Source organism: Vanacampus margaritifer, chromosome 12 (genome assembly GCF_051991255.1).
Source record: "Vanacampus margaritifer isolate UIUO_Vmar chromosome 12, RoL_Vmar_1.0, whole genome shotgun sequence".
Classification (NCBI taxonomy): domain Eukaryota; kingdom Metazoa; phylum Chordata; class Actinopteri; order Syngnathiformes; family Syngnathidae; genus Vanacampus; species Vanacampus margaritifer.
Window position 1 is genome coordinate 21692404 of NC_135443.1, and position 72089 is coordinate 21764492.

The window sequence follows — 72089 nt, forward strand, 5'->3', positions numbered from 1 at the left end:
TGATGTTATGCATATAATGAGTTTCTTGCAACAAATGTGTTTTTTTAAAATCAACATCAGAGGATTAAGTTAGGAAAATGTCCTTAATCATATCAAATAATTACATTTTTCGACCCTTGTGAGGATAAGCATAATGGATAGATGGATGTTTGCATGTGCTTCTATAGCTTCACTTTGTCACATAAGTATCTAGCGCAATGTGTCACAGCTGATTTCCTTCCGATGTATTGATTAGCGCATAATTGTTGTATATACTTCTTGATTGACTAAAATTGACAATTGAAATGGTTTTATCAACATCACTTATGGCACAGTGCTAGTATTGCTTTTAGCATGATTTAACAAAGGAAACTTTTTTTTAAAGATCACAAAAATTACACAATATAATTTTTAAAGCACAAAGAAAGCAATGCTAACACTTGACACTAAATGTGTCAGTATTTTGCCACCTGCCTACGAATGTAAGTGGTCACAAATGTACAGTATAAATTCAGTTTGTTGGGATTTGTGATTTTGAGTTGGTGCTCCTCTAATGTGATATGTGGCCTTAGCCGATTGTACGTCGCAGATTTTTAAACATACATTTTTTTTAAACTAATTTTCTCACTGCGCTTTACGAATTATGCAACGGAAATCTTTGCTTCGGATTAAGGCAAGTGGCAGCAAAAAACAACAACACAAATTTCTGACGCTCAATTCACAAGATTGGCAGGGTTTCTGGATTTTGGTGATTATATTTGAGGCACCTTTTGGAATAATAATAATAATAATAATAATAATAATAATAATAATAATAATAATAATAACAAAAACAACAACAGCAACAATTGGCGAGTGTGACTGGAGGCACCACAAGTGACCCACAAAGCCAAAATGTCTTTTTTTTATGCTGGTGGAGCAGTACAATGAGAAAATAAATATAATCTTTGGGATATTTTGAGTGGTAGGATGTGGGCTTTTACATTTGAGGTGTAGTGTCTCGATCTGAACAGGGATGCCAGAATAGGAACGTAAATAATAGAACAAAGACAAGAGTACAGTATTCCCCCGCATTTTCGTTGATTTAGTTTTTGGAACATATCATCTGTTATCTGCTGCAGAACTCTCATTCACTGTTTTTGTGCTCAGGCCAAAGCCTATATTTCATGTAAAAGTATTGCTTTGGTGTCAAGGAACTACAGTATGTTGAAGTGAGGGAAGGAGCTTCATGTAGTCAAGCCATAGCCCTGTCTAATAGACAAGTAGTGCTTTACCGCCATCTTGTGGCATCTATAGACGATTATAAAGCTTTTTGGAGGTGCGTCAATTACTGTGGACGGCATATTTTTTGCAGCAGGGGTCGTTCCTCGTATTCACGGGGGAACACTGTAATTCAAGTTCTCTGATGCCAAAGTTGGTGTACAAAGTATAAAGTACCTGCATATGTGATACATATATGTTCAGCTATAAAACAAAAACTGAAAATAAAAGGCCTCCTGAAAAAGAGTGCTGTCTCTCGCCCGGAAATGGAGCATGGAGAGACGAGACAAGTGTCTGCCTTTAGGGGGAGCTTATCTTCCCAGGCCTCTTAGAAAATGCACCATTTTCTTCTCGACTTTTTGGCTTATTTCGGTTCCAGGAATTTTCAGGCGATCAAGCGAAACCTCAGCGGTTCTCCGATGTCCTTCCCTGTGCTTGCGTTGGGTTCTGTTTTTTTTCCTGTCAGTCTTCTCAGCTGAGGGCCTTATGTCGACCCCCGCAACAACCGCATGCCAGGCCTGCCCGGTGGCACGCATTCAGCGGCGGGTACAGGCAGAGGCAGGGCGCTACCAGAGACAACCCCAGCAGGGCCAGCCAGCGCGTGCCCAGCCGGCTGCCCTCGCCCCCATCGCAGGAGCACGGGTCAGAGTAGTCCCCTTCCGGGTCGGACATGCAGTGGTAGAGCATAGTGTCCGCCAGCCACATGCAGCTGACCCGCCGGACGCAACCCTGCACGGGGTCTGGAGCGTCCTGGCACCGACCCCGCCTGTTCTCCGCCAACAAGAAGGCCTCACCGCAGTGCTCACAATGGGCCCGCTCCAGGCTGTCCTCCTTGCGGCCCTTGCACCCGTTGGTGGACAGGGAGGAGCTGGGCAGGAAGGACCGAGGCTGGGTGGAGACCACGGAAAAGCCCTGACGATAGGACCCGCCGTGGTGGCCCTTAACAGCAAAAGGTCCAAGGGCTGGGTCCGAGTCTGAGGGCGCCAGGGCGGGTGCCAGCGGGTACGTGTAGTCGTGCTTATGTGCCTCGGTCTTGGCGAAGTGGACGTAGGATTCGGTGTCTTCCATATGGATAAACTTCTCGCGCATGGTGGCGTGGCGGTAATCCTCGTAGCCCGTGAGCCAGGAGCGGTCTGACGGGCGCGCGTGCAGGCGCTCGCCGACACGGTCGGCCGCTCGCTCCCAGCTGCGCTCGCGCGGGTTGATGCGAACAATCTCTTCATCCTCCTGAAAGGTGACATGGGGAAGCCTGGACAAAGGCTGTGGAAAGAGAGAATACTTTAAGACGGTGATTCTCAACTGTTCAATCGGGACCCAAAATTGGGTCGTTGACAGGTAGTCAATCTAACAAAAGCTCTTTAGTTTGTCTTATCAGGGATTGAACAAAATTCTAACCTGGTCCAGCAGGTAGTGGTCCGAGAGCCGGTATGATTCGTGGAGGTTGTGGCGATATCCCAGCATGCACCTGTGCCTCTGCGGAAGAGGTGAGGACTCGAGTGGCGGCAGGCAGCTCTCCAGCTTCTGAGAGGAGGAGTTAGATGAGCTGTCGGTGGCGTTCTGGGGAAGGGAGGAGGAGGAGAAACAAACACAGGATGCGTTTGAGATGTTATTGGATGCAAAAAAACAACAACAAAAACTTGGTCGCCGGGTGGGGGACGTCGCGATTTGACAAACAAAAACAGGAAGGCTCCACTCTGATTGGGCAAAAACAGGAAAGGACAGCTTTGTTTTTCAGTCCTTGGCTTCCTCATTTGGAAACGGGGGCAAACTTTTCAACGCATCTGCCTAAAAATGGAACCGTCAAACTAAGCAGGTAGTCCTTAATGGCTTTAGGGACGGTGCACAACACATAGGAATGTGGTTGGTTACCATAGCGATAGAATCAAAGGGTTTTGGAATAGTCCCTTAAAGGAGACAACCATTCATCCATCCATCCATCCATTTTTTATAGCGCTTGTCTAAATTCGGGTTGCAGGTGAGCTGGTTAACTAATGCTACCTCATCAGGCTCATCAGTCAGAGTAGTCAAAACTCATGCAGTGCTGCTCACTTTTTGACTTTCAGATTGTAGTGTATTAGTACATTGTTTCCAAACCTTTGTTAAGCCAAGATATCAAGGCATGCCACCAAACAAAAATGTCACAAAAAGTATACCGGAAGAAGTAACGATGATGATGATCGTGGCCTAATTCACTCACAAATGTACATAATCAGTGTGCTCACGTTTCTGAGTTGTATATCTAAATCTGTGATATTTTACTACCATAACCCCTCCCTCAGTCTTTTTTTTCTAGTTTGAGGTGTCACAAAAGCAGAAGATATCAGTGGTGAAGTCAGTGTTTTGCTTGACTTGTTTCTTTTCACAAAAAGCTAATGTGGTCAGAAATTTGTGTTTTTGGTGAAATCATGCTGCTGATTACTAAAGAACAGAAAATGCTCGACATGTTTTTTCTGGTGAAAGATGAGATAATCCTGTACTTTTCTTTTGGGATGTTCGGTGCTTATATTATATACTATACTATATACTGTAGTATACTATACTATATAAAGAACACAATATTCTGTGGATCCTCAAAGATCAGTCATCAATGGCTGGCAATTATGGGATAGGCTGCTTTAAAAATTGCTAGCATTGAATGAGTTGACATCTGTCAACAATGGCTAGTCGATCTATTAGCAGGACATCTCATTTGGGGTCGGATCTCATTAAAAGGGCAAAAAGCTCATCTGGTTGACAAAAGGCTTTGGCTGGGATTAGTCCTAGCTGACATTCCCCACAGCTCCCTGGAGGATGGTTTTCATGATAGTTGCTCTGGAAGGGAATTCCCTATGGAAGCCTGCTGAGAAAGCCATCATGCAGCCTCCAGTCAATCAAAAAGAGCATTTTTTAAAAACATGATTCTAACTGTCGAGTCCTCAGTGTTGATGCCGGGTTCGTATGTTCAATCCACTTTGCTTGTTCACGTCACCCGCTTCCTGACAGCCTTTCTGCCAAAAGACCGTCAGGGCTCTGCTACAAATCTTGGCCAGACACCACACATGTCTGGCCACGCAGCACGCAGGCAGATGGATTTCAGACAGGCACACCAGAGGTCAGCCTCAGCAGTCGCAGGCTGTGTCTCGCCGTGTCCCAGCTGACGGGCACATATTTATTTGGGGATGAGATCCGTACGGGACATTTTGTGATGGGAAATAATATATCAGGATATGTCGGTGTTAGATTTTGGGGGTCTAAGATTTTGGCATCGTACGGGTCAAAAACACTGACCAGCTTTGGTAAACACATGAACGCAGGCCATATTTTCCCAGGTTCAGCTTGGGGTTTCTGGAATCTTGTCCAGAAAACATGTGGGCTACCATGAAAGACAGCAACGCAAAACCTTGTTAAACCATGTAAGCTAAAATTGATCAATTTAAGTGATAGTGAAGAAGTGTAATAAACCCACCCATATGCAAAACCCTCTTAATAACTTCGTGACTATCCATACGAGACGTTAGCCTATCCATAGCGTTTTGGATCATCAGTGAGCATTAAGCTAGCGGAAGGCAAAGTGTGGTTGTTTTTAAAAGCATGTTAATTCTCTGTATGTTTAGTTTGACACAGTTACCTTCAACTGCAAGTGGCAGCTTTTTTGGAAGTATTGTTGTTGCTTGTTGTGAGGTGAGCTCAGTTCAATGACCATAAAGTGCTTGCATCTCAAATTAATAAAATCGAAGCAAAAACAAAAAAAGGCAGAACAATGTATTGTATCTAAGAAAAAAATGACCTCAATGCACCACTGTACTAGCAGGGATTAGCAAGTATCCGATAAAAGCGACTATCATTAAAAACAATATTTCTGGCATTACACATCTGTTTTAGCCATGGTGTCATTTTCAGCCCTCGGAAGTTATTCCTAAGCATGATCACATGGACAAACTGTTCACCTCAAGTGCTTTGATCCCGTCCATCTGGCACACGGTGAGGTCTGAACTCTATGAATTATTTGCCATATTTATATGACCCAGATATATGTGCGTGCGTGTGTGTGTGTGTGTGTGTGTGTGTGTGTGTGTGTGTGTGTGTGTGTGTGTGCGTGCGCGCATGAAGCTATAGCCGTTATATCTTGGATGCGTTCCTGAGCAGCGCTCCCCAAATGGACACTGCCACGCTGAGAATTCCAGACTCCCTCCCCCCCTCTTCTTTGCTTTCTTACAAAGCCCTCGCAGAGCAGCCGGCCAAAAATAACAAAACATACCGCCTGTACTCTGGCCTGCGAGGCTGCGACTAATTCAAAACAAGATCGGACCGCTCACTCTGTGAGCAAGTTTGAGACTTTCTTCTGGATGTCTTTTCTCCAATTTCCAGTTCTGGATACTTCCGAGTTAGTTTCCAGGCTTTTGCGTTGACCCCCTGGGACGAACTCAGAATTGACTCCAAACCCCCTCTGTCGCTTCCACTCCACATGTTGCCAAGGAGCCAAAAAAGAGACAGAGGAGACATTCTGAAAGGGACGAAGACGACGATGAGGAATCATTTAGGGAACTATGAGCCCATACAAACACATCTATGTTACCTTTTTTCCAAAATACTTTTGCAGTTTCGAGATTCGCGCACATTAGTACCACATTGTGGCACAACATGCCAGGCAGCATGAGGCCTACTAGAAGAAATACAGCACTTCAGAGCAAGAAGAGGCAGAGATGGTCACTAACTGAGCTCCTCCAGTAATAGTAATTTTTCTACAAAGCAGAGAGAATAAATCTCAGCATTATATTCTTTGATGGTATGCATTGCTGCTCCATTCGTGTTAAAGTAGTTCTTTGAATGTTTATAGTCACTTAATAATCTACACTAATTCCTAGCGTAGCATTTTTAGCCTGTTTATGACATTCATGGGCTGAAATACAGTATGTTCCACTAAAAACTGATTTGTTTTTTTACATATCACTTGCTAAATGTAAATGATTGCATTAAAAATGAATTAAAATCATTGAACAATTTTAATTTGTGTTGTTAAATTTGCATAATTCCATTTAATAACTGAATTTGATTTATGAGTTTAGAATTGAAGCCCAATAAACTTGAAACTGAATGTACTATTATGAAATTGTATTTTGTTTCTCTAAAACTATATTTGATCCTCACTGAAAATTCAACGACTATATATTATCACATTCAGTTCTCACAATTCAATTTAGTTGTTGTTCAATTTAATAGTTGGGTTGGAACTGGTTTGACAACTTTGACAAGAGTGACACTAATCAAAAATAAAAGCCGAGATTTGCCAAAAAAGGGCCGCCATGAGGAGTGATTTGTTGACAATCAAGTTCCACCAAGAGCCATATTGCGACTCCACAAGCACCATAACAGCATAAAAGATATCAGTATGTCATAGCGACACGCTGGGCCTAGTGTAATTAATAGCGCCAACAATTGTATTTCTCTTATTTCACGAGTGCTAAACATGTGAAAAGTGTTGAAAGAAATATGCTCACACTCGTGGAGGCGATTGAGTGACATTTGTATGTGAATGATGCATGTTAAGCCTAGAGTTGGGCAGTTTACCGACGTAAATCAATCATTAACTCTTTGACTGCCAAAAACGTTAAATAACGTTTAGTAAAATCCTACGGAGGAGCGCCAAAGATGTTAAAAGACGTTCACCAAGTTTTTTTTTGGGAAACGGGTGGAGGAAAGCCTTGGCCAGCTGTACTGAAAGTATCAAGCAGACTTAGTTAGTATAATGCCTATTTTTGGCCCCTAGATGGCAGCGATGACTCTCTTTGGACAAGATTGGGTAGGCGTCAGTAGAAGACGTGAGGCGGAGCTAGAGTGTTGAGGGGACAATGGCTGAGGAAGCCATAATGGCGACCGGTTGCAAGCAGCTCACGCTTGAGCATTTTTTGCAAAGACGAAAAGCATCGACCAATGCTAAAGAGCACATTGATGACGACGACGATGATGATGATGGTGACTCCAAGGTTGACGGCGAAGTTGGAAGCCTTGACGCGGCGGCTATGATCACGTCATAAAGCCTCACCGGCTAGCGATGCTAACGGCGGAAAACGCGGAGCACAACCGAGCACTTCAGCTCAGGCGGACGTTCAATCGGACGACGAAGAGTGCCCGAGTCCAATGCATATTCATCGGAGGAGTGGGTACAGTCTGATCACAGAGAAGACACTGGTTATGGACTACGATGCCACCATGAATGGAGCGGATAAGATGGATCAGAACATCTCTTACCACCCGGTATAGGAACAGAAGGACATGAGGAAGCCAGACGTAACACCACCGTAACGTCACTGTATCATGATCCTGAGAGTAGACTTGATGGCGACATGGCCAAACACACACTGCAGTATGTACTTGCTATTCCCCGGAAAAAAAACACCCGGCAAGAAAGTGTAGCGTCTGCACGCTAAGGGGCAATCGCAGTGAAACTAATCTGTTGTGCAAATCCTGCTGCGTTGCCTTGCAAACTTTTTGCTCGATGGACGCCGTTGCTGGAGGTAACAACAACACAACTTGAAATAACTTTAAAATGGCGTGATTACTGTGGAAACACTTTTTCATTGTTGGTGGTAGTGTTTTACAGAAGTAAGAGTGCATGAAATAATATAGTTTCAAAACAGAGCATTTGGGTGAAACTAACCATTGTCTATTGTTGATTACTGAAAAACGGAATAAGGTAGAAACAAACTTTCTCTTTCTGATGAAAGATGAGAGTCCAATCTTTCATTTGGTAGTATGTGTGTTTCCATAGTCCAAACACAAAATTTTCTGTGGACCTTGAAAGATCAGTCAAAATGCTTAAATCGGCTGGCACCCACGGCATCCCTTTTCTGAAAAACGTCTGGCAGTCAAAGAGTTAAACACGTCTTTATATGTGTAGAATTATAAACTGAAGATATATCATCATACTCTCATATTTGAACGTGTGCTAAAGTATATGATTTTTCAGAGAGATCAAGTGGAAGCTGATGATTCTGAGGAGTAAATATAGTAGTAGTTCTGGCTGTGATTTTGGCCATGAGAGCATTAAGCACTGTATATTTTAATAGCATTGGCAATTTCTTTGATCTATTATTGGTTATTTTAGCCCGCAACAATCATAAAAAATGCCCGGGAAATCCTGGAGGGACTGGCTAGGACTGGCTACAAATTACCTATAGATGACATTTGTACCACAAATCACCATCTATCCAGTATTTGTTTTATTATTCTGATTGCTGTAGTAACTGACAGTGGTAGAACATACATCACCACTCGAATGAATTATTATTATTATTATAATTATTGTACGATGTGTCATATTATGGAGTGAGGCATTTGTGACATAAATACCCACAAAATAAATGAAAACACCCTGTATAGCCTGGACGTAATTTGAAATCCTTGTATAAAAATATAATAATAATAATAATAATAATAATGTATTTTAAAAATATTAAAAATCCAAATTGTTTGATATAAAACTTTTTAAAGTGAAAATAGTTACTTTGTTTGGTAACGAGTTACTTTTATTATGAAGTAATTCAATTACTAACTCAGTTACTTTTTTAAAGCAAGTAATGAGTAACTATAACTAATTACTTTTTCCAAAGTAACATTTCCAACACTGATTATTAAGAATATTGTTGTTGTTTACAATATGAACTAAGGATTAATTTGTTCTTATCAGCTAGGCTATTTTGTGTACTGTCCTGTTTCACACATTTAGTATTTGGCAGCAACCATCAGAGGGTAGAAACAGTTAAGACCCGACTAGTTGGCATCTTAAACAAACTGTCAATCTAAGTAGTCAATCTTGGAAGATGGCACGTTAACTCATCCTTTAGGTAAATACTATAGTACTATATTTCAATGATAGAAACAAAAAATTGGACTACTTTTTTCTGAGAGACAAGTTCTGTATGTCGAGCTGTCGCTTAATGGATTTTTTTCTTTATTCCTTCTATGTTGTTGGCCAAAATTGGAGTTACGAGCAAACTTCAGATACGCTGCTACTTGAGTCTAGTGGGGAAAAAAAGGCGAGCGACTTTTATTATGATTTATTTATATTTCACAATACAATGCTATTTATTCTATTCTTTATTTAAAAAGTGCATGAAAACATTTTTGTGTTTTTAGCGGCGGAACAGATTAATGACACTTCATTTATAGATATAGATTTGATATGAGTAAATGTGTTTGATCACAGAACCAATTAAACTTATAAGATACAGAAGCAGTGGCTGTCCGCTTAAAAATTCAGTACAATAGTTATTAACTCTTTTCACTGCCAGATGTTTTCAGAAACGGGTTGTCGCCAGTGCCAGCCGATTTAAGCATTTTGACTGATCTTTCAAGATCCACAGAAAATGTTTGGACTATGGAAACACACATACTACCAAATGAAAGATTGGACTCTCATCTTTCATCAGAAAAAAGAGTTTGTTTCTACCTTATTCCGTTCTTTGGTAATCAACAATAGAAAATGGTTACTTTCACCGAAATTCTCTGTTTTGAAAAAAAAAAAACTGAGAAAAAGGGCTTTTTGTGAAACTATGTTATTTCATGCACTCCAGTGAATTGTACACTTCTTTTTGTCCATGAATGATGCCACAAACACCTAAATAGTGCTTTACTTCTGTAAAACGCTTTCACCAACAATGAAAAAGTGTTTTTTGATTGCAAAATACGTTTATTTCCATTCAACAGTGTAACAATTTGACAAAACAATTTTGCAAACTATTTACAAATGTGTGCAACTGTGGTACTACTTACAATTATGTGGATGTTTCAAATACAGTTTTTCTTTTTATAACGCTCTCCTGCGTGCAAGGAGACGTCGCTGGACTCGCACAAGTTTACTTTTACTTCGTCGACCGATCAAACGTCCGCCTGTGCGTGCTCGATTGTGCTCCGCGTTTATGACGCCGTCATAGCCGCCGCGTCAGCGGTTCCAATTTCGCCGTCAAGCTCAGATTCACCTTCATCATCATCGATGATGATCATCGTCGTCATCAATGTGCTCTTTTAGCGCTGGTCGATCCCTTTCGTCTCGTAAGTGTAGAGAGCTGCTTTCCAAACGGGCACCACTTCCTCCTCAGCCATCTAGCTTCCCCCCCCACGTCTTCTACTGCCGCGTCAATGCTTTCCATCCACGGAGTCATCATCATCATCATCATCATCGATGATGATCATCGTTGTCATCAATGTGCTCTTTTAGCTTTGGTCGATGCTTTTGTCTTTGAAATAAAACGGCTCGGCCGTGAACTCCTCGCAAACGGTCGCCATTTTTCTTTGTTTTCCATTCTGATCTCCTGCTCGACGCTCTAGCTCTGCCTCTACTGACGCCCACCCGTCTTGTCAAAAGAGAGTCATCGCTGCCCTCCAGGGGCCAAAAATAGTCCTTAGGCCCAACAGACCGGCTGGAAACTTTCACCAGACATGCGGAAGGGTTCCCTCTACCCGTTTCAAAAAAATAAAAAATAAATCATTGGATGACGTCTTTAGACGTCATTGGCAGTGCTCCGTAGGTTTTTACTTGACGTCTTTAAACGTCAATGGCAGTGAAAGAGTTAAATATATTGATGTCCCAAGGGAATTTCTCCGAATGACCACCCCTAGATTTCCCAAATCCAAGTGTTGTGGAGTCCCGTGACAGCCCTGTAGAAACCTCTTTGGGTGTTTGTGTGCATCTCTGCGGTGGCGGTACACTCCCAGCAGAGCACCTATTAGTCTTGGCTGTCGCAGACAGCCCGAGTCCAAAAGATGAACCCACGAGGCACTTCCTCTCGTAAATCAGCTGCCCCGCACTAAGCTGGGAAACAGCTGCGAGCCGCTCGTTTGCTAGCTGCTGCTCTCTTTTTAAGCTGCCGGAGTGGGCGGAGGGAGGGTTGAAGGGGTGGGCGTGGGGGTAAAGGGAGGTGGTAGGATACAGGAAGTAACCTTCTGACCCTGCCTGCTGCTCTCAGTGTCGGGTTTCAGGGAGGTGGGGGGAGGTACCATCTCAAGCGCTCAAATTTTTTATTATTATTATTTTTTTTAAACTGCAAACAGCTCTGGTGTTTCCTGAGTTAAACGAAAAGAAAACACCCTTACGGTGAACACGTCGTCGTCTCCCAGTTCGCCCTCATTCTGGAGTGCTGTGGAGGAGGTTGTGGAACCTATGGGGGGAAAAAGGGAAAAAAACTCAACACTCCCTCAGAGGACAGTTCTGACAGAATCATAATCAGTGATTACCTCAAAATAGTATTACATATACACATTTGATTGTTATTTTATCTATTTTGACAAGTTGAATTTGACATCAGAAGTAATGGGAAACCTCTATTTACGAGTTAAATTTGTTCCATGAACGAGCTCATAACTCAATTTACTCCAAATTAAATTTCTCCTTTGGGATAAATTGAAATGCAAGTAATCCACAACAAAGCTTCACAACTTTCCTGGGAAGACTTTCTGTGCACTGGGAACAAAAAAGGGCCTTTCCCAAAAAGTTCCCACAAAGTATCCGGTTGGCTAAAATGTCAAAAAGCCAATAGATTCAGGGACAACAGAGAGTTGTTCAATACACCTCTAATATAGCAAATTTACACTTTATGTAATTGTCTATGCTTATGCTGTAGTTTGGTTTTACTGTGTGTGTGTGTGTGTGTGTGTGTGTGTATACACTAATACACTAACCTATCGTAACACAGTAGTAAACCCTTCTCACTCAAAAATCTAAAACAATCAACTGAAAAACAGTAACTATGGCAGTAACTGAGGGTGCCTATTTGTGTAGCATGGCCACATATTTTTAGGCTAGATGAAATAAATGTTGTTTGCATGTGTTAGTGGTAAAGGCGCTACGTACCTTCCGCCAGGTCCTCAATAGCTTTCCGCACCCCCCTGTCGAAAGCCCTGGCGTCGGCCGGACTCTGGAAGGACAGGCCACACTTCCGGTCTTCCACCTTCCAGTGGTGAAAGGTGGGCGTGGCGATGGTGTACACCAAGTCCTTCCTCAACGGGCAGTCCATGATCACCTGCCAATCAAACAGACGCCAGTCAGGGGAAGGGTTGCAGGAATTTTCAAAGATGAAAACTTTCCATAGGAATTACAGGTAATGGAAGTAAACCAGGAATTTCCCAAGGTAAAAGTTGGCTTTTAATTAGGTTATGCACCATAATTTCCAGGCTGATGAGCACACCTAAATGTAAGATACAATCACTAATGTAAAAATTAAAAACAAATTATTTGTGTATAAATTGCAGGTGTCCATGTCAAGATTAACACGCACCGAGTATTTGTATTGAAACTATCCGAAAAATGTACCTGAAATTTCCCGTCACTTGGCAACCTTTGATAGGAGACATGTTTAAAAAATGTATCGATTAAATCAAGAAAAATCCATCACCTGTTTGTCCCGTAGCCGCTCGCCCCGGATGAGGAACTGGGAGCTGCCAGAGGGTGGTAACTGGGGTAGCTCAGGCGGCTGCAGGCGGCACACTCCCACCCTACTGAGGGCGCCCCCATCCTGGGCCAGCCAGCCTCCACTCGAGTCGTCCCGCGTCATCACCACCGCTTTCACACGCACGATGTAGCTGTCACTGCAACATGACAACAAGAACAACAGTTAGAATCTTGGCCCGATTGATCAGCTATTGCAACATTTGATTCTTTTTCCAGGGTCGATCAAAAAAAGGTTGACAACCACTGGCTTAAAGCAAGCATGCTTCACCTCTTATTTGGAGAACTGTGTGAGCATCTGAGCGAGAGTGAAAACAGGCACTAAATAATACTCCAAAACATTTTTTTTTAAATAAGCTAAAATGTGCTTAAAGTTGGAAGGGGTAAAACTATGTATAAAAAAGTGTTTTATATAATCTTGTATCATGGCTTTTCGCCTATTGCAGGTAGGTCGGAAACATATGCCCACGATACACAGGAGTTTACTGTATCATCTTTTCCCGGCCTCAAGTTTGCTTTCCACACATTGGCAGAATGTTTGAGGGCGTCTGCAGTCACGACTATGCCGCGTCCTGGCTCTAACGAAGTGGGAGGTGTTGTACGCACATGCATGTACACAAGTAACTATTTTTAATTACCTTTAACACAGACACTGTTTTGCCTTTTTTCCCTTTAATGTTAAGAATCTCAATTTTTTTTAACCTTTATAATTGTAGGTCTATTATCATCACTGTCACACGATAACCCCCATGAATGGATTTCTGACAACTAATGAAAATTCAAATAAACAAAAAAACAACTCGGTATTATAACTACTGATGGTGCAAACAATAAAATAGATACAAATAAAGGTAGCAAACACAATGCAGTTCAATATAATGGAGTAAAACCAATTTCAAGTAAAACTTATGTTGCATCAAAACTACTTTGGCAACTAGTACAATTTATTCCAAACATTATTTGAGTAAGTGAAACAAAGTAACTGTGATGCATTACCTACCTCTGCTGATGTTACACAAAAGAGCATTTTGCTTCTAAACTTTTCCAACCCGGCGTCCGTCAAGGTCATTAACGCTCTAAAGTTTGGCTATACTTCGTGCAAAAGATGCTACCGGAGCTACTTGGAATACTTGCTAATCTTTAATTTTACCAAAGGGGAGAATAATTTTTAAAAAATGCAAAACTAGGGCTGTGTGATACAACAAGGTATGGTGAAATATAAAAAGATCTAACGTAACGTGTGATGAGTTAGCTTTGTTGCGAGAAGTATCGATAATGGCATCATTAAATTCTTATCACTTCCCATCCCTGTGGCCTGGTCAGAGCAAAACTTGTTAAAGCCAATTTTGACTAGCAAAACACATCTGTAGTGATCTGCACAAATTATTGCATTTAATAACTGGCATCTCTGGTGAGTATTTACATTTATATTTTTGTCATGTTAGTCAATAAATACAAAATCTGAACTGCTTCCCATGGTATTTGTGGCATAGTTGCATGCTATTTTATTGTGTTTTTTTTTTGTATAGTATGGATGCTTCCTATAATTGCAGTGTGACAGTGGTGGTATACTAAAAGTGGTTAAAACAGGTAAATCCCACTGAGGACACAGGTTCCAAATGCATGGTGCGCAATTCTATTTGATAATATTCCAATCGGCCAAATTTATTGAAAATTTCATTTCTTTATCATTTGCATTTTTGTCAATTGTTCAGATATTGGAACACACCCCGTATTGGTGTAGTAGTTAGACTTTTTCTACTTGGATAACAGCTAGGCTTGTAAATTGTGATTAAAAAAAATATTTCCTGCACGGTTATTTGACGTTCTATCATTTTCTACGTTGAACAAAATGGAAGTCAACCAGTGTCACAGAACCCATTTTGGAGATTCCACTCAAAATGGCAAAAAAATAAAAATAATAAAAAAAATCTGTAGTTGTTTGACACACAGACGGAAGAACCTGCGACAGTTTAGTCTACAGAGTTCACCAGTACAAAACAAAGGAGTCGTCATATTCCGACATGACAGTCGCCACCCTCCATGGGGACACACATGGGGAGTCTGTGTGTGTGTGTGTGTGTGTGTGTCTTTTAAAAATGAACATGCAAAGCTGTGGGTGGAACGGCGCTCTACTGTTTGTCTGTCGTCACGCCGTCAGCCAGCCTGTCATTCAGTTACTTTTATGAATGTGCGTGGGTGGGAGGGAGCCGCTCTACCAGTTTCACCACCTGTGCTCTGTGTGTGTATGTGTACGCGCGCATAGATACGTCAAATCCTGACTGTCTGTAAGCTAATTATATATCAACACCTCTCTCTTCTGTATCTCCCTTTCCCTCTTCATCCCTCACCCACACACACGCATCTGTATTTCCATTCTCGTCCATTGACATATACAGTAGCATTCCCTCTCCTAAAACCTTAACTGAGGCTGTCTTCAGTCATAACGACAGGTCGTATAAATAGCTTGGGTAGCCTGAAAATGCAACAAATAGTTCTATTTTTTTTTTACAATATATTGAAAATACTGTAATTCTGTAATGCCGTTACATTTGGGAAAGGAGAGCAATAGTTGCCGGTGCGCTTATCGATTAACTATTGAATGCACACTCAAGCAGAATCCTCTTTGAGCATAACGTTATTGTGCCTTTTCTGGAAAATCCTTTTTTTTTTGCCTTGCGATTGTCTAAAAAAGGCCTAATAGCCAGCAATCACAATTAGGGCTGGGTATCGATTCAGATTTCCAAAATCGAGTCGATTTGATTCACATCGATTTTCAATTCAGTTAAGGATTTCATGCACCAATTTTACTTTTATTTGGAAGACTTGCAAATAGTAGAAACTTATTTCTCTTACTTGGTGCATTAGTAAAAAATATGAATATTTTCATTTACAATTGAATCCAATGCAGTTACATTAATCGTTGAAAATGACCTCATCAAGACATCCATCCATCCATCCATCCATTTTCTTAACCGCTTGTCCTCACAAGGGTCGCGGGGGGCGCGGGAGCCTATCCCGGCTGGCTTCGGGCAGTAGGCAGGGTACACCCTGAACTGGTTGCCAGCCAATCGCAGGGCACACAGACGAACAAGCATCCACACTCACAATCACACCTATGGACAATTTGGAGTGTTCATTTAACCTGCCATGCATGTCTTTGGAATGTGGGAGGAAACTGGAGCACCCGGAGAAAACCCACGCCAGCACGGGAAGTACATGCAAACTCCACCCAGGAAGGCCGAAGCCTGGACTCGATTTCATGTCCTCTGCACTGGGAGGCGGATGTGCTAAGCAGTCAGTCACCGTGCCGCCCCTGATCAAAATAATAAATAATATTTTAAATCAATTACAACTACAGTGCTATGTCAATAAAGTGGCAAAAACACTAACACTAACCCAAATCACAACATTCACATTCCTGTGACGGTTTTTATGCTAAGTTTCCAGTGGTTAATAAATAAATAATAACAAATTGACATAAGAGACACAGTCATAGTGCATAATTATGCATCCACATTTTGTGTTTTTATGTCCAATTTCTTACCTTACTTCTTTTGGGGGGTATTTGTGTTCAGTCTTTTGCTTTTTCTTTCATTTAATGTGCAGTTTAATTACTGTCACATGCATGGACACGTTTAATAATGTGGCGGTAATGCACCAAAAGCACTTGCCAACCGCAATGAGAAAGAAGAAGAAGTCATACATTACCGCCAGTGGCCTTCTTCATAGCCATAGGTATCTATGCTAAGGAAGGGGGCGCTAATGAACCAAAAGTATTTGACAACCATCAAATGGAAGTAGCAGTAGTCCGTAGTCTTGTGTAAGTTATAGTATAGTATGACTTATTTACTATTTAGAGCAGCAAGATGGCACAGTAAACGATCAGGATTCTACTTTTGCCTCCAATGTGACAGTTAAGGTAAGACATTTTTTCTACTGCAAAAAGAAAAGCTTTTCCATAGTGCATCTGTCTAAACAGTGTGTGTTTGCATGTGTGTATTTTTCGAGAGGGAGACCCGCGATGCGATCTGCTTGCATTAAAACGCAGTTCATTTTTAAAGTTATATAGCAATCAGCAGCTCGGAGCAGCTCATGCTTGAGCTGTTCTCTTCCTTTGTAAGCACTGGGCTCATTTTGGGGTACTCTGAATAACAGAAGGGCACATTTGAACAACGCTCACACAAGGTTTTGAAAGAGTACGGGCTTGCCTCAGGCACATTAAATTTACCGGAAAAAGCCTTATTAAAAGTATCTATACATGGTTTTATGAATTGATATTGGGCTATGAAAAGCTACATCGATTCGATATCGATTTATCGAAATTTCAAACCCAGCCCTAGTCACAATGCCACATGCTGCTCGACATCCGGAAACTTTGCCGTTCCAAATTACTGCTTGGTTCTGATCAACGTCATGAGCTGTTTCAGGTGAAGCTGCACACTGCCAACTTTTGGTAGACTTTAAACACATGTGCGACAGGTTTGCCCCCACATAGGCCACCCACATGCAGCAAAAACAGCAAAAAAATCCAGACCTCTGTATAAGCACACATGCTCCAAGATACACAATAGCGACTATCAGCGCTGTCGGTGATGTGAAAATGTCACATTTCGGTCTCGTCTTGTGACCCGTGTTTAGAGCCCCCGTCTGCTGACAGGCCCTGTAATCTGTGGTGGGAACACACAGAGAAGAGCTAACAGCACTACTTTGATACACACGGTGGCGGAAGTGGCCACCGCATGGTCTGGACCAACACGCAGACAAACATACATGGACACACACAAAATTTTGCAGGGCTGGGAAGCCAATTCATTCCAGAGAAATATGATGTGCGTTTCTCGACCTTGTACGTCAAATGTTACAACTTATGTAAAGTTTAATGTCAGCTTTCAAAGTAGAACTAATTCATTCCTGGAATGTAACTGTTCACAATCATTAAACCTTTAGTAACTGTACAGGCAAAATTTTCAACTGTGTGAATATAAGGTCTTGATAAAAGTTAGATATAAAATGTAGCCGTCTTTAATTGCTAAATTACAACCATGCCTCACATGTTTGTTTTTTTTGCGTTAAAAAAAAGCTAAAAGGGGATTTGCAATTTTCAAAAGAATCACTTTATTAACTTTCCACATGACCTCACAGTAATACATTAGTAATATGATATATGAAAACAACAACAACAACAAAAATCTGCTTTCTTTGGCCCCATCCCACACCTCTAATTAGGTTTTGAAGAAACCACTGCACCAGAAGAAAAACAATCAATCCCAGACAGAAGGCGTAACTGACCAGGTATCATTCATTTGCCATGCAGTCACAGGCACACTCCCACAGCCTCACATTGACCTGTTGGGTTTCAGGAGCTTTGCTAATATTATGACAGAATACCCCCCCCCCCCCCCACACACACACACACACAAAAAAAACTGGGCATAAGACTAGAAAACAGAAAAAGAGAAAAGAAACCACCAGGCACCTGAAAGTATTCAGAAATTACGCAGAATTAACGTTTCTGCTTTAAAAGGTAAGAATATCACTTTTTTTTTGCGTGTATATTCTAAGTTCAAACTGATACAATTTAGTGTTATAGTAACAAATACATTACAAATAAGTTCTGCTAACAACATAGCACCCAGGGCTAAAGTTGGCTTGCTTACAGTGCTAATGCTAGCACTCAATATTGTTAGTGGCGCTATTTTGGTGAAGCCAGTTATGCGTTTCCTGTGACACAACAACTCAGTTTCATAATTACATGCCTTTACAAATTACCATTCTTGAGAATTACGTACGTGTACGTAAGTGAGGGGCACCACTCCAGTTGGGGGCGGGAGGGTATAATCTATAAGTGAGGCTCCACCCAACCCTTGCTAGCAGTTTTAACTCCGCAAACTCCCCCTTTAACTACCGTAATAAGTAAAAACAAAATACGGTACTCATGAGTGAAGATAAGATAAGATAAGATTCACTGATTGTCACACCCACCTAAGTGAGGCGAAATTCGTTCTCCGCATTTGACCCATCCCCTGAGGGAGCGGTGAGCAGCAGCAGCAGCCGCGCTCGGGAATCATATGGTGATCTAACCTCCTAATTCCAACCCTTATTGCTGAGTGTCAAGCAGAGCGGCAATGGGTCCCATTTTTATAGTCTTTGGTATGACCCGGCCGGGAATTGAACCCACGACCTCCCAATCTGAGGGCGGACACTGTACCACTAGGACACTGAGCTGAGATGCATATAATGACACAGGGAAAAGCCTAAAGTCACTTCTCATTCAAATGTTATTGCCCCTTGAGTTTCGTAAAAGGCCAAAGAAAAAGAAAAACCCAAGCTCAAAGTTCTGAAATTTATCAAAATGTCATACTTAGGTTTCATAATGTTTTTTTCCCCCTATTTAAGGGGCATACTTCTCCCATTTTTTGGGGCCAAATACCAAATGGTAGTTACCACAATGTAAGGGAGAAATTCACTGTTTAATGTAAGTAGACCTTGCTTGTTAGTTGTAACAATTACTGGCACTTCTTAAAATACTGTAGTTCAATACCAGGTTTGACGATTTTCAATAAAAAGTCTAACCTCTGCTGTTTTAACTTGCCATTTGTTCACACACGTTTTCCTGCTTCCTATTTGTTTTGTTGTCAAATGTGTTTGCATAGCAAAGGTGGAATACATGTGACTCATTGGCAGCTGTGCTGATAAGAGTAAAGAAAATTCATAAATCACATCATCTTATTTAATCTGCTTCCCCGTCGTCAGGTTGAAGGTCGATCGGCATGTTGAGCTTCTGCCATTAACAACCTAATGCACCACACCATGGTGCACGATTGCCAAAATTTCGTTTGGCCTGTTCGTTTGAGCAGCTGGCATAGGCTGTGTGAATGGACACGTGGGACTCCAGCAAATACATCGCAGCTCTATTGTTATACGCCAATTTACAGAAAATTTTCGGGAGATGTGATTAGTGTGCAGCAATGCGAGTAGCGTAACAGGGCTGGCCAGTCGTCAGGTTGTCATGTGTGACATCTAACTGACTGATTCTGATGATTAAAAAAAAGGCTCGTCTTGTGTGATAAAGGCGGCGACGCTTCCTCCCTCTGAAAAGAGCTGACAAAGGCCACTCCTTGATGTAATCAACCCAAGCATGCATACACACAAAGCGTACGCCGCTTGGAGCACACACCTCGAATCCTCACTCGCAGGAAGTGGTGGTGACATTTCCTGGTTGATGCGCTCGCATTGTTTTGCGGTGTTGCCAGGCTCAAATCTTAACCAACGCGGCACGTGTTTGTATGTCTTGATATGATATTTGATATTTAATTTCCAATATTGGAATTTTGAATACAGTCACTATGTTTGGCTTTCCCAGAGTTGCATTCAGACCATTTAAGGGCAAAGATCATACAAGCATGATTAATTCACAATAAAAAAGAAAAGGAAAAAATAAATTACACTTCACTAAAACTGAAATGGTTACAACCCCTCTCCACCCAAAGCGTCCTAAAAAGTAACTAAGCCCATGTAAAGAAGAGGATCATTTAAACATGATTAAAACTTAAATTTAAAAATAATCACACTTGTGCAAGTGTGCACAAGCATAATGAAAGGTGGTAATAATGAAAACATGGTTTACAACCCCCCCAAAAGAAAAAAAAAGGCCACATTTGACAGAGTGTATGATTGGGCGTACTCCGAAACCCACAAACACCCTCCAAAACATCCAAACAAAGCCCATTTTATGGGAAGGATCATGCAAACATAAAAAATAAAAAAAAACACTTAGAAAATTATGTCTGAGCAAGTTCACTGATCCGAATTTACCATCTACAGTATTGCTAATATTTAACATTTTTATTTTGTGTGTAGGCGGCTCATGCTTGACATATGGTGCACACTATTACCTACACCAAAGGTGTCAAACTCTGGTCCTGGAGGGCTGCAGTCCTACAAGTTTTGGATGTTACCGTTCTCCAACATGATCAGCAGCCCATTTACCAAGTAAGATTTTTTATTTTCTTATTAAAATAAATTATTATATCTGTTTTTTATATAAAAAAATATGTTGTGTTTAAGAAATAGGATGATTCATATGATTTGTAAATCAGATTACTTACTGTAAATGAAAATCTTAGACATTTAAAAAATACATTAACTCATCTGCCCCCAAAAACGTATAAATACATTAAATTTAAAATATTACCATGCTCATAAAGATGTATTTATACGTTTTTTAAAAAAATAAATAACTAAATAAATTATGCTAGAGCAGAGGTGTCAAACTCTGGAGGGCCGTAGTCCTGCAGGTTTGGGATGTTTCCGTTCTCCAACACAGCTGATATATGATCAGCTCATCAGCAAGCTCTGCATAAGCCTGATAACTATCCTGCTGATTGGAATCAGCTTGTGTTGGAAGAGGGAAACCTCCAAAACCTGCAGGACTGCAGCCCTCGAGGACCGGAGTTTGACACCCATGACCTACACGCATGGAACCCTTGAAAAGGACATTTTGTAATACTGTTTTTACTGTATAGTAAATACTATTAAATTTTTCATTTGTGAATTATATACTTAACACGATTGATGTATAGCGAAAAGCATATTGCAAACCATGACATCCCATTGCCAGAGGCTGAGCAGCACTGTAGTTGTTTCCAGATAAGCAAGTGACTAGAACGCTTATCTAATATGTTTTGTGGTCTACAATATCAATTATCATTATTGATTTTTAAAAAAATTGACACCTTATCACGACAGTCAAAGACACTTTGAAAATGATGACTAAAAAATCTGTGTTTACTCATCAAGTAAACTTTTTTTTTAACTTACTCATATGTTGTGAGGCACTGCGGCTACATCGAAAAGTTACTTTTAAGAAAAATAAATAGAATGAAAAGCTGCCTTATTCCCACTGCAAATGAAAAAAAGAGAGCGAGGTGAAGCAAGTTCATTCCCAACTATTGACACTGATGCCTCCCGGGGGAACGTCGTGATCGGCTTCCTGCCAATCAGATGCACTTATATGGAACACTCGCTCACGTGTCTAAGCAGAGAGGTCTCTCATTCAGTCGGGTGCGTTTACAGTTGACATGCTTGACAGGGCCTGCATTGATGCCGCATGAGGTGACCGTCATAAATTGTAGAACAAGGGTTTTCTGAAAAACAAATTTTCACAGACCCCGGCCCCACTCATAATCGCCTAATGAAAATAGGCAACATTTTAATTCCAATTTGAGGGAAAAAAATAGTTGTAACATAATACACATTGTCATATTTTATATTTTGCAATCTTATGACAAAGTAATTTTTCTTCGATAATCACAATATTATGATTTTAATGTCAAGTTTAACAGGGTAGAACGAACATGTGAATATTAAAACTAGAACTTTTTTTTCCCCCATAATATGCTTTTAATTTTGGAGAAGATGGCTTTATTTATTCTCTAACAAATAGACTATTTTCTCGAGAGAAACAAACAACACCTTTTGTTCTTGAAAAATAGGACTATATTCAAATAAATACGCTTTGTTTTAAACAAAAAATACTTTATTCCTGTAACAATAAAGCTTTTATTCTAAATAAACTTCATGCAGAAATGTTAGTTTTATGTGATAATGCCTCACAATCATATCAGTGCTTTTAATTGGCTCAAAGCTAATTGGTTTATTGGCTGCCTTCCTATCTAGGTGTGCACTTTTTGAACAGTTGCAACATAAAAATCTATTGCAATTTGCAAATTATTTTGCAGACCCATTTTGAAAATCCCTGACGTATATTGGTAAAGGTAGTGAGTGTGTTGCGGATAATGCAAACAGGAAGTGGTGGTTCTTAACGTCTGATCCTTTGAAAGGTGGAAAATAAGCCGATTGCTTCTAAACCTCTTACAAGGTCAAACAAAACCCTCCATAAGACTTCATATCCTCTTATACTTAAGTGGCTAATACTTTCAGTCCAACAACATTGTTTTTAGATGTAAATGAATTGTAGTGATGCTTTTTGGAGACTCAAAACGCAAACATCAAAGACAATTTAAAAAATCATCTGGTTTCGTTTCCATCAAAATGCTGAACTATGTGAAAAGAATGCTACGAGTTAGTGTTGGTACAGTATGTGCTAGAATGTTACAAACCAAATCAATGGCAGGGTTAAATTCTAAAGCCACATACATTCAACATAATTCATTTTCAGAACTGCTGAGTTGAACAAAGTAATGTTCACATAAAGGCAAAGGCTTTTTTTGTCTCCTTTTAAACTGATATATAATAATCAACCTGTTTTGTCAGCTGCTGCTTCATGCTGACAAACTTTGTGTTACAGTAAAATATTTTGCATCTTAAGTCACTGTCAATATTTAGGCCATATGAAACAACAGTATGCATATTAAGACAACTACAGTCTACTGTACAGTGTACATACCTTACCCCAAAAAAGTGTATGACCAAATCTTGTGCTACTGTGGTCAAAGTTGGTCACAGACTCACACAAAAGTTACAGTAGTGTATAATAGAGCCCTGAGTGTCTCTCTCTCTGTATGGAGCTAATTTTTTTGTGTGAAAATGTTGTTTTTTAAATTAAATTTTGGGCATTGATGTTTTTTAACACCAGCTTTAATTCTAGTACAGTATTTAAAACACAAAGTAGACAGTTTCAGATGGTCTATATGTGAAAATTTTCAAAAATGCTAAGAAGACATTTTTACGAGGATGTTGACACATAAACATAACCTTACATACTGTACAGCATTTTTACCTATTATTATTTAAGGGTCCATGTCAAGTGATGAAAATACACTGTTGTACCATAATACCGTAACATCGCTCTCCTTACCTTTGATAGCTTGTCAAGTTTGTTTACATCAACAGTCAAATGTTGCGGTTTTCATTTGTGGTGGCGCTTAACTCTTTAACTGCCAGACGTTTTCAGAAAAGGGATGCCGTGGGTGCCAGCCGATTTAAGCATTTTGACTGATCTTTCAAGGCCCACATAAAATTATGTGTTTGGACTATGGAAACACACATACTACCAAAGATTGGACTCTCATCTTTCATCAGAAAAAAAAAAGTTTGTTTCTACCTTATTCCGTTTTTCAGTAATCAACAATAAAAAATGCTCTGTTTTGAAACAAAATACGGAGGTATTAAGCTTTTTGTGAAACGATTTATTTTATACCTTTTTTTTCCATGAATGATGCCACAAACACCTAAACAGTGCTTTACTTCTGTAAAACACTACCACCAACAATGAAAAAGTGTTTTTTAATAGCAAAATATGTTTATTTACATTCAACAGTGTAACAATTTGACAAAACATTTGGCAAACTATTTACAAATGTGTGCAACCGTGGTACTATTTACAATTGTGTGGATGTTTCAAATACAGTTTTTCTTTTTGTAACACTCCCCTGCGTGCAAGGGGACGCAGCAGGATTTGCACAACAGATTAGTTTCACTGTGATTGCAGACGCTACACTTTTTTGCTGGCTTTTTTTCCCCAGGGAATAGCAAGTATATACTGCAGTGTGTGTTTGGCCATGTTGCCATCAAGTCTACTCTCAGGATCATGATACGGTGGCGTATGGTGTTACGTCTGGCTTCCTCATGTCCTTCAGTTCCTATACCGGGCGGTAAGAGATGTTCTGATCCATCTTATCCGCTCCATTCATGGTGGCATCGTAGTCCATAACCAGTGCCTTCTCCGTGATCAGACTGTACCCACTCCTCCGATGAATATGCATTGGACTCGGGGCACTCTTCGTCGTCCGATTGAATGTCCGCCTGTGCAGAAGTGCTCGGTTGTGCTCCGCGTTTTCCGGCGTTAGCATCGCTAGCCGGCGAGGCTTTATGACGTGATCATAGCCGCCGCGTCAACGCTTCCAACTTCGGCGTCAACCTCGGAGTCACCATCATCATCATCGTCGTCATCAATGTGCTCTTTAGCACTGGTTGATGCTTCTCTTCTTTGAAAAAAACGATCAAGCGTGAGCTGCTTGCCACCGGTCGCCATTTTCACTTTCTCAGCCATTGTCCCCTCAACACTCTAGCTCCGCCTCACGTCTTCTACTACTGACGCCTACCCGATCTTGTCCAAAGAGAGTCATCGCTGCCATCTAGGGGCCAAAAATAGTCATTATACTAACTAGATCTGCTTGATACTTTCAGCACAGCTGGCCAAGGCTTTACGCCACCCGTTTCCCAAAAAAAACTTGGTGAACGTCTTTTAACGTCTTTGGCGCTCCTCCGTAGGATTTTACTAAACGTTATTTAACGTTTTTGGCAGTCAAAGAGTTAAGAACATAACAGTCAGCCATCTGATATTTGATGTGATTTCCAGCAGAGTTATTTGTGCTTAAATAACCTGGAGCGTGTGTGTGTGTACTAATTGACTGTTTTATATTTGCCGGGAAAAGGGCTATATCAAAATATACATTTTATTTGCCTCGTCTTGCAGAGAATTTCCAAAGGGGGGGATTTCGGGGCTGGAAATGCAGAGCACATGATACGTGTACATTGTGATTGTGGCGGAGCTAACCATGTTTATTCACATCAATCACCAACCTGGCGGGACGTCGAACCAAGGGCTGCGCGGTTAAGTGTTGAAGACGTTGAAACCAACTTTGGCTATTATTAAAATCCCGGTCATCCCGTCAGCTGATGAGCAGAGATTAATTGTTTTTTTTTAATAAGGACAAACAATCAGGCGCCATTGTTTGCTCTTGAGATATAAACAGCTCATGCTATTATATAAAAGCTGCGATGAGTACAACACAGGAAACACTGTTACCATGGATCTGGTCCACATGATAGTGTGTGTGTGTGCGTGGGGGAGAAAAACCATGGTTTATTAAGTTCATAGAATTGATTGGAATGCACTACCGACATGGTGTTTTAAATATGCACAGCATATCTCTAACAATGCATGTTGAAAGACGAGTCTCCTCTAGGTTATTTTCAGAGTGTCCGCAGAAGTTTTTTTTACAGTCTTAATTATCCTTAATCATTAAATCCACTGTTCTAATGTCTTCTTTGTGTTTGAACCATTAAAACGATACGGTGATCTATTTTTTTTTTGGGGGGGGGGGGGGATATCTGTGTAAAAGTTGGTGACTTAATAACATACCTGGTAGTCTGCAATCACTATAAAAATGTCATATCATTGATCATATCATATCAAAATCCAGTTTTCTTAAAATATTGTAATTTCCGATCAGTCATATTTATCCTACATACACACTAATTGAAAGGACCTGGCGGTCGTAAACAGTTTGCTTCAACGGTTTGTAGGTCAACTTGCTAGTGCTACCCAAAAAGCTTCAAAGTGGTTATTATATATTATACACTTAATATATTATATCCACAGTCCACACTCATTTTTTAAGGCATCTGATTTTTTTTGTAATGTCTGGTTGTTAAACTTATCCCAATCATTTTTCAAGCCTCACAGGTCACTGAAAATGATTTGCTTCAATGGTTATGCGAGCAGGCGTGCCCCTGGGTCAAATTTAGGACATTTCTAACTTCATAACACTAACCAATAAGATTTAATTTGTTATGTTGAGAGTACATTGAGGTCTAGTTTTTTGTTTTTTGTGACAACACCAGGTTTGTGAAACTTTTCAGACATGCCTGGACGCATCTGAGAACAGAAAACAGTCAAGCTATGGGCAGATGGGCACAATAAGATACTATGTGTCATGTCTACAGTGCCTCATGTCCCTAACCCTCCACTTAGGTTCCTTCACTGAAATAGAAATTATGTTCCTGGGTCAATTTGAAGCATCTGACGATTGAAAACTGTCCATTTGTGAACAGACAGGCCACTAGATCACCTTTAGGATGCTGCTAACTTACTAAAATCAGTCAATAAGTTTGAGTGTGTGATGTTAAGATTACCTGGTGGCCTGAAAGCAGGCTTTAACCCTGCCTCAACAAGGAGAATCAATACAAGGTCAGTCCAAATGGCTACTCAATAGACCGGAATGCAAAGAAAAACGTCACGTCACAATTGAATTTAGGAGGGGCATTATGTCACATTCTGAGGACAAAATCATCATCTGTTGTGTGTATGTGTAGCCTATTTCCATATTTATTTTAACAAAGAAAAAAAACACACACAGTTGGGCTAGAGTTCGGTTGTATTCGGAAATTCCTCAAAGACGACATCTGAGGAAGTCAACTTAGCTATGTCGTAGGTAATAAATGACCAAACAAGGCTATTCAAGTGCACTTAGCAAAGGCCGCTGGCACAAATTTAGTGTGTTATTCTTGACAGTTATTACCGGTCGCCCGCCATCAAATTCCACACCTAACAGGGGTTATTATAGTCCCGATATCAAATGCTGACAAATATAAACATGAGGAACAGAACAATCTTAGCAAGGCGGTTGTGGTGGGTGGTGAACATGTACACCTGCTAACTCGAGCGTCTGCTACGTGATGAGTGCTTTTTTGTTTGGGGTGGGGGGAGTGGATCGCATTTCTGCGAGATGCCAACTGACCTCGGATGAATGTCAACAGGCATAATTACAGGCAAAGAATAAATATGAATAGCAGATATAGTTATGGTAGACTTATTTTGCATTATTTCTTAATTGTCTTTGATCTATTAGTGCTGTGAAATGTAAGCATCAGCATGAGGTGCCAGTCCATTATATATTTTGAAAGTTGTTAATCCACCCTTATTATAGCTATTGTAATAGTGCATGAGATGGTGTTTACGTGCATTGGGAGACACATTAGCTGCTTTTCCATCAACAAGCTCAGGATATTTGCGTTCCAGGTAAAGGGAGTTCTTGGTTGTAAAAATTCCGGAGGGAATTTGTAATTGTGGTTCCACAGCGTAGTTTTTGGTAATTTATTCAAATGAGTTTGATGACGTATGAGTTGGAGGAGCCCAGCCGATGTAAAAACAACACACACCCAAATTTGACCAACCAATCAGCCTTGGTCAGTGCAGCCCGCCTCCTCAAAGTTGCAGCCTGGCTCAGCAAGACCCTGCTGCTGAGATAGTACTCGGATGCCCTTTGGAGAATTGAATTACCCTGGAAATTGTTGGTGGTGGAAAAACGCACAAACTGAATGTTACCAAGGCAAATTGATACGTTCTCCAAAAGTTCTGATGGTAGAAAAGCCCCTATTGTTTTACTTTACTGGTTAAAGCCCCCCCCCCCCCCCCCCCCCCAAAAAAAACACTGCTAGCACGTACGCTACATTAACTAGCATGATCATGCAGATGTGAGGAAAATACCATTCATTCTCTGCACCACTTATCCTCAACTAGGGTTGAAGGTGTGCTGGAGCCTATGCCATCTTATTTTGGGGCGAGAGGCAGGGTACACCTTGATCTGGTCGCCAACTAATCGCAGGCCACATGTAAACAAACAACCATACACTCTTACCACTAGAAATGGTTACTCTGTGTTTGGTCTGAGCATAGCATTACATTCACACCTATGGACAATTTTGAGTTTTCAATGAACCTACTACACATGGTTTTGGAAGGCAGGACATGTTATGTAAGTCAACAATTAGTACTGTATTAATACAGTACTGTATGTTATTTTATATGTTTACTCGGATGAAAGCTTACTGGCATGATAGCGCATGAAATAACTCACAACATGTATAGCACAGATACATAAGTTATTGTTATTGGTGTATTGGAGAGAAGACTTGTGTAACAATATCTTGACATCTATGTAAAAAAGGGGGTCTCTTTTAGCATTTTCCAGCTAGCTCACAAGAGAAGTCACTAACATTTATTTTCAACTTTATTACATAGTACACAATATTTAGGGATCGCAGGGGTGCATTTTGTGCAACTTGACATTTAAATGTAAAAAAATACAATGAAAAAATTGTTACAATTGTCAAGCCCGCTCACCAATTTAGTTTAAACCCAAATGTTATTCATGAATCGCACACAACACATTATTGTATGTGTTCCGGGGTTTTTGTTGACATTTTCTATGTGCACTCGCATTGAATATGTGCACAAGGTAGCTCAGGGACGTAGGTGGGAAATGTTTCATTTAATCTCAAATTCCAGTATTGATAAAATAAAAAAACAACAACTGTTCTGTGTATTGGAGATCTAGCGCATGTCAAGTTACTATAGAAACGCTTCACTTGGTCTCAAATTCAATCATTATTCATAGATATCCAATGTAAATAATTAATTTACATACGTGTACTGTCGAATACGTGTTAGAGATGCTGAAACATTTAATTTACAGCTAACTACTGGGTGTGCTAATAATTTAGCATAGGCTACAACGCTGAAGTCACCTTCCAAAGAGCCTTGGCGGCCGGTTGGCATGAATGGGGAGACAACTCCGGAAGGTTTAGAGGGCTTTTATGAATGAGGCCGGCATCACGCTACCGCATCACAAACATCCCCCTCCGATGCCCTTCGGTCCCTTGCACTGTTCCACTCTACCCCCTCCCAAATGCAAGTTTCCACCAACACATATAAACTAATCGACATCGCAGAGCCAAAATGGCGAACGATCATAACAAACGTCTCCATGTTGGCTCGATCGAGAAGCCTCGTGGATGCTCACGGAGACGAGGCGTTTAAATGCATTTTGACGTGATTTTAACCAACACAAACTTGCTAAATGTGGGCTTAGTGACATAGAGTAGGCTCATTTTCAAACCTGATGAGCTTTTTATGAATGGGGGTATGCAAATGAGGCGCGATTGTGAAAGACATGGCGGATGAGGCGTATCGGATATCTTATATCCTGTGAGACTTCCCCTTTCTGTTAGAGGCGCCACACACACGGAGCTAAAAACAAAATAACACACGGGCCGATAGGACCACACGGTGGCCTTTTCTCGCTTTTGTTTGATTTGACGTAGCGAGAGCTCCAAGCACGCTCAGCCGGGGGAAGTGTTTGTAAAACGGGGGGCTGCTGGCCAGGGATCCGTTCACAAAATGTTTCCGATACACCCACGCTTCTCCTCCTCCTCCACCACCTCCTCGGTTTTCTTAAACACAAGGTGGCCCTTACGAGCTACCCATGCACCCACTATTACAGTATTCTGATATATTTGATCATATTAAAGAGAAGGTATTTAAAAAAAAAAAAAAGCCGAGACCAAGTTGAGCACTAAAAAGGGGTGCAGTGGGAGAGCGCAAATGGGGTAAAATGAAGGGGTGGCGGGGGTTTGTATATGGCTACTTACTCGTTGGGGTGTGTTTCTTCTTCTATCATGTTTCCTCGCTTCACCTCAGGTCACATAGGATGCGTTCTTCTTCGGCCTCGTCATCGCGTCGATCCCCGCTACAAATCCACATTTATCACCAAACTATCCTCATGGAAGTCTTTTGTATGTGGTGCCCCCACCCTCCCACCCCCAATCCTCTCTCGTCACCTTCTTCCTCGTAAGCCAGCTGCTTTTCGATTGCAAATGTCGAACTCCTATCCTCCCGATATCCTCCAACTTTTTAGCTGGCCAGCAGGTAGTGGTTAGCCTTCCCTCCCCCCGCCTTGCTGGACAATATGGACTCGCCCTCAGGTGCTGGCTGGTTGTCGTTTTTTATCCTCTTTCCACCCCCAAAAATGTCCTCCAGACGACGGTGGTTGTTATGATTATAAAGTAAAAATCGCGTCCTAGTCGCCGTGGGGTGGCCCCGCTAGAGCCCCATCTCTCGCGCTACTACTCCATGTTGGTTTGAGAGGCAGCCAAGCAAGCAGGCAACCAGAGTCGCTCCAGCGATGCCGGGGGAGGAGTGAGGGAGGGAGTTGGGGGAGGAGGAGGGAGCAGGGCGGAAGTTGTGACGTAGGTCTCCAGCCCCCCCCCCCCCAATAGCATTCACATTTAGCTCCCCCAACCACTAGCTCATTATGCGTAAAATAGCAATATAGTTTCATCCTCTTAAGAACTTGCATAGTACTTGATTGTGTCCTAACTGACACAAAATGGCTAAATTAGGTAAAGGTAACTGAAAACAAACCTTACTAACTCATATTTCTTCAGATTAGACATAATTGTTGAATGCCAGAAGCTGGTCGTTTTTAAACTGGCACAAGACATAATGCATTCTCTACAAACCATTCTTGGAGCTGACAACATCAAACAATTTTCCTAAATCAGGACATGGAGGGGGAATATCTTGCTTCTCTGAATTTGTTGCACCATTGCTGAAATCATTTCACCTCACAAGTCCCCAAAATGTCAAACATTCAGTCACGCTCTCAAACGCGGTTGACTATACCTCTATCTAGTTTTACGTATTTTTTTTTTTAAGTTTTTTTTCCCATCATACACAAAGTTTGGAAAAAATAACAAGTCCGCTTTGACAGTGTAGTAAGAAGTAGAAAGTACATATAGTCTTTTTCAGTTATAGTTGTACAGTAAAAATAAAATGTCAGAAAAATAAATACTCAAGTACAGTAGATAAGATACATAAATGATATACAGTAACATATAATACATTAAACATATACAGTAACAACATAATGTACTTTAATACTTCAGCCAATCTGCCAAACAAAATCTGACATCGAGTCAGTTCTTCTCAGCAGTAGTTGGCGCTATACTACGGCAGTTTGACACATTGATCTGTGTCATTGTTCACAATTTTTCAGACTTGTGTTAAATGACATTTTTCAATTATCGAGTAATCCTTTAGCGCAGAGGTCCCCAACCCTGGTCCTCAGGGACCGGTATCCAGCCTGTTTTCCATGTCTCCCACAGCCAACACAGGTGGAGATCGTTATCAGCCTTCTCCAGAGATTGCTGATTAGCTGATGATATGAATCACCTGTGTTGGCTGTGGGAGGCATGGAAAACAGGCTGGATACCGGTCCCTGAGGACCAGGGTTGGGGACCTCTGCTTTAGCGCAATTGTTTAACTGAAAATCGCCTCTCAATGCTTATTATTAGCTGATTATAGTGGATGAACGCTGATTACCTTTTGTGTTTAATCAAAATGAGACATTTATACAACTCTGCTTTTATTTTGGAAAACAGTGAGTAAAATAGTAATTTTATCAATTTCAAAAAGCTGGTTGAGTATACCATGAACCCCTTGTGTGAATTGTATCTATTTATTTGATTAATCAAGGGAATTATCTATTCTCAAATATATCTCAAAATTGATAGTGACAGCCCTCATATGTATATATGTGTAATTAGGTATACAGCTGATATACAGGGTATATTAATTTTTGTGATCCCCTTTGTTTTAACCCCCCCCCCAAGCAAAATGTTTTTTTGTTGTTGTTTGTATTTAAAAAAAAAATAGATGCATGCCTTGCATTGGATTTAAAAAACTGTATGTTTATAACTCAGTTAAAGTTTGTATTGTTGTACACAATGATAATTTATTGAACTTCTGGTGTAATTAAAAAAATAAAATAAAATTGGGCCTGCAGTTCCCGAAGTAGAACTTTTTAAGCCTTGGCGGAGGTCTATGTTCAGCTCACCTCTCTAGTGTAGCAACATGCAGTTCCAAACTCCACATGCATGATTACACAAAAGGCAAATTTAAGGAGTTCAATTTCAGTGGGACAATCCCTCTGGTTTGATATTTTTCACACCTATTGAGCCACTTAAAGTGTGAGCAAGTCAGATGATTTAGCGCCTCGTTTACTTCACCATTAAACACTAGACTGCATTGTTTTTTGTTTTGTTTTTAAAAAGGGGATCATGTCTGAACTAATCCCCTGACAGGATTTCATCAGAAAGTGCTATATTGTAGCGTCATCTACTGGTCATTGTTGCCTAGTTAGCTGCCATCAAACGAACAAACAAAATAAAATTCCCTACTCAAAGCATCTCATACTAGACAAAATATTATTGTTTTGAATTAACATTTTATAATTAAAAACAATTGTTTTGTGTGTTTTAACCTTTAACTTTTAAAAAATTGTTTTTTTTACATATTTGAACTTTATCTTTTGGTCCTAATTACGCTTTCTTTATAAGATGGTAACACCGAAAAATCTATTCGATTTTTTGATAAACCCATTAGTAAAAAGAAAAAAAATCTTTTAATGTTGAAAACATTATTTGTACCGCCTTTTTCAGGTAATCTGACTTTGTTATCACATGGCTAATGACTGACTACTGAATGAGGGCCTACAGTGGCACCGTGTGTCTTAAATGGGAAACATCCCAGCTCCAATATGTGCAAAACTCAGAGGATGGGGAAAACAAAAGCAAGAAAATTGCATGTCTTTGATTCTTGTTTCCAAAAACAAGTAACTAATAGACTGTACATACACTTCTGTTTGAGATCTATCTCATCATGTATGTTAGTTATATATACATAGTTTTAGAAACGTGGTCTGGTTTATATAAATGCATTGAAGGCTCAATTCATCCAAAAGGCCTCTCCTGTTCGTGTGTGTGTGTGTACACAAACGCTTAATAAGAGACGAGGCGACAACTCGTTCATCATCGGCGGAGTAAACAGCAGTGAGTATTTTTCACTGTCTCCCTTGACGCTGTATCACGTAACATGGCTGTAGACATTGGGACTAAACTGGCTCAGGTGTTATGATTGTATGTTTATTTATTATTTGACTGGTAGCCCCCCCAAACATTTGGAGTAATAAAGGCCATGAATCCGCAGTGCTTAGATAGAAAAGTGGAATTTCTGTATTTTAGCTTTAAATGTTTGGACTGGGGCGGCACGGTGGCTGACTGGTTAGCACGTCCGCCTCCCAGTGTAGAGGATGTGAGACCGAGTCCGGGCTTTGGCCTTCCTTGGTGGAGTTTGCATGTTCTCCCTGTGCTTGCGTGGGTTTTCTCCGGGTACTCCGATTTCCTCCCACATTCTAAAGACATGCATGTGAGGTTAATTGAACACTCGAAGTTGTCCATAGGTGTGATTGTGAGTGCAAATGGTTGTTCGTCTCTGTGTCCCCTGCGATTGACTGGCAACCAGTTCAGGGTGTACCCCGCCTACTGCCTGAAGCCAGCTGGGATAGGCTCCAGTGCCCCCCGCGACCCTTGTGAGGACAAGCGTTAATGAAAATGGATGGATGTTTGGACTGCAAGGCCATTATTTCCTAAACTGAATTATCCTTGGACAACATATTTAATATTTAACAGATTTCTCTAAAGAATAATGACCGAAACTGAAAATAATTTATTCAGGTTCCAACCGTTGTCATCGTATATATATATATATATATATAAAAAAAAGTATTGATGTTTTTTTTAAAAAAAATAACAATAATAATTAAAAATAAAAATAATAATAATAAAAAATAAATTCCTAATTACAAATTGTTGTGGAAAGAAAATCTTAATTATAAGTGAAAACATATTTTAACTTAAAAAATCTTGAAGTTAAAATCATTCCATAATTATAATTAAAAATCTCAGATTTTAAAATTGTAGTAATGAATTTCACAGAATTAAAAGGTAAGTCTTTGAATAAAAAAACAGTCTCAGATTACTTACAACAATTATGTAATAAAATAAATGTTATAATTTGAAATATTCTTAAAATTAGTTACATTTAAAATTGAAGACAATTTCTCATCTAGGAGAAATTTTCATAATTGAAAAGAAACAGGATTAAATTTTCTCATACAGTAATTAAGAAAAACTGTCACAAGATAAGAAGACAATTTAAGGAATATAAAGTTCACTGTAGCGGAAACACTGACATTATTACTCCCTTCTCAACTTCTTCTTCTGCTTCTGCTGGCTGGACTGAGCTCTCACAACATAATATTTTTTTGTTTGTTTTGAGCACCAATCATACTATATTAAAGCCTTATAATGACCTAATTTGTCTATAATTCAAACCACACTGTGGAAGCAGGACACATTCATCAGCTCTGACTCCATGACCCCTCTCCATCTCCGTACGCAGCCCCCACGGACCCCTCCACCCTCTCAGCCAGTCACAAACTATCCAGCCAGCGTCTCCATGTCTGTAACTTTTGTACATGTATGAAATCTGACCATCCCCCTTTTAAAATCAACATCACACTAATGACTCCCACCAACACACAAACACGCAAACGCACATTCGCCTACCTATCACAACAGCCCACGTCCAGGTGATAAATGAGGTCGCCCCCAGTGTGTGGTATGAGTTTAAAGGTCACTCCAACAGTTCTTGTGGGGTTTGAGGGCATCGAGAGGGCACCTCCCTTCAGTAGCCAGCTTCATCCACCGGGGGGAGACAGACACTCACGTTATAGTGTGGATGCGTTTATAGAGATTTCCTTCAAGAATAATCTTCGATTAGAAAATACAAATACAAACACGAAAACAATATAAGCCAAAATAAAGTCCAAAATATAAATTTAACAATCCAAAATCCAAACAACTTAACAATAAATATTGTAAGAGTCCCCCCCCCCCCTCCAGATGGATTTTGGTCAAGGCAGGGTATTCTCACAATAGAGTAAATAAGTAAAAATCAAATATAAATGACAAGAAAAAGCATAGTTACACAGTACTCAATAATTTAAAACTAAGATACAAATAAAGAAAATCTAATGGGTAAATGAAAATTTTGTGAAAAAAACAACAAACTATAGAAAAATTTAACAAGTTTAAATCGCATTACTGAAAATCTAGAAAAAAACATCTAATATAAAATAAACAACAAAATGAATAATTAAAAAAAATAGTGCTAAAAAACATGATTCACTGATAGCTGAAACGTTCTTCTTCAGCACTGCAACAATTTTAGTCAACAGCGCCTCTGCTGGTGTCTGCTAAGCCATTTTGCCTCAGTAGCTTCAATAAATCAATCAGTATTAACTATCTGTCGATTTATGTTTTTATTTTTTTTATTTTCTTTTTTTTTACAGAAAGCCATCTTAATGCTTATGTTATTTTTGTTGATTTTTTTTTTTTTTTTACAGGAATCCATCTTAAAGCTTATCAATAAAACACATCTTGGAACGATAAGGGGTTATAATATTTAGAAAGATTTTATTATTTTATTTCACCTAACTGTAAACAGATTGTAACTGTAATAAAATATTTAGATATGAAAGGCTTTTATTAAAAGGTTAGACATGTTGAGATTTCTTTGATGTTAATTACATAGAAATACATTTTGCCACATAGAAATAAATTTTGCCCAAGTGTTTGTGGGAGTCCGGATACGAGCATCAAAGGCACATTTGTCTCGCGCTGAAAAAGCTCACAAGCTAAATCATTTTAACATCTCCAGGAATAGATGTAAGTCAATGTCCTCTGAAGTGATAGGGAAGCATGACTGTGTGTGTTACAGGTTAGTATCAAGGTGATCAGTGTTTAGTCTGTGGTATTCGCCCATTCGCCTTGCTGAGATTTATAGCCAAAACCATCTAAATCTTCAGCATTTTTCTTGAGTGCACTGTACATGTGGTGTGTATGTGGTAAGAGTTTGAAAAACTGTACATGATCGAAAAATCTGAAATTTTAATATGGAATTATATTATAAAATGGGTTACCACAAGATATACGACCCAAAACGTAATTAATAATCATGACTCTAGCGAATGGGTCAAACCCGGCCTGCAAATCATGCTAGACGCATGAAAACAGTCTACTAGCGAGATGTCTACTGTGCTAAATCTACTAATTCTGTCCAAGAATGATATCCCTGGTGCCAAATTCATTGGTATAGATGTTGAAGAACATACAAATGTTCAATTAAGGATATGGCTTGAGTGTTTGATGGCTAAAAAAGACGGGGAAAATAGCCGACCTGATCCAGAAGTAAAGTTTTTTTTCTCCTCCTCAAAACATCGTCTTACACAACTGACACTGACATCCTCCAGTTTCAACAAGCTATCTTTCGTTTAGCACCATATGCCCTGTCTGTTATATCTGGTTTTCTTATGTCTTTGACAGTTGTTGGGGGTACATTTTTACAGTTTTTTTGTAGGGATGTTTGATGCCGATACCATTAGTATTTATGATATATAAAAAAAACAATGACAGATAAAAAAAAAAAGACCAATCATAGCAAATTTCCTTAAAATTGCTTGAAATTTATTGCAATTATATTCTTTCAATTTGCTCATAAAAGTCATTTTGCAAAAAGTACACACAATGAATTTCAAAAAATAGATCAATAAAATGAAACAAATAATCCAGTGACCAGGAAAAAAGAAAGTCCCAATCAAAATATGTGGTTATAAAATTTCCTTTTAAGGAATACAGTAGGGCTGCAACTATCGAGTTTTTTAGTATTCGAATACTCAACTGAAAATTCTATCGAGCACTCAAGCAAAGTATACTTTTGCTCGGATAAAAAGTGATTTAAAGTACACGACAAAGAAAAAATAAATACATTTTCACTTAATAATTAAAAACAAGTTGGTTTAATGGTTTCCTTTTTATCTTTAAATCAACAGTTTATTTTAATCAAATTGTACATTGCACTTACATTAATATGCCAAGGTAGTGATTATGTATTTATGAATTTGGAGCAGTTAACCAGTAGGCCTAATAAGGCAAATTAAATAGGGTATTTTTAAGGCATTTTATACTTTTGCGTTACAGGTAAAAAAAAAAAAGAAGCTTGTGATGAATGTAGCTTGTGATATATCTGCAGACACGAAACACATTAGCTACTGGAGTACTGCCCTACAGGCCACACCGGGAGCCACTTGAAGCGTAACTGGTAGCCTTCACATCACGCTAAAATAACATAGGGCCTATACAACATATTCATGTATCGTGTCGTTCGTTCTATTCATGGGGCCTTGGGCGCAAATGTGGAAACCTACGCCAGACCGCGGCCCCGCCTGAACCAGGTTGAGTGGACGTGGGGCGGGAGCGGACCGCGGCGGGATTCGGCCCCGCGGAGCGGATGGTCGACCTCTCGCTGCTCGCCGCAAGCGCCACTGCCGGTCGTCCCGCAGCCTCGGGCCAGCCAGGCTCCCGCGAGTCGGCCTCATTTGCTGCAGGCGCTCTCTCCTTCTGCAGGTTCACCTACAGAAACTGTCATCGCCATTTCCGCATTCCGCTCTCACCTTTGATTTATTTTTAATTCCTTGGTTCCTGCTGCTTGAATCAAATAAGTAACATCCGCTTCTTCTTCCTTCCCTTGCGTTGGTGATGTAAGTGGCTAAGCCCCGTCCATACTGAAGCAAAGCGGCTTTGTTCCTCAAACAAATCTCGTACACACAGAAGCATTTCAAGACTTGCGTGTGTCCAAAAGAAGACGCTGAGGACGTTTAACAGCTGTACTGTACATGCCAAGTCTGGGGTGGCGCTGTAGCACAGCCACAGGGAGTTATCGGAAAGCGTAGAAGAAGAATCAGCGAAGAAAACAAGCACTTTTTTTTTTCTAACTCTATTGCAATCTACCGAACAAACACCGAACAAACACGGCATGTATCAAAACAACATAAAAAAGTCAAACACAGGAGAAGTGACAATGGCAGAAGTAAAAAAACAGCTTGTTGAACGTGGGAATAAAGAAGCAAAATATTTTGCTGCAAAAGCATAAGCAAGCTAAGGTGGCTGCGCAAAACAACTACGACAAGGCTATCCGCCATTGTTGTTGACAGACTGACGGTATGCGCGCAGTCACTCGAGAATTGGCGCATACGTCAACAATCTGCGACAATGCGTCGTCATCGAGCTGTGACCTTTACGTTATCACTGGAGGAGTATCCTGCATATGGTGTCCAGACGGACGCGTACGGGGCGCGTTTTGAAATCTTTTCACTCTGGAGCCCGGTTTCAAAAGTGATTGGTTTCAAGCTCCGAAACCGTGCCATCATGTGGACGGAGCCTAAATTAAAAGTAGCCCGTGCATCCGCTACGCTAAAGCCTTAAATAAATGAGCACTCGAGGCAAGAAAAAGCTCTCAGATTTTTCGTACTCGAGGTACTTGTGGCGGTCAACTCGGAAATTCTTGGGCACAACCAACAACACTTGCTATACCTCAATTATTTCAATTATTATATCCTTTCTGCTTATAAAGCAGTTTTCTTAATTCAGAAAAGGCCCTACATATACATTTTCATATATATCACAGCTGCACGAAAGGCAAAAAAAAAATAAAAATCAGGTAAGATAAGCAAGACAGGTCGGAACAACAGTGGCAACGCCATTTTAGCATTTTACCTCGTCATTCATCATTGTCGTCCGGCAGTCGGGGTAATGCCAAATGCCAAACAAAAAAGACAATCGCTTACTTCTTTGGCCCGGCGGTGGCCGGCAAGAGCATGATTGTCATCGTAGGAGCATGCATGCAAACATTTTTTTTTTTTACATATGAAGGTGAAAGGCTCACTTCGCAGGGATTAAACAAGTTGATCCCTATTCACATTTATCCCTCTGAAGTTTTGGCTTCGGGAAACAAATAAAGAATACATTCTTCATATGTGGACGGTCGTAGTGTCTGGAGTAGTTTCTGTAAGTTCCATAACAGCTCTGTTTACTCGACATGTTTTTTCCCCCGGTGATAAACGAGAATAAAACAAGCATTACTAGCATAGGATGTCAATTGAGCTGGCCACTCCTTTCGGTTGAAGCTGCTGAAGTCACGTGACCTTGTGGTCTAAAAATAGCATTCGTGCGGTACCCCATTGGAAATAATAATGAAAATGACTGCTGTGGAAAAGCTGCAAAAAACACACAACATTTTGGAGTGACTAAATATCAGAGTCAGGGCAAAGCAGAGACTGTGGAGTAGTAACACTAGAACCGTGGAACACCTTAGCGTCTAGACTTCAGAGTTTTTTTTCTCAAATGTTAAATTGATCCAGACATTTTATTCCAAAAGAGACTGAGGACACAGCAGCAGCGTATGCTAACATTAGCATGTACCGTCATATATTTTTTTGTTATTTCTAGATGTGTATCCGCAAATACTTCCATGTCTTGGAAATTTTATCTGAGAGGGAACTGAGGGCAGCGGCTAAATGGAGCAAAGTGAAGACTGTGGAGTAAAACATTGCAGCATTAACTAATATAGCATGTTTTTTTTTCTGTAATTTTGAGCTGTGTATTGTAAAATGCAGAGACATAAAATTTATTTTGGATTATCATTTGACTGAGATCGGCAAGAAAATGAACCATTGTGGCGAAGTAGAGAGTGTGGATTATAAGATACCGAGAGCAGCAAGAAAACCAGACACTTTAGCAAAGAACAGATTCGGGAGTATAACACTACAGCAACAGGGTATTAGAGTAACCACCCGTCCCGTTTCCCCCAGAACTGTTCTCTTTTTTAACCGCTGTGCCAGGAAAATAAAAATCTCTCCCGGGACACAATTTCCCGGAAAAATGCCAAAAGCTAATTTGATTTCCTTCATTCTGTAGTCTAAAAATGTTCCCTGTACTACTGTGGAGCGCTCTCTCAAGGTGCACTTTGGATTGGTAATTCTGGCACCGTTTGTCACACGTGAAAATTTCCAACGGCGTCTGAAAGCTAAGACCTTGCTCTTTACAAGAAACATTACGGTAATTTTTTGCCTCTCACGGAAGCCAGGAAAGTCACAAGTGCAGAGAGAAACCGCGTCACATTTCTACATCAATTTCAACAAAAAATGTTAACTTGATGGTATGTAGCCTATATCAACACTTATATTACATGGTGGCTTTTTATAGAACCGTTCACCAAGTCTGTGACTTTGTAGTATGTACGTAATTGTGTGAAATCTAATCTGCATTGTTGGTGATGTTTTTGTAGAAAAGTTATGCATTGCCACCTTTGTATCTTTAGAGTGAATGCCTTGTTTGTACTTTACATTTGTGTAAGGTGTGTGAGGTATGCAGCTATGGTGGACCAAAAATGGCAAAATAAATAAATAAATAAATAAACAATATAATTCAAAATTTAAATACATAAAATATAAATTGAAATAAAAACAACAAAATTATACATAATAAATAAAAGTAAAGTTAAATACAAAAATACGTACACTCTAACAGAGATTGTAACAGAGGTGTCGAATTGCGTGTTTCAAATCACATTAACGAGCCAGATAGTTAGCGTCCACCCCAACTGCACAAACACACAGCTTAGTTTTTAAATGCACCTTCTTCAAAACTAATAAGTGCATTTGACAGTTTGATAATGGGGGATTTCGTCTTTGTGCTTGGAGTTTTTCACTCTGGAGCCGGAGTCATATTCATGAAATTACCGCATAGTTTGCCACTACGATAGTCATTTGTTCCATGCTAGTAAACATAGTAACAGAACATCACAGCGTTTCAATATACATAGAACTTTAAAAATAAGTCAGTTAGCATGATAAACAAGTTTTACCTTTGCATTACGAGGTATATTGTCCCCTGGTGTGAGCGTAGCATCTCGTCCCAGAGACTCAGCCAGCGACAAGCTTTTTAATCAACCCCGGTGTAAGGAGAAGAGACGGCATTGACTACATAATGATATAGGTCGTGCGCTGTGAATTCCGGCAAAGTCGGCGATTTGATTAACTTGGTAAAAAGAGCAGGCAACAGAAGGTAAGGGGCTGTTTTCAAACTAGCGATCTCCAACTTAAGTAAATATCGCGCTCTATGAGTCCCGACTAAATGTGTAACTTTGACTTACAGGCGACCTTCGGTTGAAGTAATAGATTCCATGACTCTATGGGCAATAATAACTTTTAATTTGTAAAATAACAGTCGCTAAGTCACTAAGTCGCTCCAGGTCACGTCCACTTCCATTCAACAATAATTTCCTTCCGCCGTCATAGGGCAGTCACGTGATCACGTGACGTCGTGCAAATGGTCAATAGCACTGCAGCGTCCAGAGTAAGCTAACATTAGTGTGTGTGTTAAGTGTTTTCTGTGATGGATGGCAAAACAAGACGTGATAGCAAAGATGAAGCTCTGGTAATGAACTGGAGCCTGGCAGAAAGTGAGTCAAAAATAGAATAGGTCCATCCAAATGAATTTAAAAACATCTTCAGTCTGACTCTGCGGGCTTCTTGAGTACACCAAATGCAATAAACCAACAGGACCTTTGTGCCCCTCCGCTACCCCGACACCCCACAGCAGCCTCACTCCCATGTTGGTCCGTTAGTTGTTTGACAGGATTGTATATCATACTCTTGGATGGCTTCTAATTGCAAGTGACAGCTCTGTGTTTCTGTGGTGGTCAGTGGGGATTATTTTTTGGTGGGGTGGGGGTGGACTGGAGTCTGAACTTGGAGACACAGACGGACAGAGTCTGGCCCTCCCACCCCAGAACAATTACGAGACTTCCAGTTCTGTTGTGGGAACCAGTCAGTCAGTGTTTGGATAATTCAAGGTTGAAGAAACCCATCAGAAGTGAAAAGACCTGATTTTTTTTTTTTAACCATACGCCGTATTGGCCCAGTGCGTTGTCCACTCTTCAAATAGCTGAGCCAGACACAAATGTACTCCACAGTCTCCACTTTCGTGTTCTTTCTTCTCTCAGTTTCCACTTCAATAAAATTTCTGCGTCTTTATAACAGCTTAGGATAAAAGGCTGGGGAAAAAGTGCTAACAATAGCATACCCTTTTACTGTAGTATCATACTCCACAACCACTTAGTTTTTTTGCTTAGTTGCACTTTTAACTTTATCATCAAAGTTGTGTTTGCACTAGCCTGCCAATCAGTGTCGGTCTGCCTTGAGCGCTTGTTTTCTTTGAACACATTCTAAATGCTCAGCCGGCGTGTCTTGTGTACCCCACACATGACAAATCCCAAACATTTGCAATTGCTCATGACAGATCTGAATAAACAGACTCTCATCTGCCCGGTCCGGAGCTAAACAAATGCACTGCTGATCAACCGACCTGATTTAATTAGATTTCCAAACAACCCACCCCTCACACACAGTGAGTTTGTTTTACTATCTTTGTGGGGCCATCCCATTGACATAATGCATTTCCTAGCCCTTTTCTCTAACCCCAACCATCAAAAATTATTGCCTACCCCCATTCCTTACCCTAACCTCAACCACAACCCAATTCAAACCTAAACTCTAAAACCAAGTCTTGACCCTCAAAAAACACGCACACGCACGCGCGCACACGCATGCACGCACGCACGCACGCACACACACACACACACACACACACACACACACACGCACGCACGCACAAGCACGCACGCACACACACATTGTAATTCCGCACAAAAAAAAAATACCTTACGGATCTCATATGCCCGTCAGTTTTCCAGATTAGCTGTTCGGCATCAGATATCAAAGCCAACAACAGCGGAAAGTCTTTTTTTTAAACTGTGTGAGTGTGTGGACACATCAACCTAAACCCCCTGTCCTCTAAATCGGCCCTTTTTGTTGGCGGGTTGCTCCAGGAGAGCGTGTTGATGGAGTCGCATCGATGTTCGGATTAGGGCACGCGTCCGTGATCAAGTGCTCAAACACTAGATAAGAGCAGAAACAACACACTTCTCGAATCGTGTTCAAGAGTAGCGTCTCCATAGGGTGGACGGATGGACGGATGGATGGGTCTCTGTCACATGCGTTTTATATTCAAATATCAAAGACACAACCAGTTTAATGGAACTCAGGAGAGTGCAAACCTCCACCAAGTCTGAAGTGTCAACACAAATATTGCCGGTTCAACCTTGGCAGAGTGTTGTTTCAGTTAATATTTACTATCAAATACAGAGGTTAAAAATGTGTCATGGCTTGTCGCCGTTTTTATGTGAGCATTTGAGAGACAACATAACTAACTAACTAACTAACTAACTAACTAACTAACTAACTGATTGACAAGCTAACTGAAAAACTAACTGATTTCCTGAGTCCAAACAACTCCAGCCGACTAACTGACTAACTCACTGAGTAATGACTGATTGACAGACAAACTGACCAATTTACTAACTTGACTGCATAACAGACTAACTAAATATAGCCAAGTAACTTACAATCCAGCCCACTAACTCTCCGACAAGCTAACTGAACTACTAACCGGCAAAATGACCAAACTGATAAATTAATTAATTAACATATTAAAGTGCTAATAACCAACCAACCAACCAATCAACAGTGATCAAAACAGCACCTTGCCTGAGGTAGTAGGAACAGAATTATAACGGTATTGACTGTACTGTACTGTAAATCAAGACAGTACCGGGTAGTACTGTACTAGTATTGTGAAGTGGGTCTTTAAAAATGTAGTTTATATCTTTGACGTATCTATAAATGTATTATGGGCCATATTTATAAATTACCTCACGTGGTTTCCCTTGTGTAGAACAAAAGAAAGAACATCAAAAGAAAAGAAAAAAGATAGGCATCCATTCACAAGTTTTGTCTCCGCATGGCTTTTCATTTTCACCTTGACTTGAGCTTCAGTGCGACGCAAAACTGTTGAAATTGGCTGCTGGGATGGCTTTGCTTCAGCGGCCTGTCAGCCTGAGGTAGACGTGTGAAAAGGTAATACAAGCTAAGCTTTTATTCTCACTCTCAAACCCCCATCTCACATTTTCATGTATTTTTTTCTTTTATTCTTCTAATATTCATTGCCGCGATGACTCCACTTTGTCCTTGTCTACGCCGTCCAATGATGACACTTTTAAGACAATTCCTGCTGGTCGGTTTTTAAAGTGCTTCTTTGCCCAAAGGGATAAAATGACAGTCCATTAAATGGGCGGGGGGAAAAATGAAATCATATAATTTTACGTCCCTCTGGCATTTCTTAATTTCTGTCAATCATCTGTTGATTAAACTGAAGCACTCTCTTACTTTACGTACAACCTCGTTCTCGGTTTCCATTGTGCGCTGTTTGCTCGTCGGTCGGACAAAGAAAGTAGAGCAAATCGTCTTATCAGACCAATTCTGAAAACATCTAATGTATAACTATGAAATTTAATGCCTGATCTGGCTACCAGCCAATCACCGTATACACTTATGGACAATTTAGAGGAGAAAACCTACGCGAGCAAAATGAGAATATGCAAACTCCACATGGGAAGGCCGGACCGGAGATTCAAACCCTGAACCTCACAACTGTGAGGGAGACTGTTTTAACCACTAGGTCAGCAACTTGCCACCCTGATAAGAATCAATTCCGTCAAGTCGAAGACAAGCCTTGTTGACAAGTCCTTACACGTCAAGACATGCTGATCCCACCACTGCGTGGAGATAAAAAACACCTGATGGTAAACAAAATAAGCATCCCGCAGAGGCCGCTGCTAATCACATGTGCATCCTCCCGTGTCACGAGGCAACCCGATATCCCCCTGCCAAATCCTCGCTGATTAACTCCCGACTGTTTAACATTCACTGCCGCCGCCACGACCACAACGAGAAACGCGTGCGTAGAAAGCAGGCAGTCCCAGGCGTGGGCGCAATTAGCTCTTAAATAAAGTGCTTGCTCCGCCTTGCTTTAGCAACATTTTAATTAGGCAAACCCGCTTGAAGTGCAGCCCCCCTTTTCTTTCGCTGTCTTTTCTTGTTTTGTCAAGTAAACAGGCCTGTTTGCCTAGAAAGAGTTCTGGGGGAGGCACTCAGTGGTGAGGCTGCTCAGGGCAGGAAATGGAGAGTTTACCCGAGGAGATAATGGCTGTTTGTTTCTTTTGAAGGAGATCCAACGCTTCCTTAAGCCACTCCAGAGCCTAACACTCAACTGCTACATTGCCTTCCATCATGGCGAGAGAGGCCATTCAAACGATTTAGGTACAGTACAGTGAACCCCACTTTATCGTGGGGCAAACATTCCAGTCAGCCAAGATATCTGAAAAGCTGCACTATAGAGAAACCATAGAAGACAAGTTTTAAAAAAAATATTGTTTTACTACTCCCATATACTTAAAACACTCTTAAACTTATTAAAACATTCTTTTCTAGTATTCCTTAGCAGCTTTTTTCATTCTGTAGCTGTTGAGAAATGGGAGCATCACTTTGAAGAAACAAAAAGAACACTCAAAGGGAGAATTAAACATTGTATATTTAATATCCGAAAACCATTTCAAAAGTCTGCGAGCTTAATACTAACATTAAATTAAAAACACAATAGATGGGCTAATATAAATTAGCATAGATATCACAGTAATAATCGACCAGAACCCCCCCGCTACTTTACACACATGGAGCAGCAAGACATACAATCAGAACATATACTGCGGTCCCCCATCTGTATCCCCGCCGCGCCACCACGCCCCCCCTATTTTTTTTCAAAACACCACATACACTCACTGACACGTCTGGGAAGCAGGTGGATCGGAGCGGGGGGATATAATTTCCCTCTGCTCCATCTCACCTGCTATCAATTTTAATGCACCACACACACACACACACACACACACTTGTATATACACTGGGCGGAGTCACATCCACGGTGTAGGGGTAGAGTTTTCCAGTCGGCGAGCTGGCGAACTCAGTAACAGGGTTAGCTTTCACTAGATACGCTGGCGTGACAACTGAGGCCTTTCCCCGCTGTGGGCCGGTGGGGTGCCTGGCGGGCCTGCTGTGCCGCGTTCTGCTGCGTTGGGCTTGGGGCGCGGGCCGTGCTGGGGTGGGGGGCGCTCCTGTCTCCTGGGTTTGCTCTCCGGCCGGTGGCCCTTGCGGGGCCCGGGGGTTGTGCCTTGGCGCTGCCGTTGCCTGGGGGGCTGTGCTTGCTCTGTCCTGGCCGGGGTCGATGGCTCCCCTCTCTGGTGGAGGTTTTCATGCATGCCAGATCCACCACACCAGCATCTACCGAAATTCAAACACAATCTGCTTCTTCCTCTGGTCGTTGAATCGGTGGAGGCTGATGTCTGTGGATCTCACTCTGCTTCATCTATCCTTCATTCCTTTCCTCAGTCTTTCCTTTGGTCTCTTGAGGTCTCACTAATTTGTTGGAATTGATATGCTTCTGGGGTTGGTGAAAGATTCTGGTTGGTAACCCGGTGGGTAGTAGGTGTGTCTGGTCGGTGCTGGATTTCACTTTCCTTTCTTTTCTTTGATCCTTCCTCGGGTCTCCTGACAACCTCACGACTCTATCTGGATTCTGAAGTATTCGGTTTAGGTGAACGGTATGGGATTTAAAAAAAGTTTTAATGAGTACACACTCACACGCAAGCACACATGCACACATACACCCGCACATGCACATACTCATGCACATACAAAAAAAAGAAAAAGAGAAAAAAAAAGGGAGAGAGACCAATGATGATTACATGTCGAATCGGTAAGATTACCGAATGAACAATACTGAGCTTTCTCTTGAGAAAAAAAATGACAAAAAAAAGAACATATACTAATACACAGAGGCTACAATCTCCCTGCTCATTGTTACTGAAGATTAATTGGAGACGTTTTCTATCTCTACATTTTTCTTAATTGGACTTCTAATCTTCCTGGGATGTTTTATTGTTTTGTCTCACATTAACAGGTGCTTTTTTCATACTTGCACAAGGAAGAACAATGTTAAAAATGACATTAAAAAAATATATAAATATTTTACAAACAGCAGTTGTTCACCGAGTTTTACATTTTATGTTTAAAATTAGATTCTTTATTGTAACTGCTTGTAGCGTCAGTAAAGATTTTTTTTTTTATGACAGTGACATAATTGGACCTGAATAATTCCAATGAGAAAAATGGTTTTGAAATAATATTAATTTAGCATTTTACACTGTAAAAATCCAGCTTCAAATTTATTTCCTTATCAGTCTCATGCTGCTCTTGATTCATTTGATTGCTTTATTGGTTTAAAGTGGTCTGTAATTAATAACAAGGTTTTTATTTACATTTTTAGGTATATGTACTTATTTTAATTTATTTATTTGTAGCAGAGTCTTCTACATAAATGTGTGAGTATTTTCACCACATCTGGCCAAATTCTCCCAACCTGGATGCTTTTATGTCTACTAGTCTCTATTGCAGTCAGTTCTTTTTTGGGCCTTTGGAGGGCAGTGTAACCCCAGTGGTGAACTATTGGTCAGCAGTCTCTCTATTTGGACTTTGTTGATTGCCCTTTTAGAGATAAAGTTCCAAACTACTTTGGCCTCCTTGAATTACACCCCTATAGTTATATTTAATTTCCAATCTTTTTGTATTTAGTTTTGTTTTATTGAGCCCCCTCAAACCAAACAAATGACTTTTGTCTACTATACTGTACGTGTGCATGCTCTTACCATTTCTGTCTTTGACCGTCATCCCATGTGAAAGTTTAAGCCCCGCAACCAATCTGCTGCTTTTTTCATTTGTCTTTTTTTAATTCAAAAAGTGCTTGTTTAGTTGCTTCTGCGACCCGGAAACTTTCCTATTGCTTTCTTGTCGTCAGTGTCTATGGATAAACTCCTTTGACAGAGCACAATCTCTCATCTCCTCGCCGCTTCTTCTTAGACACGCCAATCAAGACGTATTTACGGTGACGGGCCAATGACTTATTTTCTAAGATTCTTAGATTAGCTTGGTAAAAGTTTATAGACCTTAAAAGGCTTTGTTTTTCAACAGCCTTCATTTTTCCTTGTCGTTTCCGCGATGGGAATTAAGGCAAAGTTGGAAGTAGACCTTCCCAGATATGATTTCTGGCCTTCTAAAGAGTAACAGGATATTCACAAGTGTCTGTGATTTTCCACTTAATCGTTTTTGACTGATTTTCAGCTTTATTTCGATGTTTGCAAGCTGACAAGAAAACAGGGAAAGGACTTTTGGGTAACTTTAGTACTTGGAGTTCCTGGAACTTTTGTCTCTGTGCGACAATTGTCATCCAGTTAGATATGTTCAATGTGGCAAACCCAGTCCAAAATATTCTTGAACCTCTCAAAAGCACTCAAATAGGCTTCTTTTGTTGCAGATAAATTACCAAAGGGCTAAATTTAGAATAAGGTTTCTGGACCTCTCATAGTACAAACCCTTGGGCCCCCATATAACAACAGAACTACATTTAGACAAAGGTCCAAGTTCAAGTGTCAAGTTCCAGCAATCAAAATTCACTTAGAAACCGTTCACAGTCTCCATTTCAGGAACTTTGTGGTTCTTGTACAGTAGTTTCTATTTAATTTCACACCCATTTTATGATTTCTTTTAACAGAAAAAGACACATTTCCCTGGATCGATATGCTAAACTAAATTTACTATATCTCTGTGTAATCAAAATGCACAATGTGCAGTAAAGCGTTCTCAGTATCCAATCAGTTTGTGAATGTTCAATGCAGCAAACCCTACCCTAACAAATTTTCCTGGACCTCTCCAAATTACTACCTTCGCAGCAGCGGGAACTAAACTGGAACTGGAACTAAACTTAGAAACATTAACGTGGCAGGGCAAGTCCCTGCAATCAAAATGCACACTTAGAACGTAGCTGAAGGCCTTTTTGTACTTGTAGTACCTGGGAACAGTTGACCTCTCACTCTCACATATAAGTTTTTTTTTGGCTTCAATAACTTAACTAAGACCTAAATTTAAACAATAGTTCCTGAAGTCTGCAGCTATACTCCCCCAGTAGTTCATAGTTCCAGGGTAAAGTCCCTATAATCAAAATGCAGTTTTAGAAAGAGTTCTCAGAAGACTCCATTTTGAGCTGGACCAAGAACAATAACCTCTCTTATGGAGGCAGGATACAAAACATCACCTCGATGTGACGGATATTGTTTTCCGATATATAGCTGAGAGAGAAAGAGAGAAGATACTTGGTCAGTCCAAACGGAGTCGTAAAGTGCCGCATGGTTAAGCCTGATGAATTAATAACAGGCAGGCAGATGGGTCCCAGGGGCATACTGGGAGCGCCGCAGCATGGCCGACAGAGTGCACCATACACACACACACGCGCGCACGCACGCACGGACGCACACACACACACACACAGAAGTATAAGTAAAAAGTGAGGCATTTGCATAAAGTGAATCACAGGACAAAGTGAAACATCTCCTCACAAAGCGCAAGCACTTCAGTTTTCTAACTCATGACCTCATTAGTTTCCTTTGCTAATTTACGAATGTGGCTGAGGTGAGTCGTAAGCACACCTAATGTAGGCTGACCCAGCTGAAAATACGCACCAAAAGCGTATCAGTATATTGCCCGGACACTCAATCGCGCCACTTTTAACAACGAGTAATCGTATAGCGGGGCTTCTCGGGTTTAACAATCTTTCGGCCCTCTTGCTCAATTAGCCAGCGATTTATTGTAGGGACAGATGCTTTTTTTTTATCATTTAAATTGCAACGTAGGGATGCAATTAGGTGGTTGTTTTTTCTCATTAGCTGAGTAATATCATATTGGCCCGTCCCAGGATGCTTGCTGAAATCACAGACCTGGTAGTCACTGGAATATATATATATATATATATATATATATATATATATATATATATATATATATATATATATATATATATATATATATATACTGTATATATATATATATATATATTAAAGAGCACCTGTGTTAATTCTTTCAACATTTAATGTTATGAGGACGTCTTCAACATTTTTTGATCCTCCTCTTTTTCTAATCAGTTAATTACTTGCATTATTTAAAATGGAAAAATGCATGTCATACGCAAACATTTTTTAAATGCTTTATTTTGTGCAAGTTTATTGCTCAAACACAACCTGTGCTACATTTGACGTAACCATCCGCTGTCAGCTAAAGGATAATCTGCGGCCAAAACGAATAGTGTGATTAATCTGCGTTAATACATGAGTAATGCAATATTTTTTTATGATTAATTAATAAGTTATCATTTTAACTTTGACAGCACTATCGAACTGATCATATGAAAATAAGCTCTGAATGTGCCATCTGCTTAGAGTAGAACTTCAAATAGAGAGAGAGGGGGGGGGGGGGGGGTTGTGGTGCAGTGCTGTGGTGGGGTGTGTGCCCCAGGGAACATGTTTTTGTTTTTTTGCCGTATTAGAATAATGTGGAGTTTCATATCCCCTAGAGTAGGTGGCAGTGGTGTTCTTATTGTCAGAGAGTGCACAAGGATTATTAGCGCCTTTGCAGAGATGTACTTACAACAATTTTATAGACAAATGATACAATTAATAGTCATGACAGAGAGTTGGGGGGCAGGAAATATTTTCTTCTTCCTGGGGGGGCAATTGAGGAGCTTAACAAAAAATAAGTGAGAAGCACTGGCTTAGAGGCCTCACTTCCTGTTTGTTTTCTTCTATTCTATCTTCATGTGATTGTATTTGTTGATAATGTAGCATCGCTCTTGTGTAATTGCAGATGTGATGACAAGCCAGAATGAGACGGCGGCGTCATTTATCATGGACAGATGGGTCAAGGTTACCGTACAATCTTCTCCCTGGTGCAGAGCAGCAGCATGGTGAGAACATTATTACAATATGTGTCACAATATAGAACATGCAATACAATATATGACTTTTATTGTTGCGGCTGGATGATATCACTTACTAGCTGTAATGCAGTGCTTCTATGCGGCGTGGCGTCGTCAAACGGATCCCGTCGGAAACAAAACAAAATATCCATATTTCATCGGGTGGCGGCGAGGACCGTTAAGAAATGTCACATCGACTCACGCGCTAAAAGGTCTCAGCGCCTTCGTCGTCATCTCAATCGGTCTGAGCTGAATAATTGAGAAAGTTTTCTCAGCCTGTCCGTCATGAAGTCGTCTTTGGCGTAGATTTCACATAGCGGTGAAGCCTTGTCATATTCCAACTTCTGTGAGGCCGCCTTTCCAAAACATATGTGAAGGCCTTGTATCAATAAGGACTTAAGAGAAGCCAAACACACCACAGATGGCTGCCCACAACTGTACATACGCACACACAATGCCTTGAACCCGAGGCTGTATCCTGCGCCTGTCAGGCTGATGGCACTCACGCGTGTTTGCCTTTTTGTGCGCGTATGACAAATATGGAGTGCAGAAGAAGTAAAGGAGAATATAAGGGTGGATGGTTGGAGGGGCTGTTTCTTTATTCATTACCCAGCGGCCAAGGGGGTTTTCACGGGGCACCTGGCAACAACGCTTCTCTCGGGCCCTTCAGTGGTGTCGCTCGGTGGACCTCCATGTTACAAGCTTGCAGCCTTCCTGTTCCTTTTCCTGGGACATTAACCTTCTTACAATAGGCCCTCAAAAATACACTGGAGGTAATTGTATTGATTTGAATAAAGTTTGCTTATGAAGTACACCTAGAAACAGCAGAAGAGACCCTGAAAGGGATGTTTCAAAGGAAAATAGCCGACCTGTATCTTTTAGGGCATGGAAGTTTGAGAAATTTTGGTTGTTTTTTGTTCGTGATATACAGTAACACACATCTACCAAATTTCATGTTGTTTCATAAAACTGCCTTCGGGGGCTGACTTTTCAAAAATAGTCCATTAGGAATATGTAAATGACAAAATAGACTCTGAAATGCCAATTCCAAAGTCAAAATGGCAGACTTCCTGTGCCCTTGGTGTGCATGGTTTCTTGAGACATTTTTGTGGGTCAAACAAACATGTCGACCAAATTTCATGTTGCCAATTAGGGCTCAATGAAAAGTTCATATTTTAGTATTCATGTCAAATAATAATAATAATAATAATAATAATAATAATAATACATTTATTTGTAATGCACCTTTATCTACAAAAGATGTGCTACAGTCATCAAAGCAAAAAAAGAGTTCAAATATTTGTAAGTATATCTCAATATTAATATGTTATGACTCGGTCATTGAAGCTAAATCATTTTTCAGAAAAATATGAACATCATTATACAAAAACAAAGTGCAAAAGTGCCGTTTTATTGATTAGAACAACATCACCAGTAAATAATTTGCCAGGACCTCTCACAGTTTATGATGTTGCAAAACATTTTTTTTTTACTGAGAGAGTTGTCTTTGAAATACCCCTGGAAATGGCCAAAGCACCCTAACATGGCCGCTTCAAGGCAAAAGTTCACGTGTCTTTTCGGGCATGGCTTCTTGAGACTTTTTCATAATGACTGTCAAATCTAACAAATTGTATATTGTTCAATTTACTTCAAGGGGATGACAGGGTTTCTTGCCTTTGATCCCTGGCAAAAATGTTCACCACCATGTCCTGACCAGGATAATTTGCCGGCCCCTCTCTTCGAAAAAGAGGCCATTGATAACCGCAACATCACACATCTCTCTCTCGACCCATTCCGCCTTGCTCAAACCCTCTGCGCCCCAAACTGATCAATGGCAATGCCGGGGGATCAATTCCGCAGGCTTTGGGGGTGTCAGATGTGATAGGACACGAATGAGGGGGCGCTGGCTGACGCTTCAAAGCTTGCTGCTCATCAGACAAACAATTCAAATTGAACACTGCCATTGATATAAGAGATGAGAGGCGCTTGTTCTGCCCTTTTTGTGTGTGTTTTGTTTGCTTTTCAATTGTTGATGTGGTGCATGAGGAGAAGTGATTTTGACATTCCCTATCCTTCACCTATAGCAGAGGACACTAACTGGGGGTCGGGAGCCAGACTTAGAAGCTGTTCCATACAAACCCAGACCTAAAGCCAAAAAAGAAAGATTCAAAACCTGATAAGGTGCTTTTATTTAAAGTAGTGTAGCCATTGTAGGCTTTACAGTAGTGGTTTGATTGGAGGCGAAAGGTACAGACAGTTACATGCGAGTTAAGCCATCCCACGTGGTTTTGAGCAAACATGCCCTCTCAAAATCTAAAGAAAGATGAATCCTGGCTGTACCAGCTAGAACTCAATTCTGTCACTGAGCTGGTTTCATTTACATTCAGCGGGATTTTTAGCTCTTTTCCTTCACTTTTAATTATGGCTACCTTGTACTAATTGTACTTACTTTCATTTTGTTAATTTACACTGTTTAGCTGGTCTTTACTTTTGTAATAATAGAGAATACAAAAAACTTTTAACTTCAGCTGTAGAATTAAAGTTTTATAATGGAGCAAATTATTTCCATTGTTGAACTTTAGAGGTTCCACTCTAAAATGTGTGTAATTGCATTTCTACAGGTAAAAAATTATTATTTTAAAAGAAAACGGCATCTATTTGTTGTTTTGGCCTATAAAAAGAGAGAGAGTAAAATAAGCACAATGCATTCTGCCTCTTTTTCATGACAAAAGAAAAAGGAAATTCACATAAAGAAATGGTACTGGGGAAAATATCAACACTAAAAGGAGAGAATGTGGGGGGAAAAACACAAAAACATTAAAATTTCATTGAAAAATAAAAAGGATGCAGTCCCATGAAAAACATCCTAAATGGGTCTTGTGTGTGGTGGGAAGCGGCACGATGTACCTGAGGCACTGCAAAGTGTTAACACGGAAAACACATCAGAGGAGGAAGCGGATGGGGCCCGACGGCCTGATGGGGTTTGGTGGGGTGCCGGGTGTGCTGCATATATATGGAAATGTGCATGATACGTCACACTTTGCAATTTATCTGCATGATGGGTTGCATGTGCCTGACAGGTGGCCCACACTACTTCTGTTAGTAGGCTAATTCATTGTTAAATCCAGGGTACTTACAAGATTTATTAAAATACAGTGACAAATGTAAAAAAATAAAAATAAATCATGTGTGATGTCACGTCAGAATCTTACACCAACCAAGAAACTAACTCGTGAACAAATTCTCTAAAAGTTAAATACTGTAACTAACTAAGCAACCAGCAGATCATCAATCCATCAACTAACCAACTAATGCAGCAACTATTTCCCATCAAAACAAACCAACCAACTAACCAGCTCAATAACAAACTAACCAACAAACTAAAACCTAACACACCAGCAAACTAATAACCAATCAACTAATTTACCAAAGAAATAACTCACCAGTCTGTTTTTAGGTTACGTGACGTTTCCTGTTAATTCAAACAGTCTCTAAAGTAAATATTGAAGTACTCAACATTTTCTCTCTCTGCTTGAGCAAACATAGTTAATCAAAGTCCTTGAGGACTTGTTGAAGAGTCTAAGTAGAGGAATAATGCGCCTGTGGCAATGTTTGAACATAAAGGTGCATTCATAGAGGCGTGTGTTTTTTTCTGTGTTTTTTGCCAACTTGTCTTCTTCACACATTTTATTTATTTTATTTGAACACACGTTTGTTTTGCGTGGCCATTCGGGATGTACACGTCCCTCTAGACCACACTGTGCTTTGATTGATGCTGTGAAAAATACAAAGAATTAGCCAGTTAAACATCTCTCAGGACGTTTAGTGTGTTTGTCTTCCTCAGAGTATTCCCATCAAGTTGGAAGTTTTAAGGAGGCCACACAGGAACCAGCATCAAGAGGCCAAACTGACACATATACCCCTAAACTATTCACACTTGCACTCGCATTAGCATCACACACATTCTCACTTGTCTTGCTTCAATCTCGCGCACGTGCTGTACACAATAAAGCAGGTACCTCAAATCAATAGCCCTTATTCCTGCAAATAATAGCAAGGGGTGATGTTTATTTACTTAACTGCAGATAGTGGCAGTTTACTTGCACAAGGGCATTTTTCAGATTAATATTAAACGACGGTTGTGGTATTTTACAATTCATGGCAAGTGAAAATTGAGTTTAAATTAGATTGATTTGGTTACAATTTTTAATCGCATGACTTCTATAATAACTGACGCTTAATCGCAAATTCATCGCACATTTGATATCTCAATTTATATCTTAATTTATGTATATAAAAATGTAAAATGTTGAATGCTTTTATTTTGTTAAATTCAATACGGCTGCACATTGTAAAATGACTCAACTTCACTGGAAACGAAACATAAAAGATATTTTCATATTAAAACCTATCTAATTTTAAACATGAAGTAACTTGCGAACTTTTGCGCATTTTTAAAATTGTAAAATACAACTTGACGCCAGTCCCCACAAATATATGCATTACTGTATTTAATTTATTACTCTTAAATTGTGTTTTAGTGACTCATTTGAACGACGTTGAATGCTTTTATTTTGTTAAGTTCTCAGATGCGCATCGATTGTAAAGTGACACCGCTTTACTGCAAGCCTAGCTAGTAGAGTTGTGCGATACTTGAGATTTTGGTATCAATCGATACCAAGTAAATACTGGTGCAAATATCGCCGATACTGATACCATGTACTTTTAGGTTCATATAATATTGTATTTTAAATCATTTGTCCTATTAAAATACTTTTTTGTTGTTGTTGCAAATTAGACTTTCTTGTTAGGTTCTTAAACATGCCGTAATATAATATCCTCAACGGAAACATACCTGCGCTGTTATTTAGAATTGCAATGTAGTAAAAATCTTTTTCTTAGTCCCCGTCACTCTTCTGCACTCAAAGAAACGTCAGCCACCTAAGTTCCTCTAGTCTAGTCACATTACATAAACAATATTTACATGTTGTGCCACACTAATAACTAGCTCAACTAGTAGTTGGAAAAGCTTTTGTTGCCGCCAGTGCTGCCCACCGCTATCATTAGCAGGCACATGCGCGTGTGCTATAAAGGGATTGCGCGAGGGACCCAAGAGAAACCAAAATGAGTAAATAAATGTAAAATATTGATACTAACTAACTAACTCACGTTAGTATCAATTCTATTGATACTTGAATCGATCTGCACAGCCCTAGTAGCCGAGTCGCTCTGCTGCTAACGAGCCAAGAAAGAGTACAACTGTTACATTTAAGAGCTATTTTCTGGAGTTGCTGAATAAAATACACCTCACATCTAAAGATCAAGTGGCTTGGGGTTACTCCAACTGACAAGACGGCGTCCATTCGGCTCTTGGCTCTCACAGAGTTTGAGAGTGCCACGGACACGTGTTGGAGAGCTGGAGCAACCTAGCTTGTTGCTAACGGCTAATGTGGGAGGGTGGGGGGCGGTTTGTCGTTAATCGAGCGTTAAAAAAATTAGTGCTGTTAAAGGCACTTTAAGTTAACGTGATATTAATGCGATAATTTTGACACTTAGTTTAAATGGAAGGATTATTGTGGAAAGCACAAATATGGACATTGTGGAGTGACATCAGAGTCTGTTAGAACACTTTCAACATTCAATTTTGCTAGATCAGCCCAACGTCTTCAAAATGCAAGTATCTGAACAAACAAATGATTATGATTGTGATTAAAAATAACTCTTGGAGCACAGTAGTTACATGACTGGTTATTATACTGACGTTAATCCTGTGACCAACCAACCAACCAAAACACATCAAGCCTCTCGCAATCTAAGTTACTAACCCTACAAACCCAATCTACCCATGAAACATTCCAACCAACCAACCAACCAACCACACCAACAAAGTCATGAAAAAACCCACCAGCCAATAACTTTAATCAACAACCAGCATTTTGTTTGTATTTTGTGCAAACACCCCAATGAACATTTAGTTCCTGTGTTTGTATTTATATCTCATTGTTAACATCCATATCAATACTCAGTTCATATGCTTTTTTTGGTCTCCCATAAACACATTTATTGCTTCCTAATGTGTTATAATGCGCCGTTATTATTTAGACATATACGGAAGATTACAATATCTATATATAAATAACGGCCTTGCAGCTCAAAGAGATGTTTTTGAATCCCAATCATCCATTGCACGAGTGCCGTTTCTAGGAGTTCACATCTATTCCGGCGTGGCACATTTAATTGCCTAAAACATTTCAAGCTGCCGGCGTTAAGACGAGAGCTCTCCGGTGGCTTCTCAAGACGAAGGCTGATGAGAGGCTATATTAAGGCTGTTAAACAGCAGAAAGGGGGGCTTGTGGCGGTAGGGCGTGGAGGTCTTGCGGCGGCCCCCGAAGAGACAAGAGCCTTTATTGGAAATGTAATTTTTGTTTATCCTCAATCACCTGCTGGCTCGTTTGTTTTTACGGACGTGGCTCTTATAGCAAAGAGCGGCCGGATCCTCCCAAGAATTGCTCTGTGGAGAGGCTGCGCTTTATTACAAATAGGAAGGCTTTCATTGCAGATTGGATGGGCGGAGCTACGCTGCTCTGCTACTGATTTTGCTGGAGCAAAGATTTATGCCTTTAATAATTTAAGTTGTAGCATTATTATTACAATTTCCTCATTGGCATTTCACTGATACCCTATTAGAAAGCATACAAAAACAAACAAAACAAAAGTGAAAGAAAATGCCCCCCAAAAAATAAAACTCATGCCGACACAAACCTTCTCACCAATTAAATCAGTTTTACGCAAATACTTGCTAAAAGAAGGGCTCCCGAAAAGGGTCTTGCCCTCTATTGAGGTCATGTGATCCTGTTTATCCGTTGAAATTATGTCATGGTATGCTTGCGAATACACGTTAGCCCTGTAGTTGTAGCTAATTGCTTTATCATCAGAGAGCATTTCTCTAATAAGGTCACCACCCTGCCTAACCTCCACTCTGTTAATGATCAGGTCGGGTCATCGCTATTAGTTTGTCCACTGGCACCCCCACTGCGAGGCACCATTATCACTGTTCTGTCTGGGAAGGGGGAGTTGGCCTTTGAGGAGGTAATTTGATTGGTGTAGAATTAGGGACTCCTCTGGTGAAGTGTTACACCCCAGTTCCTGGCGGGTCATTGCGGCTTCCTCCATATTTCTGAGCTTGATTAAAAATTGATCGGCGGCGGAGGCAATGTGAATATATTATTGCAGCCATTATTCACACTTGACACATAATTGGATGGTACACACGGCTTTATTTGCTTGGTTGTCATCACTTTGTGTGTGTAAATAAGTGAAATGGAGGCAGACTGGATCTATTTGGGGTGGCTTAGCTCAAGCCCCTTGATATGTGTGTGGGTGTGTATATATATGAAAGTGGAGACATGGCGTATGAATATATAATCACTTTGCTGCTAATCATTCATGACCTATCCCCGTAGAAGTTAGAAATAAAGCCTTGAAATACACTGTTGGATAAAACCAACATGGATTTGGGATTTTTTACTTATCTCAGACTATATTTCGTCCTAAAAAACAGCCCAAGTGTGGATAATTCCCATAATAGTGGATGGGTAGCGTAGCCAGCGGGCAGAGATAGATATTAAATAAAATAAAAAAATAAAAAATGTGGTAGCTAATGCTATCTGCTATTCACTCGAGACTTAGTATGGTGCCATTGTCATGCCATTTTAGCATATTAAAACAGTGTGACAGAAGAGAGGGCTTGACAACATACTCTGCAAATACATCAGGGACACTTTCACATTCTCATCTTTAGTTTTCAAATTGCTCTGTTACAAGCTAACAACATGTGCTACACAACACTTTCAACTTGACTCAATGCTCAGAACGTGTAAGATAAGAGCAAATAAAAGGGGGTAAAGGCCATATTTAATTAGCATTAGCATATCGTCAAAGTTTTTTTCAGATGCAATACAAATCGTAGCAAATAATTTCATAAAACATGGCCCCAAGTGATGCTTGAAATTGATGCTCCAGGTGAAAGCCGGAAAGTGATGCCATCAAAGCGGTGCTAGCAAAGCAATGCAATAATTTGATGCAACAGGGTAATACATTGTAAAGCTTCCTGGTACCGATACAGGGTTACACTATATGTTAACGCTGCAAGCAAACAATGCAAGGTAATGCTCCAAGACACTACAAGGTAGCTCTACAAAGTAAGGCTTAAAGGTAAAGGTTAATGCTACATTGTACAAGTGATGCTACAGAGTGATGCTGCAATAACCAACAAACTCACCCACAACAAACGTAACATCTAAACAACCAGCTAAAATATAACCAAAACACTCACAAACTCATAACCAACCAACTAATTAACCAGCTAAAAAACAAAACACTACAAACACACAAGCACTAACTAACTAACTAACTAACTAACTAACTAACTAACTAACTAACCAGGTAATGCTACAAGCTCAATCTATATAGGTTAATGCTACAGGATAACACAACAGAATGTTGCTAAGAAACGACGCTAAGTGACGCTACAATCAGACCAACATATTCATCTTGTAATGTGTTTTTGTTTATGTTAGATAAATCTTGTTCATACTCCTTCATTGTATGCTATAACTATATAGAGTACTCCTCCCTGTGGGAGTGGGAGAGGAGCACCCGCCCCTCAATCACTCAAAGACGTTTTTTTCTCCCGAGTGGAAATTACTGGTGGAGATTAATAACGACATTAAGGCGGTAATGATGCTGCAACGGATGAAATATTTATTAAAAATCCCTCTGCTAGCAATTAGCGCAGCATGTAATGGTTGTGCACAAGGAATGGATGCTATTGTGCCGGTCACTTTCATCACCCCCCAATATAAACCCACCATTTCTGAACAGAATTGCCCCAAACAGCCTCGCCTCACCTTGACAACGGCAACTGTGGGAGTTGTCCAAAGTGGTATACAATCCTAATTACACACACGCCGCCTAAAGGAAATAAGCAGGTGATAAGTTTGTCAGGCATGCAGACTTGAGGAGAGGACGGACTCATGAGGACCAGTCCAAATAAAACATAGTCAATAAAACGTTCCAAGTTTCCTCAGAGTTGTCCAGGGAGCAACATTTTTATTGGATGATCGACTCGCATTTTGTTTTTTTTTCTTACTTCTAGTGCCTGGAGGGACATTGCCAAGTTTTCCACTTTCTCCCACACAACTTTTAGAGAAAACCTTCAGAAGGTGAAAACTGTCCCTGCTGGATGACGGCTTCCATTTCCACGGGGCAAGCTGCACAGGGGCATAGTGGCCACCCTGTTCCCCCAATTGCGTTTTCAGGAGGATTTACCAGCCAATCAACAAGCCAATCGGGCTCCCCCAATTTCGCCTTTTTAGTCAAATACTTCTCAATCAACCAAAAAGCTTCCTCAATAAAGTCTTTGTCACCAACCAACTTACTTACCTACTAACCAACTTACGAACATAATAGTCAACCGACAGACGGACTAACCCACATACTAACAGACCGACATTAGCTAACCAACTAATACACTCACTAACAAACCAAGAGAACAACTGAATAACCATCAATAACATACCAAGAACTTAACTGACTGACTAACAGACCAACAAACTAAACAACCAAGTGGTGTGACAAAACCGAACTAATCAAACAACCAACCACCCAAATGCTTTGACATCCGTTTTACATCTTTGAGTTATGTTAGCTCAGTCCAGCTTGGTTTCATCACCATTTTCTATAATTCAAATTCAAACACGTTACATGATTAAGTATTCAGAAGACCTGTGATGAGGAGCACTAGTGTTTCTTTTAAAAAGTGACCTTGCCTACTTTATGCCTGGCATGCATAATATATTTCCAACCAGATTCGCATGTCCTGGAGATTGTTTTGACACGTTGCCGTCCGTACGTCCTTTTTTGTGTTAATACTTCCCAATTTTCCAGTGGTCACCTCAGATGGATGACACGAAGTGTAACCAAGAGGCACAGGGTCCATGTTGTTGCTTTTGTGAGAAAGGTCATGGGTCCGACTATTCGATGGGTCCGTTTATTGGCGGCGACGTGCGACCTCCAGGAGCTCATCAACGACATCATTCAGGCGTGAGGCGACGGAACAAGAACCAAACAGTGTTTGCGTGCATGTGTGTGAGTGTGTGTGTGTTTATAATGCAATAGTGGCTCACTTCACAAAGCTAACAAAGGGAGACGGATCAATTTGCAATATTGTCCATAGCAACAAAGAGAGGACATGAAAGCGAACACATTAAGTGACGCCATTGTATGAACTCTGCAATCAATAAACATCAGGGCCTTAAGGAACTGTGTGTGTATACGTGTATGTGTGTGTTTGAGTGAACAATAGACAAGATTGTTTAAGTTCCCGACAAACTTTCTTACTCCCCCGCTATTGTTAATTAGATAGTTATCTTTAGCCCCACCGATCACTGGATAAGCCCTTAATTAATCTTCTCATCTAATTAACTGTCTTGCCGTTAATAACGTCAGACACATCGTTGTTACACCTTTGCCTGCTGTCAGAGCAGATGTAGTGAAAACCTTTCCACATCAGACACACTTCACTGAAAGGAATCGAAATGGTGCTGGTCCTCAAGTTTTGGTCCTGCGGGGGCAACTATGTTGGAGAGTTGGTGTGGAAAATAATGTTAAGTCTTCGATGAAGAAGGCCTAATTAGGAGATTATTTGGTTAGTTGGTTAGATGGTCAGTTAGTGAGTAGAATGTCAACAAGGAAGGCTTGGTTGGTTGCTTATTTGTTTAGTTTTAGTATGTTAGTAAGTATTTCCTTGACAAGGAACACTAGATTTGGGTAGGTTCGTTGGTGGGTTAGGTTTTTGGTCAATTGGTTGTTCTGTCAACTAGTCAATTGTTGAACTAGTTTGTTAGTTAATTGAGTTTTGCTGGCAGATGAGTCAGTCACTTAGCTGGTTTGATGTTAATTAAGTGAGTCGATTAGTTGGTTGGTTAGTTTGTCATCAACTAGTTGATTAGTCATTCGGATAGTCAAATATTCTTCTTTTTTTGTCAGGAGGTTGACTAGTGAGCGGTTGATTTGTTGGCCAAATATTCAGTTGGTTAGTCAGTCGGCTAGACTGTTATTTAATTGATATGCTGCTTTGTTGGTCAGTTAAGCAGTTGATTTGGTTATTTGCTTAATTATGACACTGGTTTGTTGGTCAGTTAGTCGTGTTGGTTAGTCAGCTGACTCTTCAGTTGGTTGGTTGGTTAGTTGTTCATTTGTTGATCAATAAGTTGACTATGATGTCCGTTAACTGGTTCGTTTAGACTAGTTTATTAGTAACTCATTGACAAAGATCGGAAGAGCTTAGTTGGTTAGTTAGGGTGTTTGTCAGTCCTAGACAAAGATGGAAGTTAGCTGTTTGACAATGCTAGCAGTAACTACAAAACTAACTGCTAGTATTGCTCCAATGACATGTTCCCTAACTAATATGTGTCCGCCCAACATTTATATATTTATTTTTTTTAACGATTTTTCGCTATGTGTGGGCTTGGGGAAACAAAGATTTTGCAGGTGTACCTAATAAAACATCCAGTGAGTGTTAATGGATACAAATGCGTAAAATGTAATTGCACACACACACACACACACACACACACACACACACACACACACGCACACACGCACACTGTCAGTCAGTCAGTCAGTGGTATCCCCGCTGGGGCAGAGAGGTCCATTTGCATTATGATAGCGGGCAAATTAAGTACATTCCAGTGAATTTGAAAGGCCCTCCATCTGAACAACACATGCATGCGCACATACACACAGCATGCAGCAATGATTATTTGTTCTTAAAGGGAAGAAGGCCATCCTATTGGAAGTTTAGAGGACACCACATCCTAGAATGGAGTGCTACAGTATGGGCACTTCTCCTCTCACTAGGAGGGGAAACTGGTATTATGATGGTATTAATTATAAACTAGGTTACTTAGAATTCCCATTACTCCAATCATTGTGGCAGCTTTACAATACATTTCAACTTCAGCAGACGTAGAAAGGAAACCCAAAACCACCAGGGTCCCCCAACACTTTTACATGTCACTTTGGGAATTAAACCTTAGATTGACTGATAGATGACTTGGAAAAAAAAGTCTAGGGGGATTCGATACGTTGGATGCATAATTAGATACCATGAATGCCATGCTGTTTAATATCTCTTTAAATTGAAGTGGTTACTGCTGTTATTTTGAGTTTTTTAATAGGTGATATGACATGACTCTTTCTTGTAATTGGCTCCAAATCAACTCTAACATCATTCAGGAGCTCCAAAATTGCATTTCTAAAGAGATGACGATGTAATTTTTGTAAGTGGCATTTCAAAAATGCTTTTAAGAGTGGAAAAGCTCTCCTGGCCACCTCTCATTTCACCTGTGCTATGCTGACACCACTTTGTGTGCTGCTTTGCACTGTGTCAGTTGCATTATTTAAAGATGCAAAATCAGACAGCGTAGACTCTGTACACACAAACATTTAGCTAACAGCTGTCTAAAATTTTGGAAAAAATTATAAATTCATAGATCAGTATAACATTTTAAGTAACCATGGTATTAATGGAGTTAACTGAAGAAATGTGCACAGCCATGGATAAAAAACATGTTTTAGTAATTGTTTTTGGGGATTTACAAAAAGCATTTGACACCTAAAATCATGCATTTGACACCTTAGATCATGAAATATTATTGATTGAATACGAGTTGTTGCATATCAATGGGTTGCCAGTTATTTAAAAAAATAGAAAACAATATGTTGAATTCAATAGAAGGCAATCAAAACACAGTTTTGTAAATTGTGGGGTGCCCTAGGGATCAATTCTGGGGCCAGTACTTTTTCTTCTTTATGTGAATGATATTACAACCATTTTGAAATTGTTAAAATGTATTTTGTTTGCAGATGACACCACTAATGTATTACAAGTAATAATAGAGAATGAGTTCAAGAATATTATGAAGTGGTTCTATGCTAACAGACCGTCTATAAATATTAGTAAAACCAGATTTATGATTTTCAGTTGTAGAAATATGGATGTCAAAGTAACACTGACTGTGCAAGACATTGAAATAGAAAGGACTAATAAAATTAGGTTTCTAGGTATCATTATTGATGAACATTTAACAAAGAAAGCGCATATAGAATATGTCAAATCTAAGGTGTCACAAACCGTAGCAGTGTTACACAAGGTCAAAGAATCATTGAACAAGAATGCTTTGTTATTGTTATATAATTCATTGATTGTTCCATACCTGACCTAGTGCATTGAAGTGTGGGGGTGTGCAGTCAAAACCTACACTGAAGAGGAGAAATTTACAAAAAGGGAAACTGAGTACAAATTAAGAGGAACAGACATTTTTTCCAAACCTAAATATAGAACAAAACAAAAAGAACGATATATTTTAACTCAAGGTGTCAGTCTGTGGAACAATCTGGATTGTAAAACAAAATATTCTCAGTCTATTTGCATTTTTTTTTTAAAGCATAAAAGATCTTGACCGCTCGTTGTCATGTATGTGTGTGTGTGTGCGTTTTTTAATTGATTAGGGGCAGACAAAACAAGTTTTATTTCTTTTTGTCCCCTTTCATTTCTTTTGCTTTACTTTGAATTTGAATATTGCTTCATATTGTCTTTTTTCTTTAAAAAATGATTGAATTAAATTGATTGATTTGTTGATTGAATGATTGATAAATCAAGCCCTAAAAGTGTCATTCGGTGACTTCTGTCCCCTTTCATTTATTTTGCTTTACTTTAAATTTGAATATTGCTTTATATTGTCTTTTTTCTTTTAAAAATGAATGAATTCAATTGATTGATTGATAAATCAAGCCCTAAAAGTATCATTCGATGACTTAGTGAAAATGCAATCCATGCTTTTAACCTACGCTAACAGGACACCTTGCAGTAGATGGGGGCGGGGCAAGAAGTGTCTCATCTGCATGAGAGGGGACTTCTGCAAGGCTAAGAAATACTGTAGCATTAACAGTGTGCTCTTATTCTGATCCTTGTTATTTTGACACTGTTGTTACTAAGACATCTGGGAACTGTTTTAAATGGTGAAAAAAAATGCACTAGACACGATCTATTCCTAGTGGGATGAATAAAAAGAACAAGAATAAAATGCTAATAATAATCAAGATACTATCTCCATCTCAAATTACTGGCGTAGGTCCTTCGGGTCCATTTAGTTTTGCCGCCCCTGCTGCTCGGGGCTCATGAATAACCAAGGCGATGTGATCGTTCTCTACATTAAAAACTTCTACATTTAGATTTAGATCTCCCGTCCCGTCCGACCTCAGGTAAGAGAGCGCTGAAAAATTTAACAGCCTGTAGAACCTTCCTCACCGCTCCTTCCACAAATTAAAAAGTAATTCACGTCTGGGCTACTTTTAAAAAGGTCCGCCGCTGACCGCGATGAGCATTGCCCTTTAAGACGAGGTTCTCAAACTAGCAGACTCCACACCTTACTTGAGGGTAAGAAAAACAACCTCCTCATTGCATTAAGGCAATTAGACCATCTTTGCCCTAAATAATAAACTTCCAACCTTGCAGAGTGTGTTCAATATTTCATCTTTTATTCAGATTCGGGGAGTGCTTCTATAGTGAACGCAGGTCTCTCTGTAGTGCAGGTGGGTTTCCAGGGAAGGCTTTTAGGTGGCGGATAGAAGGGCGGGGCCAGTTGAGTAAAAGCCATTGGCTGAATAATGAATCGCTTACCTGTGCAAAAAAGAAAAAAGAAAATCCAGTTGGCCAAATGGGAGAGCAAGTTAATAATAAAGATCAGGATGAAAAGCAAGTTAAAGTAAAAATGCTGAGCCTTGCAGAGGAAAAGGAAAAAAAGTCACAGTATTCAAATATTGCAATACATATAAAAAACAAAACAAGTAATAAACATTTGAACTGCTTTTTTTTTTTTTTTAAATACAGGTAATACTCACATGTACAGGACTGCATCACTGATATTTTAAAAATAATTAACATGGAGTCATCATCAAATTGGTAATTCTCACTGGATTCCCATGACCTTTAAGTGTTTTTCCAGATTTCTTCCATTACCAATTTTGGTATTGACATTCCCTATATTTGGATTAGTCCGCCCCCCACTAAAAAAAAATACACCCAAATGGTATTTACTAGCAATAAATTGGATGAACTAGAAAAGTGAGTTTTGTCACAATTTTTTTTAAGCATTTTTAATTTTCACATAGGTAAAACAGAAATTATCGACTGTAAAATGTAACTTCTCATGCAAATTATTTTCTGAACAGACGTTTTTGAGGCTACTCCTCATTTTGCTTGCTCCAAAAGGGACACAAAGCTAAAGAAAAAGGAGTGACTTGGTGGGCTGAGTTCTCACTAGCATCTTGTATGACGCCATGCTCAACTGAACCAAATCAGAGAAGTATATTAGGCGTAAAGGTAACATAAACCACAAAAATCTCTTCATAAGGACAGTGACCCATCTAATAAGCAGGAGGAATGTGTGTAGTAAGTGTGCGTGTGTGTGTGTGTGGGGGGGGGGGTGATTGGCAGTAATTAGCACCGCCCCCCCCCCCCCCCCCCCCCATGTTAAATTGAATTTAACGACAACACAGCAAGTTTTAGCTAATCCAGCACTCTAGAGCATTATGCTTAATGGACTCGAAAAGAAAATGATGGCCGCTCAAAAGCAAAACCAATTAACACGGAGCAGAGAGATGATGTGGAGTGCTGAGCTACACACATCTTGCCGCGACGTACGCCTCCTGTTATATAAGGCCATTTCTGCTCATTTTGAATAATGAAGGAGGCAGAGGAGGCTTGACATCATGTTAATATCATGACCGCCAGACCATTGAACGAAAGAGTAGTGACAGACAGAACTGGTTTATTTTATAGGGCAGACTGTAAACATAACTTTAACGCCTAATCGCTTATTCCGGTTTTCTTACAACTTACCATTTTCAAGCCTCTGTCCCCTACTAACCTTACTATTAACCTGTCTCTGTTGTCCATCCATCCATTTTCTTAACCGTTTATTCCTCACCAGGGTCGCGGGGTGACAACACCTCATCCAAGTCAAGTCATCTTTATTTATATAGCTCTTTCAAGCAGCCTTAGCTGTCACAAAGCACTTTACAGAAACACAATATTAAATAAAATAACATAAAACATTAACAGCAATACAATACAATACAATACAATATAAAAGAAAAACAATCTATTTTCAAGTGTGCTTTCAACCTCTCAAGTTGTCCAACTTACAAGAACTTGCTTTTCCTAGTCTTGAGGTCCTCTTGCCCCCACGCTGTCGGGAAACTGGGACTAGCAACTCTCATTGGAGCCCTTGTAAGGTTTACCACAAGGAAGTATGAACAGATGGCATAGCAGCTAAACAGTAGCACAACAAATGATCTGCTCTATGCCCGACACTCACATGTTAATACGAGAAACTCTGCTTAGACTTTTGTGAGCTTCTATGCTCCCTAAAGACACGATCCTGGCCATACATCATCGTAATTAAAGGCCGGCGCAATGACGCGGGGTCTCAGCAGCATGATTTTTGTCGGATCGCCATGCTGCTTCATTAAGACCACTCAAGCTAATGAGCTGTGGCTGTAATAAATTCCTCCCACCGGTCTGCCGCCGGTGATGAAGGGGCCGCGAGCCAAGGCCTGAGATGGAATTAGTAGTGGAAGAGTTTGTTGGATGAAAGATTCTTACTATTTGCGTGTTCATGCCGTTGATTAACAAAACATACAATGAGATCTGTGAAAAGAGATATTTCCTTAAGGATTTATTGCACAAATTTGTGGACAGACGAGATTGGAGTTTTCCGGCTCCATCTCCTTTCTCATCTGTCTCGTTTCTCCCTCCGCTCGTCGGTAATATCCTTTGTCCTGGAGAAGTCCCTCCCAGAATCACATGATATCTCAATACAGTTGACCAACTACCCCCCCTCTTAGTCCCCAAGATGGAACACAGGTATTCAGATAAGGGTCGACGTTGTTTACAGAAGAGACAGAGAGAGAGGGGCTGGGGAGCCGTCAGTATAACAAAGGGTCTAATTTACACTTTCCCTTGCCCCCACCATATACTCTGTAGGAGAGAACAAAGAGAACTAACGCCCTCACATCATTTGAATTCTCACACAAAACTATACTGAGTAAATCAAAGCAATTTTGTCCAATTCTAAATAGTTATAAGTAAATCAAAACAGTTATAATTAAATTGAAACAGAATATTTACTTCAAGTTTTAGGTGGACTGAGGGAGAGCCGTGGCCTGAGATGGAATTAGTAGTGGAAGAGTTTTAGGTGGACTGAGGAAGAGCCGTGGCCTGGTGATGGGGGTTGAAGTGCTTTCAGATTGCCACTCGTCCAAATATGTTAAGCAAAATGCAAAAAGAAACACCAAGGAAAAGCATGGTAGCTTCATGCCGCCATTTTGATAGTCGCACACTCAACTTGATTTTTAGCCTAGAAGTATTTCCTATAGGAATACTTACAATACACTTTTTAATATAGTTGCTTCTATAGAATATTGATGGTTGTAAAACTTTATGGAAGTAAATGTAGTTATTTTTATGTATGTACAATTAAGAATACTGTAATTGTATTGCATATACAGTGTCCATGCAATACTTTTTTTTACAGGAAAATTTATCAAATGAAATATCTTCATTTGTAGACAAGACTTTATCAGTAAGTAGCATTTACGGCCTGTCCTTCCCCTTCGACTGGTTCATTGCTGTGCTTGGCTGTGATTAGTCACATGATGCAACATTAACCTTTAAATTAAAATTCTTCCATGCAATTTGATGGGTGATTTAATTCCAGTATTGTACCCCACTCCCCTCTACCATCCCCATCCTTCAGACATCCACCCCCCGCGCTTCCTCCGTCTCCACCTGCCGTGGGCTAATCCCATTATGAATTCTTTATATAGCCTTTTCTCTTAATGATCAGCGGGGCCTTCTCCAATCCTGATTACTATTGTACACTTAGCACTACATAAAGCAGGGGATTAATACGCCCCTCCAGGATCGTTGCTATGGATCCACTCGTTGCCTTGCGAGAGATGTTGCCCGCCGCTTCAATTGGCTATAAATTGCTTTCCCTGGTGGCTTCTCACGTAGCAGACAGCGCGCGTACAAGAATAGGGGGTAAATTTCTCTCTCTTGTGGTCTAGCGCTGTCTCCCCGGAACGAGACGAAAGTGATCCGCTCTATAATTCATGACCCAGCACTTTCGCTTTCTTCTGCCTTCAAATTTTCTCCCTCTGTGGCCAAGACTGTAGTAACCCTGCTCATCCAGAGCCCCCTCCACTTCCTCACCCCACCTAACAATGTGAAAAGGTGCTTTAAGGGTAAGCTGGCCTCATACGCCAACACAAATTGTGAGAGTTGATGGCATGATGAATTTGGAGGCTCTTAATGGGCTATCCCTGAAAAGTTCAATGAGGCTAAAAAGCAACACAGTGTGAACTGTCCAGTCCAATTAGGCTATAGTTTGCTCAAAATGAGTGTAAGAGTAGATAAAGGCAGCATTTATGTCACAAGGTAAACTATCTAACAGTTCTGGCTGCTCAAACAGTTTCCGCCTTGATTATGAGTCGCTAGATCTTCCAGAAACAATTGGCATCTGCTCACTGGTCACACAATGAGTGAATGAATTATCAATCATTTGTCTGGCAGTTACAGTGGTCTCACACAGTTGAAATAGAGTTATGATTTGACTTCCCAAATTGTGTCCATTTCAAGCCAGTATTAAAACCGGTTCCAAGTCCTCTTACTCTCGATTGACAATGGGATGAATTTCTATGGGACAATGGATGAAGGAATAGATTTCATAAACTGAGTCTTTTGCATTTCCCCGGGCCTGTTACAAACCCAATTCTATCCGGTCTGACTCCCAAGAAGTGATTGGCATCTTCTGCTTACCACAATTGGAATAACTTGTTCAAAATTGTGGTGGGCCAGCACAGATCGATTTCTTAAACTGCGAGCCTTTCCCTACCTTACTGCACCTGTTTCAGGCATATTTAACCCTCAATTCTGAGTTCTCAAACTGTCAAAGTGAAACCAATTAACCAATAAACCAAGGATTATTGCCTGTTTCAAGAAAGTGTTCAACACAATTCCAAGTGTTTGGACTTTCAAGGCGTGAATGGCAGCTCCCGAGATCTTATAAAGATTGGATCAATTGTGTAAAAAGAGAAATTGTCAGCAGCAACAAAGATTTGGGATTTGAAGCAAATATCCACCTAGACTTTCCAAACTAGCCCGTTTTAAGTCAATTTCAAACTGGGTTTTGAATTGTGGTGCCTTAAGAAGCCATTGGCATCTCCCGATGAGCCCGTTTTGCTGACAAATGATGAGAACCTTTTTTGAAAAATTTACGTGCTAAGCACTGACGAAAGTGGGTTTTCAGTGTAATTGTCACTAACCGAGTCAAGCACCGACGGACCTCAGTCCATCACCTTACAATCTTATCACCTTAAGTGAAAATACTAATCAGGGGCTGAAAACGCGTTTAAAGCAATAAAAAGTTCATTTTGGCTCTCATAAGGTGCAATAATGTGTTGTTTGACTGTTTTGCTGACGAATGATGGACTGGCGGAATGCCCACCTTTGTCTGTCGGTCCTAAAATCGTGGCGACAAAGTGACATTGAAAGCTTGGTTGCAATAAAATGATGGACTTAGGATGGCGGAAGAGTGCCCAGGACCCTGGCAACTGATGGACCAGCAAAATTTTGTTAATTGCCCACCGGACTCGTACGCTGATAGGCTCACAGTTTGGGAAGTTTCAGTCTTTTTCAACTGTGTAAAATCATTATTGTGAATGACCAAATTTGCTAAATAAATTCATCCTATTGTACGGCCAGTTGCTCCTTGGGAGTTTGATAAGTCCATGATGAGGACCTGCAAACTTTTTTTCAAAGTTAGCTTTCAAAGCAAAGGGTGATGTCATGGCGGTTACAATATGTACAGCACAGTGTGTAGGGAGACAGCGGTCTGTGTTTACGTTGTTATGTTGCGTCAGCCTAAAAGTTTTGCTTTTCTTGATCCTCCGTCCTTGTAGCCCTGCAGCATCTCGCTCCCCTCATAACTTGATGTGGTCAAGCCTCATTGCCCTCCAAGGGGCCAGCCAGCGCCAGGCGGCTACAGATGTGCTTATACAGCGCAACATCCCGTCGTGGACACACACAGCCAAAAACCCACACAGCGGCCAAACTCACACTCCGGCGTCTCTCGCTAGGTCCACCACCTGCCCTGGCATCCGCCGCTTTTCCCCCAGCCAAGGAAGCTTCTGCATGGGCACACCGGGCAGCGGCCCAGCCTCTCACATCCAGGGCCAGGGCCAGGGCCAAAAGACGACGGCCAACAGCTGGCCGAGTGCAGAGGAAGCCTGGAGGCTTCCACAGTAGATGAATCACCGCGGATTAATATTTAACTCCAGACTCCTGCTTCCCTCCAGCTTTTCTCTGTCCTCTCCCTCTTTTCCTGCTTTCTCCCACCGTCCCCCAATCCTGCAAGGAAGTTGGCTCAATGTACCATCACTGGAAACTTCATACAGGGGTTGTGATAGAATTTTGCTTAATGTAAAGTGAGCCAATACCTTTAGGATTTTTGCCCTGTGAGGCTTTAATATGCATTTTCATTTAATAAACAGCTGTCCTTGGTTTACGATGGAGTTTTCTTCCAACGGTGGCGACATGACACGAATTCGTACAAGAGTCAGAACACGCTGTAGTATATCACATAAACTGAGGACCCCCAAGGTGTTCTGCTGGTTGACACCTCATAATTAGTGTGACTTTTCAAACTATCTCTACTTAAATCATGCAGATCGAACATTATTCATGAGGACAGCGTATGGGCAGTAGAATAGGCTATGTACTTTAGTTATCAGTTGTTTCTTCATGAATTTGTTATGGAGGATTTCTCGAGGCATTTTAAGTGCTTACCACCAAGATGGCAGCCACTTGTTATATTATTATAAGGTTTCTAACTAAAACACAAAATAGATGTTATATTTGCTTACTGTACATGTTTTGACAACAAAATCAAAAGGTGGTATTTTGGAATTAAGCTCCGACCTAATTTAGTTGACCATTTACAGTTCAGCATAATAAGGTTTAGCTGTGTTTGGTCAAGTTTTAGGTCAGATTTTATTCATCCCAAATGATTATGCAGCACTTGAAGTCACACTCAGTTCATGCTGTACGTACTGTTTTTAATTTTTTTATCTATTCATGTCCAATTACTGTTTG

General features: G+C 40.3%; 1 protein-coding gene across 2 annotated transcripts; it reads right to left on the reverse strand.

Annotated features, from left to right (window-relative positions):
• Positions 1–827: 827 nt before the first annotated feature.
• spred2b (sprouty related EVH1 domain containing 2b) lies at positions 828–30375 on the reverse strand. 2 transcript variants are annotated; one of them, XM_077582142.1, is made up of 7 exons: positions 30032–30375; positions 29843–29940; positions 12609–12801; positions 12068–12236; positions 11311–11375; positions 2635–2796; positions 828–2499 (listed from the first exon to the last, which is right to left on the reverse strand). In XM_077582142.1, exons 2-7 carry the CDS (start codon positions 29869–29871, stop codon positions 1711–1713), a joined length of 1407 nt encoding a protein of 468 aa, XP_077438268.1. In that variant the 5' UTR covers positions 29872–29940; positions 30032–30375; the 3' UTR covers positions 828–1710. The 2 variants fall into 2 exon arrangements, with proteins under 2 accessions (XP_077438268.1, XP_077438267.1); XM_077582141.1 differs by lacking the exon at positions 30032–30375 and having other exon boundaries at positions 29843–29995.
• Between the last annotated feature and the right edge of the window lie 41714 nt (positions 30376–72089).

Excerpts from the sequence above, each read along its gene's own strand:
- spred2b (XM_077582142.1), bottom strand. The coding sequence starts at position 29,871 with ATGATAGAAGAAGAAACACACCCCAACGA. Across the intron at positions 12,802-29,842 it reads GAAGAAACACACCCCAACGA|TGACAGCTACATCGTGCGTG; the intron begins GTAAGTAGCCAT and ends GTCATGTTGCAG. Across the intron at positions 2,797-11,310 it reads GAGACGACGACGTGTTCACC|AACGCCACCGACAGCTCATC; the intron begins GTAAGGGTGTTT and ends TCCCTTCCCCAG.